This window comes from Quercus lobata, chromosome 2, assembly GCF_001633185.2.
Source record: "Quercus lobata isolate SW786 chromosome 2, ValleyOak3.0 Primary Assembly, whole genome shotgun sequence".
Classification (NCBI taxonomy): Eukaryota; Viridiplantae; Streptophyta; class Magnoliopsida; order Fagales; family Fagaceae; genus Quercus; species Quercus lobata.
Window position 1 is genome coordinate 94,154,086 of NC_044905.1, and position 70,337 is coordinate 94,224,422.

General features: G+C 35.0%; 6 protein-coding genes across 10 annotated transcripts in view; 3 read left to right on the top strand and 3 right to left on the bottom strand.

The window, feature by feature from the left end:
• The first annotated feature begins 17,123 nt into the window (after positions 1-17,123).
• Positions 17,124-26,102, top strand: LOC115977295 (autophagy-related protein 11). The gene is made up of 5 exons (XM_031099074.1): positions 17,124-18,790; positions 20,213-21,899; positions 24,311-24,531; positions 24,934-25,135; positions 25,292-26,102. Exons 1-5 carry the CDS (start codon positions 17,856-17,858, stop codon positions 25,706-25,708), a joined length of 3,462 nt encoding a protein of 1,153 aa, XP_030954934.1. The 5' UTR covers positions 17,124-17,855; the 3' UTR covers positions 25,709-26,102.
• An 827-nt stretch (positions 26,103-26,929) lies between these two features.
• LOC115958712 lies at positions 26,930-32,005 on the top strand. 2 transcript variants are annotated; one of them, XM_031077063.1, is made up of 4 exons: positions 26,930-27,012; positions 28,296-29,813; positions 30,615-30,815; positions 31,773-32,005. In XM_031077063.1, exons 2-4 carry the CDS (start codon positions 28,310-28,312, stop codon positions 31,991-31,993), a joined length of 1,926 nt encoding a protein of 641 aa, XP_030932923.1. In that variant the 5' UTR covers positions 26,930-27,012; positions 28,296-28,309; the 3' UTR covers positions 31,994-32,005. The 2 variants fall into 2 exon arrangements, with proteins under 2 accessions (XP_030932923.1, XP_030932924.1); XM_031077064.1 differs by lacking the exon at positions 30,615-30,815.
• A 3,364-nt stretch (positions 32,006-35,369) lies between these two features.
• On the top strand, positions 35,370-38,964 carry LOC115958738. Of its 2 annotated transcripts, none has more exons than XM_031077066.1 (4): positions 35,370-35,513; positions 36,244-36,862; positions 37,336-37,708; positions 38,657-38,964. In XM_031077066.1, exons 2-4 carry the CDS (start codon positions 36,250-36,252, stop codon positions 38,907-38,909), a joined length of 1,239 nt encoding a protein of 412 aa, XP_030932926.1. In that variant the 5' UTR covers positions 35,370-35,513; positions 36,244-36,249; the 3' UTR covers positions 38,910-38,964. The 2 variants fall into 2 exon arrangements, with proteins under 2 accessions (XP_030932926.1, XP_030932925.1); XM_031077065.1 differs by having other exon boundaries at positions 37,336-37,704; positions 38,629-38,964.
• A 1,634-nt stretch (positions 38,965-40,598) lies between these two features.
• Positions 40,599-46,083, bottom strand: LOC115977296. Of its 2 annotated transcripts, none has more exons than XM_031099076.1 (6): positions 45,773-46,083; positions 44,483-44,767; positions 44,069-44,242; positions 43,818-43,924; positions 42,402-42,733; positions 40,599-41,561 (listed from the first exon to the last, which is right to left on the bottom strand). In XM_031099076.1, exons 1-6 carry the CDS (start codon positions 45,947-45,949, stop codon positions 40,978-40,980), a joined length of 1,659 nt encoding a protein of 552 aa, XP_030954936.1. In that variant the 5' UTR covers positions 45,950-46,083; the 3' UTR covers positions 40,599-40,977. The 2 variants fall into 2 exon arrangements, with proteins under 2 accessions (XP_030954936.1, XP_030954935.1); XM_031099075.1 differs by having other exon boundaries at positions 40,599-41,585; positions 45,773-46,082.
• Positions 46,084-59,991: 13,908 nt separating this feature from the next.
• Positions 59,992-64,101, bottom strand: LOC115977297 (50S ribosomal protein L35, chloroplastic). The gene is made up of 3 exons (XM_031099077.1): positions 63,650-64,101; positions 63,274-63,390; positions 59,992-60,334 (listed from the first exon to the last, which is right to left on the bottom strand). Exons 1-3 carry the CDS (start codon positions 63,923-63,925, stop codon positions 60,257-60,259), a joined length of 471 nt encoding a protein of 156 aa, XP_030954937.1. The 5' UTR covers positions 63,926-64,101; the 3' UTR covers positions 59,992-60,256.
• Positions 64,102-65,158: 1,057 nt separating this feature from the next.
• The window catches only part of LOC115977298 (nuclear pore complex protein NUP43), a 5,615-nt gene continuing 436 nt past the window's right edge, over positions 65,159-70,337 (bottom strand). Inside the window, exons 1-6 of one of the 2 annotated variants that reach the window (XR_004088510.1) lie at positions 70,021-70,337; positions 67,807-67,876; positions 66,003-66,240; positions 65,767-65,840; positions 65,451-65,638; positions 65,159-65,317 (exon numbers count right to left, since the gene is read on the bottom strand). The exon at positions 70,021-70,337 is cut by the window's right edge and continues 436 nt beyond it. Coding sequence is in view for 1 of the 2 variants with exons in the window: in XM_031099078.1 (XP_030954938.1) it covers positions 65,585-65,638; positions 65,767-65,840; positions 66,003-66,240; positions 67,807-67,876; positions 70,021-70,337 (753 nt within the window). In the remaining variant the exon portion in view is untranslated. Of the gene's footprint in view, positions 65,639-65,766; positions 65,841-66,002; positions 66,241-67,806; positions 67,877-70,020 lie in introns of both variants that reach the window. The other variant, XM_031099078.1, reaches the window with a different exon arrangement.

A 70,337-nucleotide genomic window follows, 5' to 3' on the forward strand; every position in this document is an offset into this window, starting at 1 on the left:
CACTCTTTTTTTTCTTTTTTCTTTTTTGTTCCAAATGGAAATGAAACTAGCATATAACAAAATAGAAATATTATTCATTTAAAGGAAACTGGAGGATTTACTTACCCAAAAAAAGTTTACAACTGTTATCTTTCTTTTAATAATTTATATGTTTTAGTTTTGAGTTTTTAATATTTATTTTGGGTAAATTGAAATTTTTACCTTTAACTATGATACAGTTATAATATTTTCTAAACTTAAAAAATGGAGAAATCAATGTTTTTAAAAATAGTATTGGGCATAATTAAGTTTGAATATAAATTTTGATTTTCCTGTTAAATTTGACAGAAAGCTTAATAATAAGAGACAAACCGTTTGGTACCAAACATTTTGAAAGAACCTTTACTTGGTTTTAAAGTTTAGAAAGACTTGAAGTCAAGTAGTATTATTTTTCATATTTCCAAACATTAGGGTTTGCACCCTCTCTACTTAAAATTTTTTTTTTTGAATTTTTTTTTTATAAAAAAACAGTTAAAAAGAAATTGTAAAATTTCACATATGTTTGTGCCTAAATATCATATATTATTCACAACGAGTCTTAAAAGTCCAAGAAAATGAGGAGAGTTGTGGTAAGTTGACAGTCAGCGTAAAAGTTAATCACTCTATTATGAATGACTTCACTACAAATTCATTGATGTCGGTAGAAATTACAAGTTTGCAAATGGATCATTCTCAGTTTTGAATGGTGGGAGTCATGAGATTTGTTACAGAATCCAGACCAAGCTTTTTTGTTGTTGATCAATTGAGATTTGAGATTCTTTGGCTAAGGGATGAGCACGTGAGAGCTGCAAAAAATGACGTGCAAATTGAACAACTTGAAGGCTGCAGTACATAATTTTACATTAAAAGATTTTTGCAGGACTCAATCCAAATAATGTGGTCCTCCTCAACAAACTGTCTCTGTAATCTATATGCACATATATATGGTGGTTAAAACATCACCATCACATTTTGCTCGTCCCCATGTGACAGTCCAGGCAATTTTTAATGTTAAAATAAAGTACTCCATGAGGCTCTATGAATGTTCTTATGTTTGCATTCCATTGATTTGGCTAACGACATTGCATTTGGGTCTAAAACATTTCATCTTGTTGCTTATTAAGAACTGTATAAACTATTTGGTTCAATTTCTTACATTGACCATTCAAATAAAGTCATTTGGATTTTTTTAACAATTATACAACATCACAGGGATATATATCATGTATAGTATATGATGTGAAATTGAAAAGTGTTAGAGAGAGAGAGAGAGTTCCACTTGTCTGGCATTATTAAATTTCAAATCAAAATCCTAATGAGATTTTGTGGATCCTTCTTGTGTAATTAATTAACGTTAATTTAATGTACATATGGTACGAAACAGTTTCCCATTAAACTTGGGAAATTATAATCAAAGACCACCATGGCACCAGCATTACCTTGACAGATACACCAGCACTATTGGAGTAAAGGTACTTTACCATTCACCAATCCCGTAACAACCATTTTTTTCTTGTTTGTATTTTTGTTAATTGGCAGCATTACCATGGCAGATACTTCCTACCTAATGACCTTTGGGCTTTTGATAAAACTGGTACTTCCATTTTGTTTCTAAATTTCTAATGAAAACGTATAGGATTGTTCAAATTCCTCTTCTTCGTTTAAGATGCGTGTATATATACATAGATATATCACTTCCTGATATTTTTAATAAATATGTCTAAAGCTCAACTCTCTCTTTTTCACTTAAATTGTATATTACACCCTAAAAGTTTTACGAAATGACACTTCTCCACTTCTCTTTCCCTTAAGATTTATAGATTTATATAAATGAAATAGTTTAAATTTTACTAATAAAACATTCTATTTTTTAAAAAGGATTTCTATCAATTTATACATGGGTCATCTACACCAAGGCCCCATCGGCAAGTGCTTCAATTATGGCTTGCATAATGATGCATGTGGATTGTGGAGACATTTAGACTTTTTTTCTTTTTTTTCCTACTTATTTAGGAGTATTTGGTTGAGATCAACATTCAACAACAGTACTCTTTTAGAGGAGAATAATATTAACCATGGTCCTATCATATGCTCTATGTCTCAATGAAAAAAAAAAAAGAAGCAAAATGTACTTGTGAATGAGATGTCAAGATTGCAATAGTTTTCCCATTCCAAGTAAAAGGCTTTACTAGCTTTCGAGCTGCATTTACAAAAAGTGTGAGATGACAACGATATTTATGACTGTTGAGTGCTGATGCATACGTTTGCAGAAAGACTGATGCTTCTGTTTGATTGATCATTGATCATAGGATTCTGTTTTGATGGCTTGGGATTTGCAATTCACAATGTCTCAATGAATGTGTTATTAAGATTTGCGTAAAAATTAAGAACAGTTTTTTTTTTTTTTTTGGCTGAGAAGAACAGCTTTAGTTTATCATAATTTATAACTTAAATTTATAGTTCTGTTTTCAATTAGGTGTAATATATAATCGTTAAATATTGACCTCTAAGACTAAAAATCAACTTACCAAAAGTAAATGTGAGATATGTTAATAAAAAATAACTAATTCATTAACAATTAAAAGATATGTATGATTAGATAATTATTTTTATACACATATATTTTGTTTATTAAATTTTGATACAAATAACGTGGTATATTGGATACAAAATACTTTTTTCATAAGTAGTGGGCCAGTGGCATCAACTTTTATTTTCAATAATTCTGCACCATTGGTCATTTATTTAATGGCTTCTTCAGGGAAAGGTAAACTTTAGTTGGAGAAGCATAATTCCATTACCATATAAACGGTACAAAAATGAAAAAGATAAAAAAGAGAATAATTTATAAACAATTGTAAAACATTTGTTAGAAGGTAATTATTTTTACATACATATATTTTGTTTATTTGATTTTAATACGAACGACATTAGAGGGTAATTATTTTTACATACATATATTTTATTTATTAGATTTTAATACGAATGACGTGATATATTTGATACAAAATATTTTTTTTAAAAGTAGTGGCATCAACTTTTATTTTCAATAATTCTACACCGTTGGTCATTTATTTAATTGTGTCTTCAGGGAAAGGTAAACTTTAGTTGGAGAAGCATAATTCCATTACCATATGAACGGTACAAAAATGAAAAAAAAAAGTTTTTTTCTTTGCTGAGAAAAAAAGAAAAAGAAAAAAAAAAAGGAATAATCCATTTGACTTGTCATAGATGGTGTCTTTATACCTTTTTCCTTTTAAAACCTTAACCTATTATTGCATTTTAGGTAACAAGTTGGTGTTACACCTTTTATTGATTTTTCAAGGAGAAGGTATCATATGCATTAGTCTCATACGAACACTTTTCTCCAAAATGTTAGGACCCACATGCTCTATTTCACTATTTAGTTGCAAAAATGAAAAAAAAAAAAAAAAAAGTAAATGAGAGACAAGAAATATAAAGTCTAAAAAAAAAGGAAAATTTATATTTTGAATTTGGTAGAAGGGAATGAAAAAAAATAGAAAATAGAAAATATATATAATGTTCTCTTTTTTTTTGGTTGAGAGGGAAAAAATAAAGAAAATAAATTATAATTTTGTGCTAATTACAACTTCACCTCGATTACATAAGAAACTATTTATTTTTAATTTTTTTTATAATACCTAAAATTTTATTACAATAATATATTGTACTAACTTTTTTTTTTGGAATAAATAATATATTGTACTAACAAATGAATATTAGGATCTGTAATAGTTCCTCCAGGATTGATATTCAAAATCTATCATAGGGTAACAATATAGACTTATCATCACGTATGTATAATATAACATAATTATATTACATAATTATTTTTACAACGAAGAGTAACGAGATATTGATAAATGTGATTTTTTTTTTAATTCCATATTACCCACAAAACCAAAGCACATATACTCCATAAGTAACAAAATAAAAAGAATTAGTAATCCCAAAACATGATAGAAAAAAAAAAAAAAGTGCATGTAGTCAATAGAGGGACAATGTAAATGTAAAGTCCCACCTATATTTTCATCTTTTCTCTTCAATTTTGGGATTAAATTTTGTGGGTCTAGATGGAAAATGACACCCACCCTCATTTTATAAATTCCCGTTTTAATTCTTACTAAACTTACTTAAAATTTTGAATTTTTGCTCACCATTTAAGTGTGAGTGAGATTGTTGCTTATTGTAGTTATAACTAAACTCTTAGTTTCTGGGTAGTTAACCTCTATTCCATGAGGGGTTTCTTTCTGGGTAGTTAACCTCTATTCCATGAGGGGTTTCTTGAATCCACAAGGTGATAAACTGGAATCCACTAGAAAAAGAATTCAACAAAAAGTCTGTATTTTATTAATAATAATTTGATTTGCCACTGACAACTACAAAACATATAAATCTTGAGAAAATAAAACCCTAGGATGATTAGAAAACGTCTGAAACCCTAATTCGCACTAATTATGCGATACTACGACTATTGCTCAGAAAGTCGTTTCACTTTAGCTAACCGAATTTCATGCAATTTCAACTCCGAGACCAATGATTTCTACTAGTGCTTTTTTGCCTTTTACATGATAATCCATAAAGATTATGTTGGTCTATTATACAACAGTTTTTTGTACCTAAATAATATTAGGAGTCTAGGACCCTTGTGCCCCGACCTTGATCAAATAATGTTGCACACCCTATGACCCACAACTCAAAATGAGTCCTGCTACGCATACATTCCCTATGGTGCGGGTCCCTTTGGTCTATTTCCATTTTCTAGATTGGGTTAGGAAAACATCTGAGTGATTGCTTTGTGTGGATCCAAACATGTTCACAAGGAGCCCAATAAAAATAAGATCAATAGAAACTTTATAAAAGATCATAATGGTTAAAATTTTATAGACCCCCATTTTTCATCTTCTTTAAAATCATGCAAATAAACAGATTCAAATGTAACAAAAAGGTGTGTTGTTCGATTATCTCCCTTCTCACCTATGTATTCAACTCAAAGGCCAAAGTTAAAGTTAATGGCAATTTCCAAAATTGATCATTTTTCCCTAAGCGGCAAACTAACGCATTTGTTTTTAAAAATAAGTCCAAATGATATGACTAGTTGTTTTTAATTTCGTTATTTGGCCTAAAAAGTAGGACCACAATCTTCAAGAACATTATATAGGTGGTGCTAATTTTGGAAGTACACAAACCTAACTCCTAAACATTTATTAACTTCTTGAAAATATGGCTAGCTTTCATTTTGTTTCCATTTTATAAATGTTCATTGAATGGAGCCTCTATGATGCCAAATATTGTACTTGATATGGTTTATTGACTCTATTCACACTGTACCATATGCATGCGTAGGCAGTAGCTAGCTAGTTGGACTTGGAACCAACTTCAATTTGCTTCTAGTATTTCAATAATGAAATCTATACTGGCATCTTGGACCAATGTACAATTGAATGGATTTTAGTTCTAGCACAGTTATTGTAGCAAGCTCAAATTGGAAATGTATCAATCATAGTGACACGGTTTATAATTATGCCTAAAGGTTCAATGAATCTCATTAAAAACAAACCAAAATGTAGGAAATTGTGAGGGTTAATGTCATGTAATATTACCTAATTTTGTGGCCTTATTCATTCCATTCTTTTCCTTTACCAATTCTTCAACTTTACCAACCCCAAATCCAATTTTTCTAGGCTGTCCAACTGGCCGTATTTAAAGGCTTTCTTAGGTAAAAATTAAATTAAAAAAAAAAATAAAAAAAGATGTGAAAGGTAGTGTAATTGTGTGAAACATTCATGATTCATTGTCAAACAACTATAACCATTTTTTAGTTCCTCAACAATAAAATAATACCAACGTATCTTTCCCCTCTGTCCTCGTATGTGGAATTGACCTTGCTTTATTCTCCAACAACTAATTAATTAACACAAAAGTTTGTTAAACGACAAAAACCAAAAAACACCAAAACTTGACAAGTGTTAGATAGTGAAATCGCTTTTATTTTTTCCTCTAGTGGTGGAAGAATTTACATGTTATAAACAACAAAATCAGTGAATTCCACGTGTTGCTTATTTGGCCAACCAAGAAAAAGCCATTGGAAATTGCTTACCCTGACAATTTGGACATTGAGAATCTAATGGCAGACATTAGAATTTCAACTTTAAAATATTCATGCACATGCAAACAGTTTCCATTAAAAACAAACCCAGAAACCATGGAAATTGCCAAGAACTTACCAACTAATTTCTCAATGACCTAATGCTTTGGATTTTTTGATATAAAAAATCTAGACCCAGTTCATATTTTCTGGCCCTTCATTAATAGTTTTGATCATTTTTTCTTGAATATTTTGGTGAAAGCCAAAAATGTAAAACAAAATATTAGTCTGTCCCTATCCTAGCCTACCAAAATGGACCTCTTCCTTGGCTTCCTCCATATACAACACATTACACATGCAGGCACGAGTTCTTGGTCTACTTTTTCTACAAGAGTCCACCATTAAATTTCTTGATGACCAAGGTTACACTATTTTGTTGCAAAGAAGGCGGCAAAATATTCTCAGCCGTTGAGATCTTGAATTATCATCTAGAATATTTGACTTTACAATCTGAATTTATTCTTTTGTCTTTGCTAGATGCTAGTGACCCTTTTATTATTTTCTTTTGAAGGAGGCAATGATCTAAAATTAGGTTCCACTTAGATTTTCATCGTATGCTCTAGAATCAAACTATCTAATTATTTATAAAAAATTAAAAATTAAAAAGATTATCGAATCGGGCTAAGTTCTAGTATAACTCTTATTCTATTAAATTAACTCATCTTATCCACTACATGCAATTTCAGCCTTTAATTTATAATATTTTTCATTTAAATTTCTTTTCTTTTTTTTCTCGAAGTAATTAAATTGCGTATGTCTAGACACATATTTTGTAATATAAACTAGTTGAAACTGCACAGATAATGCATGTGCAACATGGTTGGGAAGTGTCAAATTAGGCAATATATTATGTAGCATCAGTGTTTGCGAGAGCTTGCTCTAGGGAAATTATTGATGGTTGAGTTTGTGGGTTGATGACACTATATCAATATTGATGATAGCCTGATGTTTTTAGCATGTTCGAGATGGTGATGAAAGTAGTGAGAGGTTAGTTAAGTGCAACATTTGTGATGGTGAACCCAAAGAATAAATTGTTATGATGTAATCGGATCACTATAATGTTAGCATACAGAAGCCAAAGAATAATGTAAGTTACTTATGGATTCGGTGACATAAAGCATCATTAACATATAAAAAACATGTACTTATCAAAAAAAAAAAAAACAAAAAACATGTGTTACATTAATAGACGTGCATATATCAACAATGCTAACAGATAAAGATAAAGATATGTATAATTTCAATTGTTTGATGTGATTGAATGTCATCATTACCTTAAGCTGCCATTATTAATGATGTACCTCTAAGAACAAGAAAAATAGGTAATAATAATAATAATAATAATAATAATATAAATATATATATATATATATATATATATGTAAGGACTCAATTTGTAACAACTCTAATTGGTTTATTGGGTTCGAACGTTTAAGGCCCAAACAATAAAATTTGTAAAGCGTGGGCTGAAAGGCTAGGCCTTGATCACGGGACAGTGGTTAGTCATGGTGTTCATGGCGGACGCACAGAGATGAACCATGTTTGCCCAAGAAGTTTCTCTCCTCGGCACGGCCTGGAAGGCTCTGATTCTTGGCCCTTTTTCCCAGCCCCCTTTCTGGATTGCTTACTTCTCTTTTAATACTAGCCTTTGCCCTCCCTCCAACGTCCACATGTAGGCTCAGCTTTCTAGAGCTGATACTTGTCCTATCAGCCTATACCCAAAGTGGTTGGGGGTGATTGTAAAAGCTGAAAAACATTGCTCTGTAAGGCGCAGAGTATTTAATTGCAGTAATGGTAGTCTTGTCTTTGTCCTTTGTCGCCATATTGTTTAGGGGTCCTTTCTCCATCAATGCGGAGGTGTTCAGCTTTTCCTTAAACTGTTCCTATACTGTACTTGCCCTTTCTTTCAGGAGCGCTTTGGGATGCCGAGGACAGAATCGTCCTCGGCTATATCACTAGGCCTTTTGGACTTTCACTGTATGTCCTCGGCAATGTCCCTCCTCGACTCGGGCCTTGGGCCCTACCATAAAGTGGGCCGGGGTCAAAAGTTCTCTGGTCTCGCAATAGCTCCTCAAAATCCTGCTATCCAGCCCCTCGGATGGAGAGGAGGGTTTTGGTGACGTCGGGCTTATGTCACGGCTTGCCAAGCCTTGTCCTTCATTGATGCCGGTGCCTCTTCATTTGCTTGGGACATGCTCTGGTTATGAGACATTCCCTTAGCTTTACTCACACCGCGTTCTTGTCGTTTCGGTGCACGAGACGGATCTTTAATAAGTTCCCTTTACGAGGCGACGCAAATCCAACGATTGAAGATGGCGTTGGGAGTTGGGTAGGACTTATGTTGTTTGTAGCTTTTCTTAGAGATTTGTACAGAATAAATGCCACCAGGCTTGCTCCCCATATAAGAAGTGCAGTGGGAAGTCATTTTCTTTATTCGCAGACCCTTTAAGCCTTCCAAATCCCTAACTTTCCATTTGTGCTCATAGCCCCTGTTACCAGTGTGACTGAGCCCTAAGAAGTGATATGGTCAAGTCTGGGATGAGGGCAAAGAGACCACACCCTCTCCAAAGGCATTGGATTTCCCCGAGACTCAAGATGGCCCGGTCAGGGCAAGGGAGACAAAGACTCAAGACATTTCTCCCCCTTGATAAGGCGGGAAAGAAGCCTCTTCTTCCTTCAGCCAAAATCCGAAGCAGGTGTTGGTCGCATCAGATTTTTGGTGCGACAGCACTGGGGTTTCTCATCATCAGTACCATCCGCTCTCTCTCTAGCGCTACTAATATGGCACTTGCCTGATGGGAGTCAGAGCTGGTACAGGGACTAGGCATCCCCGCTTCCTCCTCTCTTCCTTCGCTGGTGCCCCCTTTTGCCTCCGCTGTTTCTTCTCTTCCATCACTGGGGACATCCTGGTGCTTCTGCTTCTTCTTCTTCTGCTTCTTCTCCCCTTCCATCAATGGGGCCACCCTGACATGCTTAGTTGCTACTGGAGCAGAGTTTCAAAGGATTTATCGTTCCCTTGTATCTTTTTCCTTTTGCTTTTCTTTTTGCTTCTGTAGTTAGCTTTTGGTATAAGCTTGCTTAAGCCCCTCATTGTACGTTGTACTATTTCTTTGTCTTAATAAAAGATGACTTTATTTTATTCTACGTATTCTTTCTTTTCTACAATAGTTATTTTATGAATGGATGTGTTGGTTTGTTTGTTTTTTTTTTTTTTTTTTTTTTTTTTTTTTTGAACGATACTTAGGGCTGAAACCCTTGTTAACAAAAAGCTATTATTTTAAACTTATTGAGACTAACCGACACAATAATGCCGACCTAAAGAAGGTTATACATATAAGACTAACCAAGATAACAGCTGAATGCTCTGTATTGCGTATGAGGAGATCATCCGAGGATGGGTAACCCAAAATGAACTATCCGAGAGGGTCGCCAAGTACTGGGGTGCTTGGCCACGTTCCTGACAACATTCATAGCCTTAACCATTTTTGGCATTCGGTCCGAGGACCGGGGTATGACTGTACCGGGCCTAAACACTCGTTTGCATTAGCTTCCTTAGAGCTGGGGATCCGAGGTTAGGGCAGGACTTCCATTCTATCTAGGACTTAATCCATTTTCTAATGACCAATCTTATCATAGGTCTGAGTCCGAGGACCATGCAATACCTTGATTCAGTCCAAAACTTAGATTTTCTTTAAGTAGTTGGTTTCCCCATAGGCTTGAGTCCGAGGACCATGCAATACTTTGGTTCTGTCCAAAACTTAGATTTTCTTTAAATAGTTGGTTTCCCCATAAGTTTGAGTCCGAGGATCATGCAATACCTTGGTTCTATCCAAAACTTATAGTTTTCCTTTAAGTAGTTGGTTTCTCCATAGTTTTGAGTCCGAGGACCATACAATACCTTGGTTTTGTTCAAAATTTAGATTTTCTTTAAGTAGTTGGTTTTCCCATAGGTTTGAGTCCGAGGACCATGCAATACCTTGGTTCTGTCCAAAACTTAGATTCTCTTTAAGTAGTTGGTTTTCCCATAGGTTTGAGTCCGAGGACCATGCAATACCTTGGTTCTATCCAAAACTTAGATTCTCTTTAAGTAGTTGGTTTCCCCATAGGGTTGAGTCCGAGGACCATGCAATACCTTGATTCTGTCCAAAACTTAGATTCTCTTTAAGTAGTTGGTTTCCCCATAGGCTTGAGTCCGAGGACCATGCAATACCTTGGTTCTGTCCAAAACTTAGATTCTCTTTAATCCAAAACTTAGATTCTCTTTAAGTAGTTGGTTTCCCCATAAGTTTGAGTCCGAGGATCATGCAATACATTGGTTCTGTCCAAAACTTAGATTTTCTTAAAGTAGTTGGTTTCCCCATAGGTTTGAGTCCGAGGACCATGCAATACCTTGGTTCTGTCAAAAACTTAGATTCTCTTTAAGTAGTTGGTTTCCTCATAGATTTGAGTCCGAGGACCATGCAATACCTTGATTTTGTTCAAAACTTATAGTTTTCCTTTAAGTAGTTGGTTTCCCCATTGGCTTGAGTCCGAGGACCATGCAATACCTTGATTCTGTCCAAAACTTATAATTTTCCTTTAAGTAGTTGGTTTCCCCATAGGCTTGAGTCCGAGGACCATGCAATACCTTGGTTCTGTCCAAAACTTATAGTTTTCCTTTAAGTTTCGAGGACTAGCCCCTCGGCCGAGGTGTGGGGTGTTGACTTGATGTTGGAAACCCTAGAACTGCCCATGCCACGGGCACTTTGAAGCGTAGCCCCTAGTGGGACTTTATACTAGGGCAACAACAGCAGGCTGCTGGAAATGATGGAGGGGCTTTCGCAGGCCCTTGTTTGACAGGAGCTCGATCCACCACCTGTGCCAACGCACAAGCCTTTCCCACAGACGGCGCCAATTGTAAGGATTCAATTTGTAACGACCCCAATTGGTTTATTGGGTTCGAACGTTTAAGGCCCAAAAAATAAAATTTGTAAAGCATGGGCTGAAAGGCTAGGCTTTGGTCACCGGATAGTAGTTAGTCATGGTGTTCATAGTGGACGCACAGAGGTGAACCATGTTTGCCCAAGAAGTTTCTCTCCTCGACACGGCCTGGGAGGCTCTGGTTCTTGGCCTTTTTTCCTAGCCCCCTTTCTGGATTGCTTACTTCTCTTTTTATACTAGCCTTTGCCCTCCCTCCAACGTCTACGCGTAGATTCAGCTTTCTAGGGCTAATACTTGTCCTATCAGCCCATACCCAAAGTGGTTGGGGGTGGTTGTAAAAGCTGAAAAACATTGCTCTGTCAAGCGCAAAGTATTTAATTGCAGTAATGGCAGTCTTGTCTTTGTCCTTTGTCGCCATATTGTTCAGGGGTCCTTTCTCCATCAATGCGGAGGTGTTCAGTTTTTCCTTAAACTGTTCCTATACTGTACTTGCCCTTTCTTTCAGGAGCGTTTTGGGATGCCGAGGACAGAATCGTCCTCGGCTATATCACTAGGCCATTTGGACTTTTACTGTATGTTCTCGGCAATGTCCCTCCTCGGCTCGGGCCTTGGGCCCTAACATAAAGTGGGCCAGGGTCACAAGTTCTCTGACCCCATAATATATATATATATATATATATATATATATTCTTCTGTTTTTATTTATTTTTATATATTGTGATAATGTGATATTGACTTCTAAAGTTGGTTAGGTTTGAACCAAAACCTTAATAAAACCTAAAATTTAATTTATCACCTAGGTAACGAGTAACCTCAAAATCAATGACAACCACACGTTTGAGACCTAAAGGTTTTAAATTTATTAACACCAACCAACGTTGCATTTAGTTAGATTTAATTGCTATAGGACTTGGTAGAGGCTGCCAAGAAAACCAATTATATATATATATATATATATATATATATATTTTATATGATAAAAGTTGGGTTATAGAAATCTTAATTGAGCCAATTGACTATCTTTTCTATTTGACAAGTGGATATGCTCTCATAAATTATTTAAACAATTTAATTTATTAATTGTTAGGATATAATTTACTTCAAACAAAACTTTATTATCTAAGTTTCAAGAAATTTGTTAAGAATCTTGTAGTCTAATTGGATAGCACCTTCAACTGCTTTCAATGAAGACATCTAGGGTTCAAATACTTCCTCCCCCAACTATTGAATTATTAAAAAAAATTAAAAATTAAAAAAAATTAAGAAATTTGAAATTCTACTCAAACTGAAATCATGTTTCAAAAAATATTTAAGAAATTTAAAATAAAATTTAATATCTTTTAATAGTTATTTTGATAATCTACTATAATTTTGTATTTTAATATAGTAAAACTTACCCACTAATATCATAATGCCAAATGACTCGATATATATTTGTATGCATGTATCATGTATGTATGTATTAATTATGATAGTTTAATACAAGTGAAACTCCATTTCATTGATTATTAACATAGTTTCAATAATATATATTGTTTTTAGGTTGGACTCAAGTTACACCTAGTGTAACTTTAAACAATATTATACAACTTAATAAATTTTTATTGGATTAATAAATTGAAAATCTCACCATTGGATTACATGTTCTTAACACGCATGCCAAATTTTGTGTCAATTGGACTTTATTTACTATTTAATTATACACCCATCTTTGTTGCATAATTATAAACTATAAAACTTGAACTTTAAACATTTTATTGATGACATAGTTATTGACATTTGATTGTCTTAAAATTTTGCAAGCATAAAAAATATACAAAGATAAAGTATTCCAACATTGAATTTGTCAAAAATTGCCACCAATAAAAAGATATTGAGTAGTGTAACATTGCTTAAAGTTATACCGGGTGTAACTTTAACCCATTCCATCGTTTTCAGTATAAGATCTTACAAAGGGAAAAACACGGATGCAAGCCATGTAGGATTGGATTACAAGTGTCTTGTTCCCATTCTATCCTAGCTTTTGGGCAGTGAAAACCTGTGTGAGACGGGAGCAAGGTAAGTCCGAGACAAAATCAGTTAGAAGTATTTTGCTATGACAAAAATTAGATAGAGATGAAGGAAAGAATAAGGAGAGAGACAATCATAAGACTACTAAGGCTGCGTTTGTTTTGGCTTCAAACCATTTTCGGAAATGTTTTTCTGTAAACGTGTGTGTTTGGTAGCTCCAGAAAATTGGGTCAAACAGAATTCATTTTTTGCGTTGACCATAAAATACCCTGCCTCACCCGAAATTCATTTTCAAGTTTTATTTTACCTTTAAATGATTTCCACCCCAGGAAAATAAAAGAGAGAGAGAGAGAGAGATAGAGAGAGAGAGAGAGAGAGAGAAACAGTAAGGAGATCTCACCAGTAGCGTGTCTCGTTGCACCCAGCACCGGCCCCAACCCCAGATTGCACTGTCAGAGAGAGAGAGGCCGATCACCTGAACTTGATCTCGACGGCACCACCGTCTGGGCCGTGCCTCCCTCATCACCGATCACCAGCCATCATCGATCCACCCCTCCCTCATCGATCCACAAACACCCAAGTCCCACCTCTCCGATCTTGAAGGCGATGTTTTGCTTGCTTGGGTTTGTTGCCGTCGGTCATGGCTTTCGCTCGCTGGAGTTCACTTGTCATGGGTCGTGGCTTTTGCTTGCTTGCCGTCGGTTGTGGCTTTTGATTGTCGGAGTTTGCTGCCGTGAGTTGAATTAGAGTTTCGTTGGTGTGTGGTGTTGTTTCGATGGTAGGTAAAAATTTCAGTGGTTGTGGGTTGTTGTTGGTGGTTGCAAGTGATGGGTATTTGGCTGTGATTTGTTCTGTGGATTGGGATTTGGCTGGGTTTGGATTTGGGATTTGGCTGTCACTCTGTCTCCCTCCGATCTCACTCTTTCTTCCTCTTGATCAATGTTTTTATTTTGATTTTTGGTTGTGTTAAGTGTATATATTGAAATTTTCTGTAATAAAATTTGTTTGGATGCTGAGAAAATGGCTGAGAAAATGTGAAAATTTTGTAGGAAAATAGCATTTTCAGAATGTTACCAAACACATGAAAATGTTTTCTAGAACAATTTTCATAATGCAACCAAACACTTGAAAATATTTTCCTTTCCCAAAAATAACATTTCCGAAAAATATTTATTTTCTAGAAAATATTTTACATTGAACCAAACATAGCCTAAGGCTGTGTTTGTTTTGGCTGAAAACGATTTCAGGAAATCCTTTTACATGAAACTGTGTATTTGGTTGCGCATGGAAAATAGAATTTTCCGGAAAATCATTTACTTTGACGGTAAAATAGCCTCTTTGACTCGAAAAATATTTTCAACTTCTGTTTTACCTTCAAATCATTTCTGGAGATGCACAAAGAGAGAAAGAGAAAGGCCTCACAGACGCGCAAACAGAGAGAGTTCAAGATCGTGCCGTCGAGTTCGAGATCGCGCCGGTTAGATCGCCGTCCTCGTCCCCTCCACGTGACGGTGAGATCGCGCCATGAATCAATCGCCATCCTCGTCCCCTCCACGCAATAGTGAGATCACGCCACAAACCCACGAACCGATCGACCCACCTCCTCCACCGGCGAGATCGCGCCATGAACCCACGAACTGATCAACCCATTCCTCATCCTCACCGACGAACCGATCGCGTCACGATTGGTCCTGTGATTTTGATTTTTTTTGTTTTGATTTTTGTTTCTTGTTTATATATTTTGATTCTCTATAATAATATTTGTTTGGATCCTAAGAAAATGTGAGAAACATGATCAAAATGGGTTTTCTAGAGCATTTTCAGCAACACAACCAAACACAAGAAAATATTTTCTAAAGTATTTTTTGGAATACAACCAAACACTTGAAAATATTTTACATCCAACCAAACACGGCCTAAGAGAGAGAGGGAGAAAAAAAAATTTAAGATGGTAAGAGAATATGTATAAAAAATAATTTATAAATAAGTTATCTATACAAAAATTAAATTATACATAAAAACAATCTGAATATATATCAAATAAAATTATATATATATATATATATTTATATATAAAGAAGTGGTATCGTTGCCTTTGGCCAGCCTATTTCACTCATTATCCATGAGATACCTTAAAACTCCATGGAACAATAGTGTAGCCGATGAAGACCTCCAAATTTACCTTGCCCCAACCAATGAACCCACTACCTAGGTATCTCAATGAGGATATTATCACCTATTTGAGACGAATAAAATTAGTGAGAATTTTCACCAAACATACTAAGGTGACCTGTGGCATGTTACTTTGGTATATCTTGGTGTTTCTATTGAAGACATTCAGAATTTGAATAACCCCTAAAAAAATGGTAGTTTATGATATTTATTAGTCTAACAATTTCTTTATTTATTTATTTGGGTAAATTCCAGAAAACTACCCTGAGGTTTGAGTTAATACCAACTAGGTCCAACACTTCTCAAAACTAACCAACTTAGTCCTTAAAAGACACTTATGTCCCTAAATACCTAAACCCTATTACGTTCTCCTCTCATCTCTCTTCTCTGACTCTCATCTCTTTTCCCTTTTTCTCTCTCACACAAGTGATGCCCATCTCTTCTCTCTCGTCCCTCTCTCCCTCACCGAACTCTGGTCATTGGTGAAACCCATAACCCTCTCCCTCTAAATTTTCTTTGGTTGTTAGGTTCAGATGATTTGGGTGTGGGTTTGAAAATTTGGATTTTGGGTATACTATTTGTAGATCTATGGGTTTGCTATTTTGATTTGGGTTTTGGGGTTAGGCTGAATGGATGTCTTCAAATCTGGTGCATGTGGTTTGGATTTAAATTTTGGTGGGTGACCTTTCAGATTTGTGGTGGCCGTGTGGCTGGTTGCTGCACAGTTGTTTTTTTTTTTTTTGGCTGCTTTGGGTTAAAGGTGGAGGCAGCCGTGGGTTGCTACTGCATTGGGTCAGAGGTGGTGGCAACCGTGGTTGGTTGCCGCACAGTTTCTTTTTTTTTTTTTTTTTGGTTGCTGCACTGGGTTAGAGGTGGTGGCAGCCATGGATTGTAGTTGATGTTACTGTTTTTAGGTGGTAGAAAATAGGGAAGAGTGAGAGTTGATGCTAAACTAACCTTTAGTAGTGATGGTTGTTCAATAGAGTTGTTGATTCTGGTGAAGACTCATGGGTTTTGCAGGTGGTTAGGCTCATGGGTTTTGCAGGTGGATGAGAGAGAGAAAAAGGGGAAAGAGATGAGTCAAAGAGAGAGAGAAGAGAACGTAACAGGGCTTAGGTATTTAGGGACAAAAGTGTCTTTTAAGGACTAAGTTGGTTAGTTTTGGGAAGTGTTGGACCTAGTTGGTATTAACTCAAACCTCAGGGTAATTTTCTGAAATTTACCCTATTTATTTTTATAAAAAGCTAGAATTACAATTTTTGACACATTTTTTATTACAATTTATCTACGCAATAAATTATAAATAGTAAAATAAAAATAATAGATTCACAATTTAATCACTCACAATAAATAGACGTGGCAAAATTGTGTATTACTCCTGGGTTTTTCCACCCCAAGTAGTTTTTTTTTTTTTTTTTTTTTTTTTTTTTTTTTTTTTTTATCTGACTTGAATAGTTTTTTTTTTTTTTTTGGTTGAGAAAATCTGAGTTGAATAGTTAAATACTATACTAAAATACGAATCTGAAAAAATTGTAACAGAATAAAATAGTGAAATAGAGAAAGTTCAATCATATCTAAACGATATCAAGCTGCTTCCTTTCTCTATTCCTTCCAAAGTTATTGTGAAGAGAGAAAAAGAGACAGAGTGAGACACAGAACAGAAAGCACACACTCTAGAGAGAGAGAGCTCTTCTGCTTCGCGGTGGTTACTTTTTGCAGAAGGTTCTCTGTGTTTGTTTGTTGAAAAAGAAAAAATAGCAAAAAAAATCGGCGAAGAAGAAGAAGAAGAATAAGATAACGTAGATTACAATAAAATAACAAGCACAAAAAAAAAAAAAGGGTTTCGTGCAAACCTTGTGCTAAGAGAAAAAAAAAAACAAAAGAAAAAAAAATTTAGAAGATTCTTTAGCTTCACGTAATCTCTTTTCTTTGATTATCTTCGTGCCTCTGTGCAAGTTTTTCTCCTTAACCCTTTCTTCAAAATTCGTTTTTTGATTCGATTGGTTGTTTTCGTGTGGTGGTCATTGTTGGAGGGTGGAACGAATTGGGGCTTTGCCGGAAGTGAAATTGGGGATTTCACGGTGAAAAACTTGGTGGGTCTGGTTTGATTTGGGTTAATTTTGCGGAATTGAATGGTGGGTCGGTGATGATTTTGGAGTTTTGTGTGTAATCGTTGGTGGGTTCGTTGGGAATTTGAGTATATTTTCGAAGATTTTTGTTGTCGGTCGGTGTTGGTTTGAGGGGGTTTTGGAAAGGATTGGTGGTCAAAGTTTTGGTTTTTGTGGGGGGAAATCTGTGTTGGATAGGTTGGTTTTGCTGGTTTCACTGATGGGTCAATGGCAATTAGTGCTTTTTGGGGGTAAAATCCTTAGTGGGTTTGTGTAGAATCGGGCTGCTTCTGCAGAATTTGGTGGTGGGATTGTGAGAAATCGGGTTTTTGTCAAGGCTTAAGCTCGGTTAGGCGTTGGGGTTGAGAATTGGATTGTGTGAACAAGGTGGTATTGGTGTTTTGATTTTGTTTATTGGGAATTTGTGGTGGAGGATAGTTTGTTCTTAAGAGGATAAGATGAGTTCTAATACCTCAGAAGGTGGAGGCAAGCTTGTGGTTCGAATTGCTGAGAATGGGCACACATATGAGCCCCACTGCAGTGGAAACACGCCGGTTGAGGTGGTTATGAAATATGTTGAGTCCGTGGAGAACATTGGTTTACATGAGCAGGTTGTTCTGTGTTTGGAGGTTAGACTTGACCCGCAGAAGTTGTTATCAGCATATAATCTTCCTTCGGATGACAGGGAAATTTTTGTATTTAATAAGGCAAGACTGCATATGAATTCGCCTCATCCTCAGCCGGAGCAAGTTGAGAACTTTGATAGTGCAGAGATTCCATTGCCGGCCTCTTTGCATAATCCTCATCCTTTGGATAATGCTCCTGACCCTGCTTTGAAGGCTTTGCCTTCATATGAGAGGCAATTCAGGTACCATTTCATCCAGGGAGATGCAATTTATAAATGTAGCCAAAAGAAATATGATACTTGTGTGAAGTTTTTGAAGGAGCAGAAGGTTCAAGAGAGGGCATTGGGGGTTGCAAGTGGTAATTTGGATCAATTCTATAAGATGACTAACCAAAGTTACACAGAATTCATGAAGCATTATTCGCAACAGCACCGGTTTCATTCTGATCTCCTGGGAAATTTTGGGAAGGATATTGAGAAATTGAGATCCATCAAGCTTCCCCCTCCTTTACAGACTTCCACACGCAAGTGCTTACTGGATTTTGTCAAGGAAGAGACTTTGCGGAAGTCAGCTGAGAATTGTAGCAGTTCCCACAGGCAGTTTGAGAACAAGGTTTCACAATTTAAGCAAAAGGTTAATGAAGCGAAATACAAGGTTGAGGAATTGTTTGCTAGCAGGGTATCTTTTCCTGCTATAGATTTGGAGAGGATGATTAAGGAGCACCAGCACTTCATCAATGAACAAAAGAGCATACTGCAGTCTTTGAGGTGGGTTCTCTTTTATTTTGGCAGTAGTTTCAGCATTACCTATATATTTATCTTTTTTATTATTTGTTTGGTCTCGAAATGCCTATTTATGCTACTCACTTCAGGTCATTTAAGTTTTTCCTGGATTTGATTTTTTCAAAACTTTGTTGTGGCTGAGTTACATAATTTCCAAAAATTGTTTGAAGACAATGCTAGTCTTAGGGTAATCTTATGGTTGGTTGGCACTTCCCTCATGGAGATATATTTATGTGTGGTTGAAGATTTCGATTCCCTAATTAACTAAAGGTTCATACTTTCTAAGCATGTAGTCTTTTGCTTTTTGGTATTTGTATTCTCCAAGACAGATGAAGCCTCATTACTTGCTCTGTGCATGTATGCCTCATTGATTTGTGCTACGCTGTTCCATTGTTATGCTAGTCTTAGGTTAAATTTTTACTCAGCATATCTCAAATGGAGAGCATTTTCTGGACATATGGTTGAAGATGTTTATGCTCAATTTAATTTAGAAGTGCATACTTGCCAAATGTGTGCTAGTTAGCTTTTTTCCATATGTACACATTCTCCAACAGACACATGATGCCTTGTTCATCAGGTATACTTGGAGTGGTTCAGTTTACAATATGATATACCATCTGGGCTAGTAATGCACCTGGTCTGTATGGTGTATGTGTGCATGCATTCACCTGTGTGCTTTTTATTGTTTAGAGATCTTTGGTCCATGTCATGATGTTAAACGTTTTGAAGCCATGACCTAGATTATATGTATATTATAAACACAAGGAAACTGGATAGCATGGCAGTTTTTTTTTTTTTCTTTTTTGCCAAATAAAATTTGTGTGCTTTCAATAAATGGGGGGAGAGAGATTTGAACCTAGGTTCTCCTCATAGCATAGCAAGGGATTGCGATGCAGATAAGGGAACTACCTTTATGGTGTTTTGGACCTCATTTGCTTGGCTCTACTGCCTATAATGCTAAATGCCTAAAACCCAAAATTGAAAGCGGCCATGGAGTCAAAATCTTGGTTTTAGCAAGTTTAAAGTACACAAGACTTTGGATGTTACTTGGCCAATGGGCTCTAGCACAAAAGGAGCTTTTTCATCCCTTAATAATGGGATGGAGGGTAGTTCACGGGTTCAAGACCCATTGGGTGTGTGTGTAACTTTAAAAAATGTCATATCCAATGCACAAGGATCCCACTTCTGTGTGGTTTGGAAATAGTGGTTGGTAGACAGCCTAATCACTAATGTGTGTGTAACTTATCAATATAAGTAAAAAAGACTCTAGATGTCACTTGTGTCTTTTGTATTAAATATTGTATTTACTGTTTGTATTCCATGGTTTGTATGATCATGATACCTGTTTCTGCTTTAATCATGTTATTTCTAAAAGCCATGAATACCTACATGTGTCTATTCATGCAGCAAAGATGTCAATACAGTGAAGAAACTAGTGGATGAGTGTCTGTCCAGCCAATTATCTTCATCCCTCCGTCCTCATGATGCAGTTTCAGCCTTGGGTCCTATGTATGATGTCCATGACAGGAATCACCTGCCTAAGATGCAGGCTTGTGATCGTGAAATTTCTAAGCTATTGGACTTCTGCAGGGATAAGAAGAATGAAATGAATCTCTTTCTACATAATTACATGCAACAGATAACAATTGTCACTGTTGTCGTCAAAGATGCTAAGTTACAGTTTCCTGTTTTTAGAGAGGCAATGATGCGTCAGGATGATCAGTTTATGGAGTTGAAGTTACTCCGTGGGCTTGGCCCTGCATTTAGAGCCTGCCTTGCAGAAGTTGTGAGAAGAAAGGCTTCTATGAAGCTTTACATGGGCATGGCTGGACAATTGGCTGAAAAGCTTGCTACAAAGAGGGAGGTTGAGGTTCAGAGGCGGGAGGAGTTTCTGAAGTTTTATAGTTCTTACATACCCAGGGATGTTTTAGGATCTCTTGGATTATTTGATACCCCCAATCAATGTGATGTCAATATAGCTCCTTTTGATACTGGTTTGCTTGATATTGACATTTCAGACCTAGATCGATATGCGCCTGAGCATTTGGCCAGAATGCCTTTGAAGGGCGAGAAGCATGGAAGCTTAAAAGGTTCATTTTCTTTGTCTAATGACAGTTCCCATTCAGCTGAGCCTGAGGAGATTTCTGTGGACACCCTTGAGAAATATGACTCTGAGGAGCTTCTTGAAGGCTGTGAGTTGGTTGAGGTTGCTGGGACTAGCAAAATGGAAGTTGAGAATGCAAAACTGAAGGCTGACCTTGCTTCTGCAATTGCCTTTAATTGTTTGCACTGGCCTGAAGTTGAATACGAATCTCTGGATGATGATAAGCTGGATCGCTTATTGAAAAATGCTCAAGAGAAGACATCTGAAGCCTTGCATCTGAAAGACGAATATGTGAAACATCTGCAATCTATGCTTAGTCATAAGCAGACACAGTGTCTGTCTTATGAGAAGCGCATTCAAGAATTGGAGCAGAGATTGTCTGATCAATATTTGCAAGGGCAGAAGCTTTCAAATAACAAAGATCCAACTGACTTTGCACTTTTGGCTGAGAAGGTTGATGATTGCAAGCAAGAAGTCTTAGGCAGTGAAGCCCACGTACCTTGCATATCTACTACTGAGCCCATGGATGAGGTTTCTTGTATCTCAAATTCTTTGAATGCAAAATTGGGGCTATTAACTGGGCAACATGGCAAAGCTCGAGAAGGAGTGGATGAGAATATGATGGATTCCTTTGGAATGCAAAATTCTCAGCTTGATTCCTCAATGGTGGAGCCAAATCGTGAAGAACTTCTTGTCAGTGATAAAGATGGGAAAGATAAGATGATAGGACAGTTGGGCATGTCCCTTACAAACAGTTCCACTGCTGAGAGCATGGCTGGGCCTCTGATTGCTTTACCTTCTGATACACAGGCTGAGCTGGGGTTAAATTCCAAAGTCAGTAGTGATCTTCTGTTGGAATTACAAAGTGCACTTGCAGACAAGTCAAACCAATTGACTGAAACTGAGACCAAGCTTAAAGCTACCTTGGAGGAGTTTTCCTTGCTTAGGAGGGAGTTAGAAACGAGTCGGAAGCTCCTTGATGAATCTCAGGTATTAGCTAGCTGAAATTTAACATTTTTTTGTGGTTTCTCAGTGTTTCTGTTTTAGGAGATTTTGTAAGTATTAATTGATTCAAATTTCTATGAAGAAATGTTCATTATTTCTTTGTCAAATTTAATCTCTCTCTCTCTCTCTCTCGGACACACACACACACACACACACAAAAATTACAACTAGCTCTTAGATGATTTCCTCATTTCTGCCCCACTAATTTTTTACGTTCTTGTCTTTCTGAATTTCTACTGAATGCTGTTATCTTTGAGATATAAAAGACTGAATTATATATACTCATTTTTAGTATAGAGTGTCCATTAGGCATGCATATATACACACTCAAACTAAAGTATGCGTGAGTGTGCCTCCGAAAGGATAGTTAAATGTCCGTTTTTTTGAATATGTTAGCACTTAATGACACTAGGTTATCATGATTACTCTGGAAATTGAGTTTTGTGTATGGTTAGATTCTAATGATACTGCAAGCATTTGGTGTTGACACTGAAATTCTGGGCCATAACATGATGCATACTTGTGAACTTTCTATGACTAGGTTAGGGTTGTTAGGTTTAGTTGCAATGGGGAAGTGAAAATGTAGCATAGCCTGTATACCGATGAAAAAAAGAAAATGTAGCATAGCCTGTTAAGTATTAATTGTTCTTTAACACACCTTGTCTCATAAAGAGTAATGTTAGATTCCAATTAAATTTGGATATGCTAAGAGGGTTAAGGAGCTACATTGTCAATTGTAGAGATCTTCAACATGTTTAATATTAGGAAATTGTGAAAGGGGTAAGGTAGGAAAGTTTATGATTGACAGTCTGTTCAGCTTGGATTTAGTTGTTCTATGGCTTTTTTTCTGAAGTGGGAACAATGTACAATTGAAACAATAACAAAAGTTTCAGATCCCTAGTTGGATTCCTGTGGCTGAAACTTTACCCTCTTTTTTATTCCTTGCCCCCTGAATTGGTAATTATAGGTTCCTACTGTCTTATGTTGACAGTCAAGTCCTTTGGATAAACTAAAGATTGTAACTAATCTTTATTACAGGCAAATGAAATGTTTTGCATTAAAATAATTCTTTGTTCATATTGGTTGGCTCTGTGAAGAGATTATCATCTATATTCTTTTCTCATAACTTTGACATTTTTCTTTGTTATGGAAAATTATTACATTTTTGGCGAAGTTTGGCATGATGTTTGGTTATGCATGAATGAAAATGATTTAAAAGTGAAACTTACAAGGTTTCAGGTTGCCTTTCCTGATATTGTGGCCCTGTGGGATGACAATATTGGTTTGCCTGAATAGGAATATCATTAGTTGGTCGGAGTGAATGCCTCTACAGATCTTCTATAGGATTATCTGAATTATCCAAAAAACCCCTGCTTGTTGTAAGATCACTGAAGCAAAGGTTGGTGATGGCTATGTTGCTAGTTCTAAATGAAAACCTTATCAGGGGTTATCTATTGAAGGAATGGATGAATTTTTTACTTTTTTAGTAAAATAACAAAATTTTTAAAGTTTTTTTGTTTTTTTAAGGGAAGCATTTTTGGAAAACATTAGCTGGAAAAATAGAAGAGTTGTTTATTGTGTTTGCTTTCTAGCTCTTAGAATTTCAGAAATGATCCATGGGCAACTGATTTGAATTGAACTAAATAGATTTGGAACCCTAGGGATAAGGGAGAACAATGCCATTTGCTGCTTCACATATGGTAAAATAAGTAAATGGAAAAAAAGAACAGAAAAGAAAAAGAAACAGCATTTGACTCATGTATCTGGAACTACTGAATTATAAATCAAAGTTGTCTATTGAAGGAACAGCTCATTTGGAGAACTTAATTTACTACACAGTCTTCAGAAGGAGATGCATGCTAAACCAATTTTCCCTTCCTTGAAGCTAGCCAGCTAAGCAATCCTCTGACAATTTTTTATTAAGAAACTAATAATACACTATAAGAGGAAGCAAAAAATTCCTCTGGCCTTAGTGGCTGTTACTTATTAACTTTGTGTGAATCAGAGTATTCCATTTTTTTAACCATAAAACTACTGAGCAGACACTTGCAGCTTCCTTAGATCAATCCTCTTTGCTTTCTTTGCTATTCTAACAATCTACTTTATTGTTAATTCAGCATCACAGCGTCAACACAAAATGTGTGAGGTGTAATTGTTATTTGACATTTGATTGCAAGGGAAAATCTGTAGTACTTTTATATATATTAATGTATATATGAAATTTTTGGTTGGGAACCAAACGCCTTTGTCTGGTTGCGTTATTGGTGTCTCCTGTAAATCATCTTCATGCAACTGTAATTTTCTTGTCTATTAGAGAAACATGCTTTTAATAATTTTAATTTTTTATCCCACTTGTCTGTTTTTTCTTATTACATTTTTTTTCCCCTGCATGACAGATGAATTGTGCTCACTTGGAAAACTGCTTGCATGAGGCAAGAGAGGAAGCCCAGACCCATCTTTGTGCAGCTGATCGGAGGGCCTCAGAGTATAGTGCACTACGTGCATCTGCTTTGAAAATGCGTGGCCTTTTTGAAAGACTTCGGAGCTGTATTAATCCACCTGGTGGAGTGGCCGCTTTTGCAGATTCCTTGCAGACCTTAGCACAATCTTTGGCTAAGTAAGACTCTTGCCAGAAGACTAATATTAGTGTTTGTGAAAAAGCTTCCATTGATCCCCCTCCCCATTTTTCTCTATTCCTCCTTCAAAGGAGGGATTCTCAAATCGTCCAAAGTGTTGTGGATGCCTCACTAAACTTTATTATGTGTGAATACTTCAATTATCATGCTGACACTAAATTAGTTAATTAATTTGCAAGTAAAAAGGGGGTGATAAGTGCCTCTTCTAAAACAATCGGTACATCAATTTTGTAGATTTTAATTTTCTGATGAGTTTATGTTTTGTTGTCAAATATGTCCCTTCCCCCTCTCTCCTCCCAAAAAAAAAGGGCAAGGAGAGAGGTGGGGGGTGTTTGCACTGACATTAATTTTGATTTTTGTTGGTTTGGTTTGAATTGTTTCAGTTCCATGAATGACAATGAAGATGATGATACTGCTGATTTTCGAAGATGCATCCGGGTCCTTGCAGAGAGAGTTAGTTACTTATCCAGGCGCCGTGAAGAGCACCTAAAGGTTGAAGCTGCAGTTGAACAACTTAGAAAAGAATTGGATGAGAAGAAAGAGCTGGTTAAAACTTTATACGCTAAGCATCAACTTGAGAAGCAGGTAATTTTTTAATTGATTTGTTCGTGGTGTTTTTATGGTTTGTTCATTGTTACTTGAAAAGAAAAAAAATTGAATGAATGAAAATAATGGGATGCGGTTCTGATTGAGCCACCAACTAAAATTGGTAGTTATCTTTTGATTGTGATTGTGTTACAGGCGAACAAGGAAAAGATATCTTTTGGCCGCTTGGAAGTTCATGAGATCGCTGCATTTGTTCTTAACTCTGCTGGGCATTATGAGGCGATCACTCGGAACTGTTTGAACTATTACTTGTCTGCTGAATCTGTGGCCTTGTTTGCTGACCATATCCCATGCAGACCTAACTACATTGTTGGGCAGATTGTGCATATTGAACACCAAATTGTGAAGTCGTTGCCCCCTACTCCAACTCGGCCTGAGCATGGTAGGATGGATCAAGCAGAAAACCTGACCTCTGATACGGGGACCGATCGGTTGACCTTGAATTCAGGATCAACCTTGAACCCATATGGTCTCCCCATAGGCTGTGAATACTTCTTAGTGACGGTAGCCATGTTACCTGATACTACCATTCGTTCACCACCTCCTTCCTGATCCCTGCTTCAGGCAGACAGATGTGATGGAAGAATCCAAGTGTACATACTTAGAATAGCATTCAAAAGTTAAATCAACCTGGTGGGACTTGGAACTTGATTTCTCCTTTGTACAGCTGATCATCCAATTAAGTTATTATCCCCTTTTGTGTATATAGCTACTCGTATCTTAAAAAAAAAGAAAAAGAAAAAAAAAGTTGTGAATATTATCCAGCTCTTGATCTTTATTTGGTATTTATGTGTCAAAACATGATCAGTCAATTATTTAGGAGTTGTAAATTAAATCCGTCTCATGCGAGAAAGATGTGCAGCACCTATGAAATTATGTTCATTTAAGCCCATCTTAGACCACTTGTAATATAACTTTGCATATATATAGCCTTTGATGCTTTAGGGCCTCTTTGAATGCACTGTCTAAAAACTGTTCTTTAGGGCCTCTTTGAATACATTTTCTAAAAACTGTTCCAGTCCTAACTTGATTTCTTTTTTTAGGTATTATATTTTTTTTTTCAAAAAAAAATTAAAAAACCTTTTATATATAAAAAGATTTCACATTTACAAGACTGACTTATTAGTTGGAATAAAAATACTTTTGGTAATATTTTTCAAAAGAAACTGTTATTTTTTGGCAAAGGAATGGAATTCAATTATCTCTTTTCGCCAAACCATCAATATTCCTTCCTCTATTATCAAATTATCCAAAAAAAAAAAAATGAAGAAAATGCTATTACAATTTTCTTTTTCATATTTCTTCCATGCTAAGACACTCATCTAACATTTTCCAACTTTAAAAAACTATGACAACATTTGGTTTAGAAGGTGATCCATTCAAAGAGCATTTCAAACAACTGTTTCTCCTTTGGTAATCCCCCCATTCTCCAAACAACTTTGCACTTCCTCATCTAAACTCTAGACCAAGATTTAATAAATGAACTTCATTCTTCTCTCTTCCTATGCCATCCAATGATGAGAAATAAAATGTGTTATTGTATCTGTTGAGAAAGCCAGGAATTTCTACTTGAGCTACAAGACTAAAAAATTAAAACAAAAAGCAAAAAGAAAAAAAGGTAGGTGAAAAGTAGGTCGGTCTGAATGTTTTTGCTTTGTCTAAACCGACTTTTGGTAATGTTATGGTATGCACCCCACGCCAAAACCTTTAAAAGCCAAAGGCCTCGGCACTTAACCTATCACACCCTATTGCTGACTGCCGCTGTACTTAGTACTATAATATTAGAGCTCCTAGTAACAAAATTTTCTGTTTGTGTGTCAAAAACCCAGCTTGGGTTGAAATTTTTTCTGTAACAGGTATTCTATATTTCTTCTAATATACTTATATATGTGTTCTTTCTTCATTTATGAGATTTTTTTTTCCTCTCAAAAAAAATATTTATGAGATTTTTATAAGGCTTTAGAGGGTCATAATAATTGTGTAAGAGGAATAAAAGTATATTACTTGACTAGTTATTATTCATAGAATTATACCAAGTATATTGTGGGTGATTTTATCTTTGTTGCATCCTGTTCAAATTTTTGTTCTTTATTTGTTGTTAGTATGTCTCTTAGTTTGTGGGATTTGGGTTGGTTTCTTTCGCCATAATTACAAAAGCTGTAAATAGAAAATTACAACAGCTGTCTCTGGCTCTCTGTGATTTTGTTAGTAATGGAAAATTTCCCACAGGAGAAAAACAAATTCTAGGAGTGAAGCAATAGATATTTTCCTACTTCCAGCAATACTTTCAAGGGGAACCTTCTTTTTTTAGTATTTTTTTTGGCTGCTCAATGATGTGAAAGTAGCAAGCATATTCATAAATTCTACGATATTGAATGTTGGATTGTTAAGAAGTAGCTTATTCATAAAGTAAGTGTAGTCGAAATAAGAATGTTAAGTTGGATAAGTAGATATACTAGGAAAGATAGGATTTGAAATACCAAAATTTGCTTAAAGAAAGGGGTGGCATATTGATGAAAAAATGAGAGAGAGTCACTTGAGATAGTTTGGTTATGTTCAAAGGAAAGTGATTAATTTACCAGTGAGGAAGAGTGAGTTGAATCAAGTTGGGGAAAGAAAGGAGAAAAAAAAGGGTTATGAAGACAAAATAATAATAATAATAATAGTAAAAAAGATATGTCAATTAAGGAAGTAATAGATGGTATGACTTCAGATGAAAAATTGAATGACAAAAAAAAAAAAAATAAATACATGTAACCAATGAATGACAAAAAAATACATGTAATTGACCCTAAGTAGTTTGGTAAGGATTCATAGTCAACCCCAAATTTTTGGGGCTAAGGTTTGGTGGTGTTGTTAGCAGTGACATAAAAAACTATTGTGTTTTGCAATGATTTTGTTACTAGAAAAAAATTGGGCATTATAAGAAAAAATTTAGTTAGAGTGCAGAAAAATCATTGGTAGCCTTGCCTCACTGGATTTATTGCTGTTACAAATCTTCTTCTATTTTCTTTTTTTCATTTTTTTTTTTATAATGAATTTCCACTGTTAAAAAAATTGTTTTAAAAATTTGGTAATATATTGTGGCGTTAAAAGGAGTATTTGATAAATTCTTATGTATTAATTAATGTTAATCCAGAATTCATTTTTTAAATGGAGTGGGGTGACCTTTACCAAGTGGGAATTGCACACGAAGATTACCAAGCTGGAGAGAATCGCATTTTACAAAGTGAAGGACAAGACTACTATAGGCCAATGTATTCCATGGGAGTTGGCAATGTCCAAAGACCTACCTTATACATACCCGCAATTGCCAATACATATCAGTCTCCTTCTGGTACAATGGTGAATGCAGCTAATCTTCTGCAAGCTCAATCAAATTATATTCAGCAGCCACAGTTTGATAAAAATATGAGCTTTGGAAGTCATTTTCCAGCCACATACTATCTTCAAGATTCTAGGGAACCAAGCACGGACAATGTCCACAATGAAGTTCAAAATGGTAGTCTTTACCATCCGAAGAAGATTGATGTAAGTTCTCTTCCCCTTGGCTGTGGAGGTAACAATGAAGATAGATATCAACGTAATGTTTACAATTATGGACTTAGCATGGGTGGCCAGACTTCGTCTTACATTGATTTTAGAAGGACTAATGGTGCATTTCACAATTGGGGCTCTAGTTTAGGAGGTCTTGGAGATGCAAGTTATGTAAATGCAGATCATTATAATTGTCATCGAGGCCCTGAAGCTGCTTCAAGAACCCATAGTCACCAAGAGGCTACTTTGCCAAATATGAAGCAGGTTAATTTATATGGGATCAGATCAGAAAATGCTACTGTTACAAGTATCGCCAAGGGACAAAATTCTACTGTCAGGACCTCCCAAGCTGAATTGAGCGATCAGGGAAATGTGTCTAAAATGAGCTCAGTCATCAAGAAACGAAATTCCGGGGCACCAAGTGCCTACAATGCCCACAATTCATTTCAAATTGGTAGCCTTTACCATCCGAAGAAGATTGATCTCGGTTCTCCTCCCCTTGACTGTGGAGGTAACAAAGAAGATAGATATCAACGTAATGTTTACGGTTATGGCCTTAACACGGGTGGCCAGACTTCATCTAACAATGATTGTAGAAGGACTAATGGTGCAGTTCACAGTGGGGACTCCAGTTTTGGAGGTTTTGGAGATGCAAGTTGGGTAAAGGCAGATCATTGCAATTTCCTTCAAGGCCCTGAAGCTGCTTCAAGACCCTATAGTCACCAAGAAGCTACTTTGCCAAATATGAAGCAGGTTAATTTATATGGGATCAGATCAGAAAATGCTACTGTTTTAAGTATCGCCAATGGACAAAATTATACTGTCAGGACCTCCCAAGATGAATCAAGTAAACAGGGAAATGTGTCTAACAAGAGCTCAGTTCTCAAGAAACAAAATTCTTCTAGATTACAGTATGGAAATAGTAATACTGTCTGGGCCTCCCTAGTTGGATCAGAGAATCAAGGGAATGTGTCTAAAATAAGTTCAGTCCCCGATAGACAAAATTCTTCTGAAGTACAGCATGTTAATGACAATGCAGCCAAGATCTCTCAAATAAAATCATATTTAACTTCTCTAAGTATCAGGGCCAAAGGAGGCGCCAAGTTGAATGCTCATGAAGGTAATGTACAAACTGACCCTTAATCTTCAGTCCATTTTATTGTAACTTTAATCAAACCTTTTTATGTATCAGTTATGTTTGACTTTGATAACATAACGAATTTATGTTTGACTTTGATAACATAACGAAGGTCTTCTAGTTTTGCAAAACTAGAAGACCTTGCCCACCCCACCCTCCCTCCAAAGTGGAAAAATAAAAATTACTCTGTTTACTCATCAAAAAAAAAAAAAATCTGTCATGTCTTTTAACATTCCTTACATGTATAGGAGCTTGAGTTCTATACTGATAGGGAAATCACATGTGCTCCTATTCATCTAACAACTTTTTTATTGCATTTCTCCTATAGGTAAACCAGTTCATGCTCCACGATATTGCTGTTGCATAATTTTTTATGTAATTTTTTAACATAATCAGCTAGGGCCAAGCAGGCATCAACACTAACATTCACATAGGGTAGTGTACAAAATCTTGACCACATCCATCATCTCCTCCCCAAAAGAAAAATATACTACAAGTATTGTTTTGTCGTGTCTTTAGTATCCGTTACACATGTAAGAGTTTATTTTTGTACCGGTATGACAATCATATATGCTCCTATACTAATTTATGTACACCTTTTGTCATTTGTTAAGCCTAGGAATTGGAGCACTCATCTTTAGCTTATTTCAATGCACTAGATATCAAGCCTTGTTTTGTTTTAGTCTAGTACCAGAATTAATCTTCACATGCAAGTAAACATACTATTAAGGATCGCCCTTTCAATAATAAGCAGCATTTTATTGTTGTTACTGTTTCCTGTAGGTAAAACAGGTCATGCTCTGCAGTGTCAGTCTACTTCGAAGAGCGAATTTATGTCACATGTTAAGAAGAGTCAAAACCATAGCACTCCTTCATCCCACCAAGTTCGGCAAAGTAAATTTAAGATTAAGAGCCAACCTTCCCAAAAGCCATCCAAACAGCCCTCAAAACAGAAGGTTCTGAAGCATCATATCATGTGGGATGGTATGTCCAAAGGAAACATTTTACTTCTCTCCATGTTCAAAAATTTACCCAAAGAATATTCATGATGTGCCTAGTTATGTGCTCTGGTTGTGTCTTAGATAGAATCTTACACTTTAGTTTTGGTACCATGCATTTTACTTCTTGTTTGAGATATGTATCTTGGATAAGTAACAGGCTTAGAATGTTGCTTAGCTTAGGCTTCCAAATGTTCACAACCTGCTATAACGGTCAGTGCTTAGTTGAGTTTATAACTTCATTTCACATTATTTTATGAACTAGACATAATTCTGTAAGTGGGAATCATGACAATTTTGCATAGGTCACCCTTAATAATGTTGTCCGGTATAAGGATAGATAACACTAGTGTTGTCCTCAAATCATGATCAAAATAATTTCATTTTTTAGTGAAAGTTGGAGACCAGTCTCTTCAAGTAAATTCAAAGTTTAGCAATAATTTGATGTGTATGGCTGAAATAGGGAGTGTAGAAAAGCTATGCTGCTTATAATAATTTACTAAAGAAGAATAGGCCATTATTATGGAAGTATGAACCATGAGTTGGGAAGTTTTTACATATAGGTAGAAGATAGTGGTAATAATCATGAAATTTCTGTTATAAATCAAGTAGTCTAAAAAGTGAATTAAAAAACTAGATATAGTCTAGGGATTTCAAAAAAATGCCATTCTACTTATAAAAGCATGCAAACATAAAGTGAGTGGCATTAGAGAATCCAAAGTTACATACAAATTCGGTCAGGATGTTTCCATATTACAACAACAAACACGTTCATTCGTATCAGTTCATTAAAATATGCCACAGAAATGAGCCAACAGAGTTATTTTGAAACCTCAATTTGATGCTTTTATCTTCTTTATTGTGATGTAAAGGTTCTATATTTTGGCAACAATATTTATCATAAGAATATGCTTCTTTTTTTTTTTTTTTTTTCCTTCTTCAGGTTTTCATAATCCTGCCACTCAACCATTTGGACAAAACTGTCGTTTATGTAATGGCGATCTTGCGTTTTCACCAACAGATGATAAAGAATTATATTCCTCTCTTCTTCCAGAGGTTGCTGTTCTTTCATGTGGACATGTCTTTCATTCCCAATGCTTACTGCTCAACACATGTAAAGAGCAGCTCATGGATCCACCATGTTTTATATGTGTCAATGGCTAGTCTTGAATGTATCATGTCTATTTTCTCAGCTATTCAGCTCATTTAAAATGGAGGTGAAAAGAAAAGGAAAATTTGTGTAGGAATTGCTTGAACAATGATTTGTGGAATCATATATGCAGAGTGGCTTTCATTGATTAGTTCCTTAGAAAATTCGTGTTTAGAGATGTATTTACCCATTCACAAATCACAAGCCTACACTATTTAGGCTTGGTATTGATATTTTCGAAGGTGTCTCTTTCCCTTTGCTCCTTTGTTCCTTGGTATATTATATAGACATTTGGATATGCTTCATTGTGATGAACTAGAGGGTGTGTCTTGCCATATTGTTGAATCTAGTGTGCACACTATCATGTTAAAATCCTTTGTGTGGGAGAGAATTCAATGAACAAAACCTAAGCTACTTTCCCTTAACTAAGTTTGAGGCTAAGTTATGGAGTTGGAATATATTAGGGGCGTTCGGTTCACTATGATGTGTCCTTAATGTGATGCATATTACGATGATGTGATATTAAGGGTTTTGGTTTATTTTACTTTTCCTAACATTATCATAATCTAAAATTACAAATTATATCACATCACCTTACTCTCATCACTTTCCTAAACAATATAATAGTGTATTCTTGTATTGATATTATATTAATATAATATTACAATAATGAAGTATTACGATGTAATGTAATATCACAGCGAACTAAACACCCCCTTAGGAACCAACCCCACCTAGCATGAGAATCAATCTCCTAGGAGTTAATGGTTAGACCTGGAAAATTGTTCGGATCATATATGTTAGAGTTTGACCATGTTGGGTACAGAGCTTTTTTCTTTTTTCTTTTTTCTTTTTTTGTGGATAGAATGTTGGGTACTAGTTAAAATGAGTACTTGGTAAAAATGGGTTATGTTTTTTATGACTCTCATCTAATCTTTTGATAGTTCAGGTCAGCCTTATGAGTGTCCTTATTTTTTCACATTAAATAAATAAATAAAATGAAACTTGAAAATATTCCTTTTGTTTTTATTTCAATACCAATAAAAGAACAAAGAAATGGAACCAATAAAGAAAAGTTAAATAATAACTAATCCTTAATTTAACATTTTGATAATTTACTCTAATAGCTCACTAGTTTAATAATTTTACAGAAATTATTAAAAAAAAAAAAAAAACTATGCCATAATCTAATGGTCAATCTCAGACTCTCAAGTGCCCTTGTCATATATAAAACATAAAAATAAAATTAAGTAACCTATTAAAATAATTAAATACATGGAGTTTATAAGAATAAAATTTAAAATGTTAGCTAAAAAAGTGAATAACTAATAAAAAAATTTATAACTTTATGAAAAACTAATAGATTTTATTTTAGAAATATTTAGAATTAATAATTGCACCTCAATTTAGTATCTTTTATATGTACTGTAAGGACTAAATTTGAATTATTTGCCCAACAGATAGATGGACCGAGGCCCAAAAAACCCAAAACAATGAATTTGTAGATAATGAGTTGGAAAACTAGGCTCTAATGAATCAAACAAATACAAAGTAGATTTAGATGATAAGAAGATGTAAATGGACAAGTCTATAATGAAGAAAATCGTCATCGGCAAAGTCCGAGAAAATCTGTTCTTATATATTTCTTTCAAATTTGATTACAAAATCAGTTCTTGATGCTACAGTAATTTTCTCTTTTTTTCTCGATCCCCTAGTCTCATTGCCCCCCTCTTCTTTTATACTGTCTCTCCTTTTCATCTCCACCTTCCACGTGCATACCAGACGGTTGGTGTTGATACTTGTCCCATCAGCACTCCCCTTAAGTCCTTATGTAGTAGCTGTAAGGCTGAAATCCACTGTTCAGGCATCATCTCCACATTAATGCGGCCAGAGAGTTAGCTGCAGTACATTTAATGCGGAAGTTAGCAGCTTTCTCTTAAGATATTTTTAGGACTTCTCCCTATCTGATGTCACTGCAATACATATCCACACCAACGGAACTTCCTGGAACGTTACCCGGGACGACAGACAACCTCTTCGGACCTCGATATTGGTTAGCCGAGGATGTGCTTATCCTCGGCCCACCCCTTGAACTGTTATGATCAAGACTAATCTCTTTACTTAATAACGCAGCCTCTTCTAATAAAGATATCTCTTCCTCGGATAAACCCTCGTCCTCAGATTGGGCCACAGGCCCAATATATAAACAGATAATGAACTTTTGGGCCCAATATCCCTACATGTACCACATAGAAATTTTAATACAACTTTAGTATATAATGAAAATGGCCAAATAATATGTTAAAATTTTAGATTTTAAAAATATAATTGTTCTATAAATAGATTAAATATTACCTTCAAATCCAAAATTAACGATAATGAGTTTGTTTTTTTAACAAAATATAAGAAAGAAAAAAGAAAAAGGGATCAACCCTTCTGAACTACCATCAACCCAACCCAACCCATCATTTTAAAGAGTCAAGTACGAGTTGTCATGTTTATCCACATATCGAAACATTTTTACTCATATCCATTTTCATTCTTCAGCTTCAAGTAAATCAATAGATTTGGGTTAGGGTTCAAATTTTCAATCTCTAACAATGGCCAATATAAATAGTCTATCAATTCATCCCATAATTAATTAAAGACATCCATGAAATCAAAATAAAAAGAACCTAACAACAGTCACATGTATCATTCATCATAAAAATTAAAGTCAATTAAAGACAAATGAAATTTAACTCTCAAAATTAACACATAACTTAGATCAAAATAAAATTGTACTATCCACACTTTACACAAACAAATGCCTCTATCCCTAAAAATGCAAGAACATCTGTGCGTTTAAATTTTTTTTTTTTTTTTTTTTTTTGGAGGGGGGTAGAATTTAAAAAGTGTGATATTTATTCTATGATAATTGCTCATTTTATCAAAATAAATTTTTTTGCATAAAACATTAAAAAAAATTTATCAGTTAAACTAATTGAAATTCACGTCATTTAAATTTTTTTTTTTTAAAGAAACTTAGACGTGTACCTTACATAATGCATAAACTCTTTTTATTTTTATTGGGAAAAACCTGTTCCACACTTTCACACATTGTAAAAAAAACACTATTTTTTTATTTAAAAAAAAAAAGTGTTATGCCACATCATCCAATTTATTCACTTTTTATTTTTTTATTCCGACGGATTCTTTATTATCTTCTCTAGGAAGAAGAGTAGGATTGAAGTTGTTGTATGAATCAATAATATCAGCACCGTCAAATCACAGGACTCTAAGATCTGGCAAACTCACACCGCCTAACATCAACGGCTCTCAATATAAAAAAAAAAAAAACATTCAAAGTCGGTATCATTAGTAGAGTTCGACTAGACTTAGGAAATACTTCGTGGACCCCATACCAAACAAAAACCTTTAAAACCCAAAGCCCCACCTCTCTCTCTCTTTCACGCCGCAAAATCTCAAACCCACTTTTCTTCTTCTTCTTCTTCTTCTTCTTCTTCGTAGTTCAATGTTCATAGCACCAACCAAGTAAGTTTTTCTTTCTCTTCTCTTCTATTCTCTCTTTTATCTTCAACTTTCAATTCCCATAACCATAATTTCCAGTTCTATTTGTTTTCCCAAACTTATAAAGAATTACATATTACTTTAGCTACTGCTTTTGATCTTTTTCTCTTAATTCTGGACTTTCTTGTTAAAGATTTATTTCTTTTTTATTAAGTTCTGACTAAAATATCTTGCTTTGTCTTTCTTGTTTTTTATTTGAAAATTTTGTAGTTAAAGGGCATTAAGGATTGTGGGTAAATTTTATTCTTATTAGCATATTAAAGTTTGGTTCTTTTGTTGGTATATGTTTCTGGGTTGTTCTTGCGTTTGTTTTTTCCTTTTATTTATCTTTATTAGCATTATATGATTCTATGTACCATTTTTCAACAAGGATACTTTACAAAAAGATCAATTTTAGAAGAGAAGAAACGTATATCTCCGTGATACTACAAACCACAGTGAATTTAGTTTCCTACTGTTATCAATATTTTCAAGAAATCCTGTTTTTGCATGCCAATTTTGTCTTTTCTTCTTGAATATTTTTGTTCTGTTTTGTAGTTAATAAATTGAATAGTATGAGACATACCCTTTGTGGTTTCTTTTTTGTTTTTGTATATAATTTTTGTATTTACAGCTATACTCTAAAGATATTGTATATGTTGTAGTTTCAGAATGATAATTTCTAAGCAGTTGTTGTTTTTCAATGTATTTTCAGGTAAATATGTCTAGGATGGGATCTTCAAAGGATATTGTTTCAAGGAAAACCAATGAAAAATTTTTTTGTGATGTACAAAATGGCAATAATACTACTGTCAGAGCCTCCCGAGTTGCGCCAAAGCATCATCAGGGCAATGTGTCTATAATAAGCTCAGTTTCTTATAGGCCAAAATCCTTAGGACTACAGATTGGCAATAATGGTACTGTCAGAACCTCTCAAGTTGAACCAAAGCATCAAAGAAATGTGTCTAAATTAAGCTCAGTTCCTCCTAATAGAGCAAAATCATCAGGAATACATTATAGCAATAACAATCCTGTCAGTACCTCCCTTGTTGGACCAAATAATCAGGGTAATGTGTCTAAAATAAGCTGTGTCTCTTATAGACAAAAACCCTCAGGAGTACATTTTAGCAATTACAATACTGTGAGGACCTCCCAAGTTAGACCAAAAAATCAAGTTAATGTGTCTAAAGTGAGTTCAGTACTAGATAAACAAAATCCTTCTGAAGTACAGCAGCATGATGAAAAGAATGCAGTCAAGGCCTCCCAAGCTGAATTATCCTCAGATTCTCCAACAGCCAGAGCCAAACGAGGCATTAAAGCTTACTTTCAGACAGGTAGTGTACAATCTTAACCTTAACCTCAAGCCACTTCCAACCCAATTTCCCAAAAGAAAACACATAAGTATGTGAAAGATGTCAATGCCCAAAGCTCTCACTTTTGCAGGGTTTTTGAGAGGTGATTCGTAGGTAGAATTACCCCCAATTTAAATATATTATAAAAAAATATAAATATAAATATAAACACACACACACACACAGATATATATATATATATATATATATGCAAAGTATTATTGTTTTGTCATATCTTTAACATCCCTTACATAAAAATGTGCTCCTATGCTAATTTATCTACCAGTATTTGTCATTTGTTAACATGAGATAGCTTAGCTCAATGCACTTAATGTTGGGCATTGTTCTGTTACAGTTTAGTACCAGCATTAGTCTTCACATGCAAGAAATCATAATATTTAGGATCATCCTTTGAAAAATTAGCAGCTTTTTATTGTTGTTACTGTTTTCCACAGATAAGACAACTTACTCTCCACAACATCGGTCTACTCAGAAGAGCAATGATTTTATGCCACCTGCTAAGAATAGGCAAAGACACAACACTCCATCTTCCCAAGTTTGGCAAATGAAAGTTGAGATACCACCTTCTGAAAGGCTATCTAAGGTCACGATGCAACCTTCCAAAAACCAACCTGGACAAAGCCATAGCACTCCTTCCCACCAAGTTTGGCGAAAAAAAGTAGAGACACAACCTTCTGAAAGGCAATCTAAGGTCAAGATGCAACCTTCCAAGAAGCAATCTATGGTCAAGAAGCAGCCTTCCAAAAAGCCATCCAAACAGCAGTCAAAACAAAATGTTCCATCATATCATATTGTGTGGGATGGTATGTCTAAACAAAACCTTTTACTTCTCTTTCTAATTAAAAGTTTACTCTTGAGAATATCCAACATTGTGCCTACTTTTGCACTCTGATGTGTCTTGGAAAGAATGTTATGCTTTAATTTTGGTACTATGCATTGTACTTGCTGTGATGCGATATGTATCTTGGAGAGTACCATGCTTAGAATGTCTAACTAGTCCTTTTTGCTTAAGCATAGGTACCAAATGTTCACATCTGCTTTCATGGTCTGTGCTCAATTGAGTCTATAACTTTACTTTATATTTCACGGTATCTTTTGAACTAGACATGGTTACATAAGTGAGAACCAAGACCTTTTTGCATAACCACCCTGTTGCATACTGTTTTCCTGAATAAGCAAAGTACATAACAACAGAAGCACATCAACAGATTCATACTTTTTGTAATGTACATGGATGAAATGGGGAGGGTGGAAAAGCTATGCTGCTTATAACAATTTATGTAAGAAGCATATGCCTCTTATTTGGAAAATTTAAGTTGCATGTTTTGACGAATTTAAACAAATATTCTTGAATTTACCAGTGAATCATGACATTTTTGTTAAAAATTCGGTCATCTACAAGTATGTGAAAAACCAAGTATGGTCCATTTTTATTTCAAAAATTGACATGCTAAATTTGATTAACTCACATACAAATATAAAGTGAGTGGCATAATGGCATTACAGAACCCAAAGTTCTATACAACTTTTAATAGGATGATGCCAAATTACAACCACAAATTCATCAATTCACATCAGCTCAATGAAATATGACATAGGAGGAGCTCTCATAGTTGTATTGTTTGTTCTATAACCTCAATTATCAATTTGATGCTCTTATGTTCAATATTGTGATATCTGGCTTCCTATTTTGGTACCATTATTTATCATCAGAATTCCATTTGCAGGTTTTGATGATGATGATGATGATGATGATGATGATGATGATTCTATCACTGAACCATTTGGACAAAATTGTCCTGTGTGTGATGACGATCTTGCATATTCACCCACAGATGAAGAAGAATTATGTTCTTCTGTTCTCCCAGAGGTTGCTGTTCTTTCATGTGGACATTCCTTCCATTGCCACTGCTTGCTGCTTGTCTCATCTGAAGAGCAGTCCACGGATCCACCATGTTTTATTTGTGTGAATGGCTTGTCTCTAACAAATCAGGGCAATTCTCTCTGATATTCTACTCTTATGTTTTTGTAGACATTCCTAATGTAAGTAGAGCAGACGAAAAGAAAAGAAAAATTAGTGTAGGATTGTTTGAACAGTCATTGGTTGATTATTGCAAATGTACGTACAGCTTTGATGATTCATAAAAGTGACAGATAATTATGTATGTAGTTTACTTTGGTGTCAAATCTAGCTCAATTATTGATTATTATAATATAACTTTTTACAGATTAGCTAATCCACCAAAAAAATTGGCGCCACAGAGGCTTCTTCTACTCCTGCCATTTTTATTTTATTTTTTTGTGTGGGTGAGATGGTTAGAAAATTTTTTTTTCCCTCGGCTGCTGACCTTGCAACTTGAACCTCTCCCCCATGCACCCCATACATGAAAAGGTTTCATCCGCCTACAAGCAGGGATGGATCCACACTAGGGCCCCAAACCTGGCCCCACCAAGTTTTTTCTTTTTTATAGATATATTAAGGCTTAATTTGAATTGGGCTCAAGGAAAATAAAACTTGGCCCTCCTCCTCTCCAAAATCTTGTCCTCCCTCCTCAAATCAGCTCAAACAACTTCACAAATCAATTCAAATAACATCACAAATCAGTTCAAACAACTACATTCCACATATCAGCTCAAACCACCACAATCCATAGATCATCGACCTTTTGTAACTCGAAACCCTAATTCCGTCCTTGCCTACAAGGGCGCGTGGTCCCTGCTTCATTGTAACTTGTCACTAAAACGGATGAAATTAGTGCCGGTTGTGTACTATCATGATCAATAATAAAAATGGACTGAAGGCCTTGAATTAGGGTGAATCTGAATTGTCCTGGCACTTGAAGGCCGTGTCCTGCTTTGCTGATTGCTCCTAAGATGGAAGTGAGCTATCCTAGTCCTCATTATGGTGATATTTTGCTCATCAAAATATTCGTTGTTTCAACTTGTTTACATGCCCAATCGGGTCATGGCTTCCTAGAAAATATTAGCAAGAGAAATTAAATTCAGATCCACAAAACTTGAACCAGTGGCTTGACCACTGATCTAGAACCCTTCTAGCCTCCATTAATTGTCACTATTTAATATAAATTTCTGTTCTTTACAGTGTTAAGCATTTAGAAATTTTAGTTCTCTGATGGAATTGTCATGAGCCCTTTGTCCCCGTTTATCAATCTCTCAAAGTTGCAACTATAATTTCCTTTCCTTTTTAGAATTCTGTAATTGATAAACCATGTGGGGTCATGTCTTTAAGTCCCAGTAAGATCTCATATAAGTCGAGCTTCTTTTCTTCAAGTGGAGGTGAAAAGAATGTTTTGTTTACGTAGTTGGTTTGCCCATGCTTCCAGATAAGCTTTACAAGATTTGCGAGGGGTTGAAGAAAAAGATAGAGAGCACTGTTTCTTTCCTCATGTATTTATTTCTTAATTCATACGGCCAAAATGTCAGAACCCTATTAAGAACGAAATACTGAAAACACTAGAATTAGAAATAACAATAATATAAAAAGGAAGATTTCCTATGTCAATGTTTTCATACAATCAGCCTAGAGCCGGAAAGGGCTTCCGTACATAATTTATTAAACCTACTTAAATGATGAGGGTTCAAAGCTCTCACAGCTAAAACATATAGGTGTGTCCTGGGTGTGAGATCGTACCGGTTACTCCTTGTTCAAACCAGAATATACCATCCTCAGAAAACATGTGAAATCACAGGACAAATTGCTTAATAAGAACCTTAAAATACATTGGTCTTTGCACGATTTGTACAAATAGATGTAGCAAGCTGTTCATAGAACATGAAAACATACAGTTATGAAGCTACACCTAATACAGTAATTTTTACAAGGGACTTGAGCAGGATTCTTCATCAAAACGAATTTCTGAATCCCAAAACTTCCCGAGGTTCAAGTAAAGGACAATCACCTCATTGGAGTGATCAGATTATATTAAACAGCCAGTAAATCTTCAACAAGAGAGAGAGAGACACAGAGAAAGGAAGAGAGAGAGATAGAGAGAGAATTTGCAATCTTAGATTGATTCTTGCAATTTCTGGAATGTAAAACAACAGAACTATGTACATTAGCTCTCCGCATCCTCTTCGGAAATGTTAAACAAGAACTTTGGGAGGGAGGCAATTCTAGGAAGATGAAGTAGCAGTTCCCCAAACGAGTCTTTCCTTGACATACCGGCCACCTGCTTGCTGCCAGATAAATCCCTTGTATCCTGGTCAGAAAGCTTCAAATCAGCTCTATATTTATTATCATGTAATTGTTCAGGGTTGTTCTTAACTTGAACACTCATCCCACCATCAGGCCCATTGGCGCAACTTCCCCCACTACCCTGTGGATTCTGAACTGTGGCAGAGTCCTTCTGCAGAAGGCAACATAAGGAATTGACCCTTGTCATGAGGGATTTCTCATCAGAAGCTGCAGTAGACTGATTGTCATTGAGCAGGTACTGAGCAATGTCCTCCAGTATGTCTTGGTATTCAGGACTTTCATTAGTAGCGGGTGGATTTCCAGAAGTCATCTGTTCTGAAAGACACTGTCCAATATGGCTCATTAGATCACTCATTGACATGGATGGATGGATCCCAGGCAGCAGTTTTAACTGGTCCCAGTTTCTTGAAGCCGCAGAATCGACAGCTTCAGAACTTCCATTACCTTCAATTGCATGAGCGTCCATCACTAAATATCAGAATGACAATCAGAGACCAATGGACAACGCCAAGCAAGATATGTAATTACTATTTACTGGCAGCTTACAACTATACCAAACATCCTACTCAAAATATAAAATTTATGCACTCAAACCCTAGGGCTAAGCAGAATCTAGTATTCAGAAACATTAGAAGAATATAAATGGAAAACTGAAGGTCTTTAGCAAAAAAATAATCACTTTCAAGTTGTAACATTTTCAAAATGATAAAGGCATAAAAATTTAAAATGTAAACATGCCAAACATTCAGCTTTCTAAAAATAAGCTGCAATACACACAAAAATATAAAAATAAAACACAAAATATGAAATCGCTTTTCAGAACATGCATGCAGGTCTTTAACGGCCAATGTTATGTCTAAGATATATTCAGATTTGACAAGAATAGATCTAGACAGCACATCATTACAGGCATGCACCTACCATAACAAATAAACACATATATGTGGAAGCAAAGCAGGATAAATTATTTTAAACTAGAAATATTCATATGTCAAGCTACCATTAAGCTATGCATCATTCTTTACACTCTTAGTACATAAGGGCTCTTAAACAGAATGTCTAATTGGAGTGTGTACCATCATTAAGCTATGCACCTAGCAAATTCAGATAGCAATGATTTAACAAGATGTTAATTAAAACAAATAATTTAGGACATAAGGAGCATCATCAGAAGCAATTATCAAACATGCCACCATATGATAATGCCCAAAGTTAAATTACAAAAGCCCAAGAAAAAAAGGTGAAAACAATCAATCAACATGCCCAAAACAACACTCATTTTACCTGAACTCGGAGAAGGAGCTTCTCGTAACCGATTTTCCAATGCCAAACCAGAAGAATCCTGTTTATGTTCAATTTTCAGCGAAGATGATTGTGTTGGAGTTGGTGATGCTACATCCTGGAAACCAGACATGGATCCTCCACTATCCATTTGATCAAAACTATGCTCTTTAGATTCTTCTGGGTCCTCAAATACAGAAGGTCGTGGTTCAAAGAATGGTGAATCCACAACTATCTCTGGTTGTCGGCTTAAGAAATTAAGGCGCATGTCACACTGGATAAGCTTTTCAAAATGCTTATTTAACAACCCTTGTGGGCATTGCAGAAAATGTTGCCTAAAAAAACCATAAAAGTAAAATTTTCAATCAATACCAAAGTTACAAAAAACTAAATCTTCATTTATGAGATGTTTGCTTAAGTGGTCTTGTACTCTTGGAACCAGTGATGAGCATTTGATTGTAGAATTCTCTTTCTTCTAGATGGTAATTTTTCTCTTTGTAATTCTTTAGGAGAGTTTTGTGCATACATGGATACATAAGCTTTTCCTCTTTTCAATAAAATTATTACTTATAAAAAAATGGTAAGGAGTTCTGTGTGTATCAATAACGAGCATATATTTTAAGGAAAAGTGAGAGAAAAGAAAATGTAGGATGGATACAAAAGGTTTCAATTTTCCCTAGTGCGTGTTTGGTATAAAGGATAGAATTATTTTATTTTATTCTTTTGATAGGTAAAAAAAATAATATTTAAGAAAGACTACTACATGAAAATAGACACGAAATAGCCTAATTTGTAATTTAAATAGATTTACTGTACCCTTGTTACATAAGGAGAGGATAAAAAAGATTAGAGAACATAAAAAACAGTTTTCCCCTACTTTTATTCCCAAATTAGGAGGATTTTTTTGGTGGTCCTGGGTAGAAAACTCCGCCCACCCCTTTGCCATCCTCCCTCTTTTCCACCACACCAAACAAAGTAAAACTTCCATTTCCACCCAACCAAAAGGAATGAAACTGTAAATGCACAACTGGCACAAATGTCTTTTTACTATAAACGTTTCCTCCTGTTTGTGGGATAGATCAATTAAAAAAATGCTTCAGATACACACGCGCACACAGTCAAGAAGGACAAGAAAATGTAGTTGCAAGCAGCTAGAACCAAAAGGGAAAATAAAAGAAAAAATAGACCTGATTGCATAGAGTTATGAGAATAGTAAAAGAATATGGGAACAAGTATGGATAAGAGAAAGAACACCATCCAGCAAACAATAAGCCACCCAGAACAACCCAAGTCAGCACAAGACTTTCTAGGCTCTAGCCAAGGCTTATGTATAGAAGAAGCAGCAAAAGCAGCAGACTTTTTGGCAGTCTTGCTTTCAATAATAAAGAGAGAATACAGGATAAACCAAACTAATCTTACCTGTTTATGCTAGCCTGCCCATCAGTAAAATCTGCCGTAGCCTGCCATAAGGTGTGCTTTCTAGGCTGAGGGTTGGTCTCCCTAAAGAAAAGGGGCTGTCTAGCCAGCTGCACAAGGAATAACCAGTGTCTTAATGAACCATTTATATGTGCGCACACCTTAGCATTCTAACAAACATTCATAAAACTTACAAACAGGTACACACGCTGCCACAAACACATAGATAGAAAGCATAAGAATACCATACATACCACGACATTCAATGTACCAGGTCCATTATCAGGACAATTTGCCTTCAAAGCCATAATATCTGACCATTGGATTTCTATTTTACTCTTCAGCCCACCTTCAAGAACTTCCCAAACAAGCTTATGCTTAGCAAAGTAACATTTTGCAACTAAATCTCCTTCATATCTTGATTTATACTGCCACCGGGAAAAAAAAAAAAGTAGAGTTTAATGACAAAAAAAAAAAAAAAGGTCCTCCATGGGATTTGAGAGAGATGGCTGGTACTGCCAAGTTATATGCCAAATTCCACAAAATTTTCTAAATTTTTCAGAATGTTAGCAGCACAAGATTGTTAAAATATTTTCTCGATTCTATGCTTCCCCCCCCCCCCCCGGGGGCAGGGGGGCCAAAAAGTAGCACAAAAGTAAATAAGATACCTCCCAACCGCCAATTTTCAGAAGTGAAGCTGGGAAATTTGAAGCCTTTAGCTTGTCCGTAGCACTAGATAAAGCAGCCCCCTTACTTTCCTTTTTAACTACTGCATTAAAGTTTTCACTCTGAGCAGCTCCGTTACTAGAAGCACCCCCTTGAGAAAGCTTCATTTGAATTAATTCTAACAGAGATGGGCTCTTCCTCAGCCGCAAACCCAGAGGGCTAGGCTCATCGAGTGGGTTGTATTGTGAAGGAGGAATAGGGTATGCATTAGTTCCTGAACTCCATTGCTGATTAGGCAACAAGATTGTGTAAGAAAAAAAATAAATAAAAGAATAAAAGAATCCAAATTACTACTGAAAGTAACAGAAGCTCTTTAGATTTCCAATGCAACCCAAATCTCATCATTGATAATAATCTATAAAAAAAAAAAGTCCGAGTAACCAAAATTATTTTAATCCAAAATCCTCAACAAGCTCAAGAATTATTAATGTTTGACATGGTTGCATAGAAAGCCACATGTAATTTAAAGATACCTTGAAATCTCAGAAGATGCAAATTTTGTCAGAAAACCAGAAAGTAACAAACGAAGTTCTTAACTTTTCCCCCCAATAAAACCAGAAACTTAAACCGCATCAAAATTATCACCAATATAACTATTTTTTCACTTTCCTGCGATCTCCCAGGGATCAAACAGAAAATATCTGACTCGTATTTTTTCATGCAAAAGAAACACAGGGAACCCAGTAATTTTATTGATTACCTTATCACATACAAAAAAGCAATACACAAATAAAGCAAAACTCACAAAAAAAAAAAATGGGATAGGTAAATAGGCAATTTTATTAATCAGAGAAAATATAAACTTTGAGTTCACGATGATGAACACAAAGGAACAGAAGAAAAAAAAAATCATAGGCAGGTCTAAAGAGAAGCTGAGAACTCAAGGAAGGATGAACAATCAGAAATACCCCAAATCCTCGACCAATCATAAAAACTCAAACTTCTTATAAGAAGATCATATGCATAAATCGCCAAACCCTAATCCACCGTTTGTTTTCCGAGAAAACAGAGAATCAAACAAAAGGAAAAAATTCACTTTCGACTCCCTGATCTTTCATGCAGTTCCGATTTAACACTTAAATCCACTCAAATAAGCAAAACCACTTTAAATTAGGCCTTTTTCGATATATTTAATCTCAGCTCTGACAGAGTCTCACAATTTTCTCACCGTTTCCTACGTTTTCCCCAAAACCAAACAACCAAGCCAAAAAAAAAATTTTGAAATTCAGTACCTCCTGAAAAGATTGAGAAGGCTTTGACCGCTTGTTGAGAGGTCCGTGCTCTTCTTCTAGAGAGTCCTCGATCTCTAGCTTCACCGGAAGCTTCGACGACGCTGTAGTCGTAGACGTCGTTGTTGTTGTTGATTCGAGCTCAGGCCTCATATTCGTCGATTTCATGAACTGTACCATTAAAATTTTCTTGGAGTTTTCACAAAGAAAATCGATAAAAAAATTTTCCCGAGAAAGTTAGAAATGAGAAAGTATAAAAAGTTTGTTGTGATCGAAGGAGTTAGAGATTCTGTAAACCCTAGGGGGAAAAAATGTTTCGGCAATCTTTTTAACGGTGTTAGAGAGAGAGAGAGTGGTGGGCTTGACGGCGAGCACGTGTCGTTTCCAATGGGCCCTGACCAAATTACCCAATTGTCCTTGTTGTTTATTTCCCTTTTACTGATTTTTTTTTTTCCTTATTACTTTGTTGCTTAAAATTAAAATTCATAGAAATTGGTTGAATCATGAAGGTTCAATTTACTTTTTAGGAAAAAATATAGTACCACAAATTATTACAACTTTCTATAACAATTATGGTCTGACAGGGTGTGAGTGATAAAGAAAAAATTATAGGTTCATGTATAAAAAATTAGTAATTATTTATAATCTGTTACGTTAGAATTATAATAAAAAAAATTATATAATTAATTAATATTTTGTGGCTTTAGAGCCATTGTATTACTAGAGGTGAGAGTTTACTTTCCAAAAAAGTGGAGGATTTGCCAAAAAGCACTGTAGTTCAACTACCACTTACTATAAATAATAAAGATATCTAAGTTTAAATCATTCATCCTCCAACTATCAAATAATATAAAAAGAAAAAAACTATATGAGATTTTTTTTTTTTTAAAGAATTCAAACAACCATTTATGTGCGTTTTTAATGACATGACATATTTGTAAGCCAAAATTGCAAGATATTACGATGTCAAAACTTACTTTTGCCAAATAACTCCCATCCAAGCTTATTTAAGAATTGAAAAGTCAAGTATTAGTGTATCTTAACTGACGTGATTGCAGCTAATGTGGCATTTTTTTAAATGCCCACTTGGAACTCAACGTTAGAAGGAACTTGACTTTTCTAAAGTTGAGTTCTCTATCAATTTGTGCTACTTGAAAATTGACTTTTTAATGATAAGTTCTTTATATTTTTTTAAAGTTTGATTTAAACAGAACAACTCTTTTGGAGCTAAGTTGTTACTAAAATATTAAGGGGCCGCTTGGTAACGTTGTTCTAGTAATATTGTTTGTATTTTTTTGAAATACGTGTAGATGAAAGGTGTGTGAAAATGCATATAATATTATTTAAAAACTGAAAACATGTTAAACTACTATACCAAACGGACCTAATATTTACAAAAATGAAGTCAACTGTGTGAGATATATTCCTCCCACTGTTCTCAAGAATCTCAGTGTACCATTTTGATCACAAAGAACAAACTAACACATTTGGCATTTCACAACCAATAGTGCATATGTTTATTTAAATATAGAAAAGTCGAATTTAGCTAGCACTGATTTAGGCCTTGAGCTTGACTGACTCAAGCTGAGTTTCAAATGGAGGCTACATCCCCAAATAAGTTTGGTTGGGGAAGTTTAGCAAAATATTGTTTGAAGATAGTAATATCCTGCAATTTTGGTCATTTTTAATGGATCATTTAACACGTTTAAATAATTTAATATTTGTAAATAGCTTTAAAGATCGTCAAATAATGAATTGAAAAATTATTAGATATTCCCGGAATATCATAAATGTGTACTCCCTCCTCTCACATAAATGGTGGGTCCTGTCATAAATTTAATTAGTAAAACCCACCATTAATGTGAGAGGAGGGATTACGCATTTATGATACTCCGGGAGTATACAATAATTTTCCTAATGAATTAAAGGAGATTTTTTTTTTTTTCCAAAACAATTTGAAAGAAAAATTTTGTCTTTTTTTTTTGTCCATTTCGATTTTCATCAAAAAAAATATTTTAAATTTCGTAAGATAACACTCCATTATGAAATTTTATAATATCATCAATATTTTAAACAGAAATGATAATATATCGAATCCATTTATTTTAAAATGAGGTTTTTATTTTTGTTGGTCTAGTGTCATAATTTAAAATGAGAGTGATGAGTTTTTTTATTTTTTTATTTTTTTTTGTCTAGGTTCATATTTTTTCTTTTTTCTTTTTAAGTTTTTTTTAGATAAGTTTGTTTTGAAGAGATGGATTAATAGGAGAGCGTCCTATTTTGTAGGCATTTTAAGTGGAGTTGGAGATACAGTTTTACCGGGTTGTCCTTGAGTTTTTTTTCTTATTAAACATAAGGTGAACGTTTGGATGGAGCTGAAAGGTGTTTTCAGCTGCGTTGTGCGTTTTTCAGTGGGTCTCGTGCACTGTTCACGAGACTCGTAAGTACTTTATTTAGCAAAAAAACTTTAAAACTGGGTCTTACTATACTATTCACATATTTAAAAATTATTTTATTATAGTATTTTCAGTTTTTAGCAATAAGCAGTATTTAAATATACCCACAGTTTAAAGGTATTTCTAAACCACGCAAAAGTTCAACATAAAGAAGGAAATTCTCTTATATTCTCTTATAAATAGCATGCACAAGAGAGAAATTCTCTTTTAGGTAGTAAGAAGATGGATTTAGAAATTCTACTTCCTTACTAAAAATTCATGTTAAAGAAGTACACAAGAGTTCACCCGTTTTGTACTACGTAGTTTGTACTGCATTTTTATGAAGGCTAGTTTGGTCATTTGTTAGAAGGGTGTGTGAGCATGCGTTGGCAGACACGTATGAATTTATTGGATAAATGTGGGGGCCCAGGTTTGTCTTTAAATGACGGCGGTGGTTGGTCTGGTACGACACGTGGCAGCAGATCCCGCAGTAGCTTGTCACACATGGTTTCGTTTTGTCGGCACGTGGAGTGTTGAACTGGATGACATAAAAATATATGATGCGGGCTAGTGTTGGTGGTCACCGTGGGCTCTTGGTTCTTATAGTCTTTTTATTATTTTATTATTATTTTTTTTTCAAAAGGGTTTCAACCTATGACGTCCATTCTCGATGATAACTTTTTATTATCATATCAAAACATAAATTAATTTTTGGTGTAGGTAGAGGTTCATTTAACTATTAGAGACTTTACTAGTTGAGTTAACTAGAATTCATCTTATGATCTCCTTAATACAAAATTAAAGAAAGTAGTTATTTATTTGTTTTTGTTGTTTTTCAACTGGAACCCACCTTATGGTCTCCTTGATACAAAATTCAAGAAAGTATTTATTTGTTTGTTTTTTGTTGCTTTCCAATATAATAGGATTCATTAAATTCTTTCTTAAGAAATGTGTTTAGTTGAGCCAACTGGAACCCACCTTATGGTCTCTTTAATACAAAATTAAATAAAGTAATTATTTATTTGTTTTTATTGTTTTCCAACTGGAACCCACCTTATGGTCTCCTTGGTACGAAATTAAAGAAAGTATTTATTTGTTTGTTTTTGTTGTTTTCCAATATAATAGGATTCATTGAATTATTTCTTAAGAAATGTGTTTAGTTGAGCTAATTGGAACCCATCTTATGGTCTCCTAATACAAAATTAAAGAAAGTAATTATTTATTTGTTTTTGTTGCTTTCCAATATAATAGGATTCATTGAATTCATGTGTGAATATACTCATTAACAAATCCCATTAAATTTTGCATGCAATTTTGGAAAATACTATCAAATTCCTTTTCTTTAAAAGAAAAGAAAAGAAAAAAAAAAAAATATATATATATATATATATATAAGACCAAATTCTATGTATAAAGAATTAAAATAAAATGTATATGATTTTGGAAATCTTAGTTCAAGTGTTTGCAGATTTTTTTTTTTTTTTTAATAAGACCAGATTATGTGTTTAAAGAATTAAAAGAAACATATATGATTTTGGAAATTTTAGTTAAAGTATGAAACTTTTATATGACTTTGTATTAGGAGAAAAAAGAAGTATGGAAAAAAAGTATTGTTATTCAATTAGTTGACATATTATGATGTTTCCAATGAATTATTAAAATAAAAAAAGTGTGAAACTTAAAATAAAAAAAAATAAAAGAATCTAATTGGACTGCTTCCTTTTTTTTTCCCCTTAATTAATTGAGTACAAACTACAAAGTCAACTTCCCAAGTTACAATGATTTGAAACATTGCATAAAGAATTTATTTAAAGAAAAAGAAAAAAAAGAAATATAAATTAAGAAAACATCAGTTGGAAATAAATTAATTTTATAATTAAAAACAATATGTCCACATAACAAGTAGGAAATAATGCACTAATAATGTATTACACCAGTCTTTTTTTTTTTAATGTCACCTGTCTTATAATATACTATTAATAATTGACAAATTATTTATTTCTTTTGAGAATTACACAAATTATTTCTGTAAGGACGCGATTTTGTAATGAACCGTAACAGTGTTGGGTTCGCACGTAAAAAGGCCCAAACAATATCATTTGTAGAGCGTGGGTTTGAAAGGCTAGGCTTTGGTCACCAGGCGGTGGGTTTTTCGTGATATCCATACATAGTTAAGTTGTCTTTACTCCTGGAGTCTTTCTCCTGAAGGTGGGTTGGGAGGCTCTGGTTTTTGGCCATTTTTCCCAATCCCTTGCATGAATTACTTTCTTTTCCTTTTATACTAACCTGTGTTTTTTTATCCTTCGTCCACGTATAGGATTGACATTCCAAGACTGATACTTGTCCCATCAGCCCATACCCGGAGTGGTTGGGGGTGGTTGAAAAAACTGGAGAGTATGACTCTGTCAGGTGCAGAGTATTGAATGGCAGTAAAGGCAGCTTTCCCTGATCGTTATTCTTTCCAGCATACCCTTTTTCTATTGGCGCAGATATTTTAGATTTTTTTCCCAAGTTGTTTCTGTACCATTTTTACCCTTTCTTCTTATGGGACCTCGGACATGCCGAGGACTGAGTCGTCCTCGGCTGTGTCCCAAGGCCATTTAGTATTTGTTTTAATGATCCTGGCCTATAACCCTTCTCGACTCGGGCCTTAGGCACCAATGAATAAATGGGATTGGCCTACGCATTGTTGGGCCCCATAATAGTCCCTCAAAACCCTACTGTCCGACCTCTTGGTTAGAGAGGGGGGTTTTGGTAATACCTAGTCTTTATTATGGCTCGTTTAACTCAGCCTCTTTATTAACGTTGGCGTTTTTTTATCTGCCCAGGAAACGTACTAGTCTACGAAACATTCCTCTGAATTCATTCATAACGCGTTCCTGCCGTTTGGTTGTCCAAAAAGCGCCTTTAATGACTTACATTTACGAGACCATTTAATTTCGATGGTTTGTTGACGATGCGGGGAAGTGGAACGGGTACATTCTCGTTTACCAATTTTCTTGGAAATCTGGACGAATTAAATACCTTCCGTTCCACCCTCCGTATAAGAAGGGAGGTAAGAGGATATTTCTCTCGTACAGAGACCCTTTCAATCCCTCTGAAGTCTGAAACTGAAGTCTGAAACCTTTAGCTTCCTCCAGAGTTTACTTTATTCACTAGTTGTATCCTATCTCGTGATACACTCGAGATAAGAGCAAATAATGAAAGAAACATATCCCTCCCAGAAACTCCACATTCTTACAAAATTTAAAATGGCTCGGTCAGGGCAAGGATGGCGGAGACTCAAAATCCTTTTTACCTTCCTCTTAGCCAAAATCCGAAGCAGGGGCTCGTCACGTCAAACATTCGGCGTGACTGAGCTGGGGTCACCCATTATCAGTACTAGCTGCTCTCTCATGAGCATAACTAATATGGCACCAGCGTGTTAGGAGTCAGGACTGAGGCAGGGACTAAGTGCCCCTACTTCTTCCTTTCTTCGTTCACTGGTGTCTCTTTTTGCCTCTCTTTCTTCTTCTTTCCACCACCAGATCCATCCTGATGTTTTTCCTTCTCCCTCTTTTGCTCATTTTTCTTTCCTTTCATCTCCTCCCTCTTCTTCTCCTCCTTCTTTTCATTCATCTCCTCCATCTTCTTCTGAAGAAGGTCCTTCTCTCAATATGGGCGCTACTGGGGCAGAGTTTGGAAGGACTTCGAAGACGAGTTTAAAAAGGCATCTGACGGTTTACTTGTCTGCATTGTTGTTGTTGTTGTTTTTTTTTTTATTATTATTGTTTTGGTAATCCACCTTTTGTATAGGCTTGTTTAAACCCCTCTTTGTACGTTGTAATACATCTTTATATTAATAAAAATTGTTACTATTTTACTTTGCATGTTCTATCTCTATATTTTCGAAAGATAACGCGATGAATAGACGTACAACCTTACTCTTTTTATTTTTAAACTTTGACCAACGTTTAGGACCAAAATCCTAGTTAATAAAAAGATCTTACTCTGTGATTATAGAAACAATCCAGCTTAATAAACTGAATCGAATAAGTGATACTTAGAGCTGAAACTCCTATTAGGCAGAAAAAGAAAGGACATTATGATGAGCTTACTGAGTCGGCCTGGCACAATACCGCCGACCTTAGAGTACAATACTTGGGGCCGTAATCCCTTACCAAAGAGAAAGGCGCTATTATGAACTTGCAAGTGCTGTTCGGCACAATAATATAGCATTGAATTAATGATACCTAGGGTCAAAATATTTGCTAAGGAAAAGATATTATCATAACTTTAATAGAGTTGTTTGGCACAACAACGCCAACCTGCGAAAACAACACTTACCCCAAAAATAGCCGAGACGACAACTGAATACTCGATACGGTGTAGGAAGTAACCATCCGAAGACATACCACCCATAAAATGAACAGCTCCTGTAGGTTGCTGAATAGTGGGGCGTTTCACCATCTTCTTAACACTTTTAATAGTTTTAACCTTGTATAGTATTTGAGCCGAGGACTGAGTAACTTAGAATTTTTATTAAGTAGTCGACCTTACGAAACTCAGTTTTCTCATCCAAGTAGTTGGTTTCCCCACAGGTTTGAGTCCGAGGACCATACAACACCTTGGTTCTGTCCAAAACTCAGTTTTCTCATCCAAGTAGTTGGTTTCCCCATAAATTTGAGTCCGAGGACCATACAACACCTTGGTTCTGTCCAAAACTCAGTTTTCTCATCCAAGTAGTTGGTTTCCCCATAGGTTTGAGTCCGAGAACCATACAATACCTTGGTTCTGTCCAAAACTCAGTTTTCTCATCCAAGTAGTTGGTTTCCCCATAGGTTTGAGTCCGAGGACCATACAATACCTTGGTTCTGTCCAAAACTCAGTTTTCTCATCCAAGTAGTTGGTTTCCCCATAGGTTTGAGTCCGAGGACCATACAATACCTTGTTCTGTCCAAAACTCAGTTTTCTCATCCAAGTAGTTGGTTTCCCCATAGGTTTGAGTCCGAGGACCATACAATACCTTGGTTCTGTCCAAAACTCAGTTTTCTCATCCAAGTAGTTGGTTTCTCCATAGGTTTGAGTCCGAGGACCATACAATACCTTGGTTCTGTCCAAAACTTAGTTTTTTTTTTTGGCGTGGGACCTTGGCTTTAGGGGAGTTAGCTCCTCGGCCAAGCCCTTAGAACCATCCACGCGATTGACACTACCAAGCTAGCCCCTAGTCAAGAATCATAACCCCTAGCGGAACTTTACACTAGAACTCTATAACCAGCTGTTAGAAATGACAAAGAAACTCTTTCGACTTACCGCCTATGCCAACACACAAGCCTTTCCTACAGACGGCGCCAATTGTAAGGACGCGATTTTGTAATGAACCGTAACAGTGTTGAGTTCGCAAGTAAAAATGCCCAAACAATATCATTTGTAGAGCGTGGGTTTGAAAGGCTAGGCCTTGGTCACCAGGTGGTGGGTTTTTCGTGATATCCATACATAATTAAGTTGTCTTCACTTCTGGAGTCTTTCTCTTGGAGGTGGGCTGGGAGGCTCTGGTTTTTGGCCATTTTTCCCAGCCCCTTGCATGAATTACTTTCTTTTCCTTTTATACTAGCCTGTGTTTTTTTATCCTTCGTCCACGTGTAGGATTGACATTCCAAGACTGATACTTGTCCCATCAGCCCATACCCGGAGTGGTTGGGGGTGGTTGAAAAAGCTGGAGAGTATGGTTCTGTCAGGTGCAGAGTATTGAATGGCAGTAAAGGCAGCTTTCCCTGGTCGTTATTCTTTCCAGCATATCCTTTTCTATTGGCGCAAATATTTTAGATTTTTTTCCCAAGTTGTTTCTGTACCATTTTTACCCTTTCTTCTTATGGGACCTCGGACATGCCGAGGACTGAGTCGTCCTCGGCTGTGTCCCAAGGCCATTTAGTATTTGTTTTAATGATCTTGGGCTATAATCCTTCTCGGCTCGGGCCTTAGGCACCAATGAATAAATGGGATTGGCCCACGAATTGTTGGGCCCCACAATTTCTTTTAAAAAATTAAAACCAAGAGAACAATTTTGATAAGGGAAAACTCTCCATAATCGTAAAAAAAAAAAAAAAAAAAAAAAAAAGGGGCAAGAAATTTAAAACTTTAATAGTTGGCTCAATCTTATTGCTGTATAGATTTTTTATTTTTCTTTTTGAGTAAGATGAAGTGTGTGCGAAGCTCAAAAGAGTCTAAACAACAATGTTACTATGCTGGAGATAATACCTGTCTTTGCTTTTTGAGAAAATGTTAGAGATACCTTAATTCGTTTTACTTGCTAACACTATGATGATCTGTCCATAATTCATTGAGTTTATAGATAATATTTCATATTAGCGGATGTTTTACAGGATACAAGATAATATTTTTTATTAGTGTACACTGATATATTATAGGTTTATATTTATACATTTTGGTTAAAATAATATTTTGGTCTCCAAAATTTGTAAAAAATTCATTTTGTGTTCCAATTGTTAATTTTCAAAATATATAATAATGTTATTTTTCTATATTACTATTAAGGAGCTTCCATTTAAACCGTAGACTCTAAATAAAACTCTTAACTTTTAGGTAAATTATAAATTAAAAAAAAAAAACAGTTTTTTTCATCACATTTCTCTATATCCCATAAAATTAGGTACCATCTCTCCTTATACTTTCTAACTTTTTAATTTTTTTAGATTATGCCTTCGTTTGGATAGTACATCTGGCGTTTTGATGGTGCATTTGCCCTTTTTTTGTGGGTCTCATGCACTATTTACAGGTAAATCATTAATTTATGCAATTTTTCTTTAAAATTGGGTCCCATGGCACTATTCATATATTTAAAAATTATTTTGCTATAGTGTTTTAAGTTTTCAGCAATAAGCGGTATCCAAATAGACCCTATATCAACTTGGGTTTATTTATGATAGAATTGAACACTTTTAAAAAGAAAAAGATGAGAGAGAAACAAAAAAGGAGAAAGATTTTATAAGTTTTTAGTTAGTGTTATAGCCAAGCCGAATTTTGTCCATATTTAATTATTTTGATTAACTTAAGCACACAATTGTTATGGGGCAAATTACATGGACTTATCATTTGCATTTATAATATTCTTAAGGGAGGGAGTGCCATCTTGTGAACCCTTAAGGTTAATTTGTCATTTTTTAAAAATAAATATTCTTGATTATAAATTATGTCACATAATCCTTACAATTTAATATGTCACCAATAACAAAAAAATAATTTAGAAATTTATTTATTATGTTGTTGGGAGTAGTAACAATAACAAGTATTGCCAATTTGCCACGTCAATTTGTAAAAATTTTACATTAAAATTGATAATAGTTTAGCATTTTCCTTTACTCTTGTCCGTGAAAGAGAACAATATATGTTGTGTATTGGCCAATGCAACTATATTGTTGACTTTAATTGTGAAATCTAAAGTACAACACCAAGAATTAAGAATTGTTATCCTATTAAAAAAATCGTATAAATTTTAGTGGGTAAATTAATTTTAGAATTTTGAGTAGGTTTCGTTTAAAGTTTAAAGTTTAAAGTTTAAAATTTTAAAATGTTTCATTTAATTTTTAAAATATCTTAAATCATTTCATCTGGACATTCTATTACACTTTTTGTTAATCCCATTAAACATCACATGAGAAGCTAGTTTAAATTAATGAAATTAATATTCAAATTTTGGAGTTTAAATAAAGCTTACCCTAATTTTGGTTTAAATAGAACTATATGAAACTATAAAATAAAAAAAGGAGATTTACTTGAAACATTTTGAACTTTTAAGGGTTTTTCAACAAAAAAAAAAAAAATTAAGGTTTAAATGGAACATACCCATAACTTTAACCCAATTATTATTACACAAATAAACAATTAATGTACCACAATTAATTCATAGAAATAAATGTATTTTTCTTATTAACACATATGGCAATTAATTAATAATTTAACATAAATACAAAAATTTGTTGAAGTGGAAAGTTAAACAAATACTGTAATTTATTTCCTTTAAAAGGAGAGTAACACATGTCACAAAGTTTTTTATTTTATTTTAAATATATAGGATATTATAAAATTTGAAACCTTCAAGCTGAACTTTGATGGAGCGTGTTTTAATGATGGAACTGATTCGGGTTATGGGGCTGTGGTTCGTAATAGGAATGGTGAAGTGATGGTTGCTATTTCAGCTAAGGGTGGGGCTGTGAGGGATAGTGAAGAGGTGGAGGTGCTGGCTTGCCATAAAACTCTTTAATTTGCTATAAATGCAGGGTTTATGGAGGTGATTTTGGAAGGTGACAACGCAAGGGTATTGAAGACAGTGGCACAAGCTCAACTAGATCTAGCTCGGCTTGGATTTATTTATGAAGATATTTGGTGCTTGATTGCAGGTTTTAGATCCTCTTCAGTCAATTGTGTTAGGCATAGTGCCAATGGTATTGCTCATGCTTTGGCTAGATTTGCTAGATTATCTGATAATGAAACTGTATGGTTAGAGGAGGATCCTTCACCAGTTGTTGATGCCCTGTATTTGGATTCTAGTATTCTTCATTAATGATATTCATTTGGTTCCGGCTTCAAAAAAAAAATTCATTCAAAAAAAAAAAAAAAAAAAAAAAAAAAGAAGAAACCTTCGGCGTGCATGGTTTCCATGATTGTTGTTTTATATTACAGGCAAAAGAGAATAAGTTGCTTTTCATATTTCTCTTGGCACGATTACACAAAGCAAAGTCTGTTTTTGGTGTTACATTTTGTAGAAAGTTAAAAACTCTCCAAGCGTTTTTATCTTTCATTGACTCCTTTAAATAAAGAGGACAAAGGAACATGAGGAATAAAGTAACTGAACAATTAAAGAGAGACCTCGACAACACGTGTTTTGCATGCTTATTATTTTTTTACTTTGCTTTGTTTATTTTCCCCAACAAAGAGTGAAACAATACAATAAGTCTGCATAGTAAACAACCATATAGATTTGGAAGAAGGAAATGGAATCCAACCATTCTTAGTTTTTGACAAACCAATCACCATTCATTGGGGCTTTATGCATGCTCAATATTGTAGTGGATTCCTGGGGAGTTTATTTCGGCTTAGATACTTGGAATTGTGGATATAAATCATATAATATAGAAAAAAGTCTATCATCACAAAGTTTTTCACAATTTCTTGTCATAATTGTAACGTGATAGAGTGTAATTGGTAAAGAAAAAATAGCATGAATTCATATGTAAGTGATCACTAACTATACTTTTATAGTCTACCACGTTAAAATTGCAACAAAAAATTATAGAATAATTTCTCTACAATATACTAAATTTTTTTCCTTTTGGACCAGAGACTCTTGGGTTATGTTGAAGTTTCCACAAATTGTTATGAAAAGCAGGAAAGGCATGCCCACATGCTATCTTTACTCTCTCTTTTTTTCTTCTTCTATTCACACACCTATAAATTATGAATATCATGAATATGCTCTTGTAAGCTGCGTGCAATGATGCTCTTCCACATAAGGACAAATACAGTGAAGTACTACTTGTTGTATATTGCCTTGGTCCACGCTGCTATAAACAGCGTGAGATTGTGCAATTTGGTGCCGCCAAAGATGACTCTAGAGAGAGAGAGAGAGTTGATAACTTCATACCAAAACTTCAACTGCTACACGGAACTTGACATTTGTTTAGGCCGTCAATCAAGAGCGAAATGTCCAAATCTTTACACACCACCCTATTGGTTTTTGCTTTTCAAACAATATGATAATCATTGCATGAACTCACTTTTTCTACCTTCATGTCTATTTTATTGCCATATCTATCATTAGATGATGGTGTATTAATTGGTGTTCTAGACTCTATAGAGACTAGATAGATAGAGTACTACTACTTTAATTCTTAAACCTCACTCAATGGACCCTGTGTTGCGGACGGCATTTTTTATTATTATTATTTTTTTTCGGCATTCAACAGCAAATGTTGGGGATATAAACAATAAATTTATGTCACTTCTTTGTTAGAGCATTTGTAGCTGGCATGATATATGCTATATTTTGTCAAGATTTACTATTTTAGTAAAAAAAATATTAACAAATGGTCTGTTAAAGTTAAAAAAATTTGTAATATTACTACATAATTATTGTAAATTTGCAACAGTATTATAGCAATATTCTAAATTCAAAAATTATTATTTTATCCTACCTATAAAAATCTGCCTCCTCTCTCCACTGTCTCATTTTCTCTATTTCTCTTCAAAATATATTATTTTATTATATAGATATATTATTTTATTGTGTAGATATATTATTTTAATATGTAGTATGGTAAAATAAAAGTTAGGATGTTGAGTATATTGTAAAATAGTATTGTATAATTAATAAAATAGTTTTTTGTGATGGTAAAATAAAATAGGATGAAATTATCGAATGGAAATGCTCTTACCTACTTGGATTTTTCTCAGGGGGAGATGGACTTCCTCTTTTTCTCTGGCTCTTGATTTTGTGATTGTTGTTGTTGTTTATTTTATTTTATTTTATAATATAAATAAAATTTATTTATTCAGCAAAAATCTGTGGCAACCTCATGGCTCAAGTGTGTTTGGTGTTGTATCACTATCCCTCCCCCCATATGAATCCAGTTGGATTTGAATATTAATTATAGATTCTAATATACGCTACAAAATTTAGGAGAAAGTTATAATTTAAAAAAGAAGAAGAAGATAATAATAAAAAAAATCGTAGTTTTATATTTGAGACACATTAAACGCCATACTTTTATGTACATATTTGTACATTTCATGGGTGAAAGTGTAATTTACTTAGATTTTTTTAGTACATTTGTGAAAGTCTAGATTTAAAGTGTTTCAATGATAAAACTACCATGGGTCTTGGTACATTTATGAAAGTCTAGATTTAAAGTGTCCCAATGATAGAACAACCATTTGTCTTTATTTATACTTTCCCAAAAAACTACCAATAGTCTTTTTTCTTTTTCTTTTTTTCATTTAAGTGAGTTTATAGACATCTTTACACACAAAATTCCCAGAAAGTTTACGATGGAATAGATTAAAAAAAAAAATTTTTGAAAAATAAAAAGCAAGATTGAAGAAAACCCCACTCCCTTTACAAAAAATTTTACATTCTTAACTTTTTTACTTCTTTTTAATATGTTTTTTTTTTTTTTTAATCAAATGATTGAGATTGAAAGTTGTTCTTTCCAACTCTCAATCTCAACCGTTCATTACAATTGCATCAGGTGCAATACCTCTCAATCCAGTTTGTAGCCTTCTGATTTGATTTGATGAGATGTTTATTTATACAACAAATATGGGTTTCTCCCAGGCATGTGAGAACATCATGTCAAGCTCTTTTCCATTCCAAGCCGCATTAGAAATTAGAGTGATGTAGAAATCTGTTCAGTCATGAAAACAAAGTGTACCCCAGTCGTTAAAGTCCACGAAGGGGACATTATCATTGATTTCATAATGTGGCTCTTGCTTCAGCTAACACAATACTTATACCTGATGTCATGACAAACAACCAGTTAACTCTGTTGAACCTACCAAATAAAGAAAGGGCCATTAGCTATGTTAGCAAATTTCATAGCAAACTAAATGATTGTTTATAAGTTCTACTTGGCATTGTCTGATCACTTGCCGTAGGCTGCTTGTGTGGCTGCTTGCAGAATACAAGACGTGCATCTAAAAATTTCTTCTTCTTTTTGTTTAGCAAAAAAAAAAAAATCTTCTTTTATTTTTTTGCTTGCAATAGTGATATAACAAGCTATTTGATCAGAGACATTTTCCAACAAGCATTCAATGCAGAAAAAAATAACCATCATTCTCTAGCAAATTCAAGTGATGAGTACGCAAGCTGTGAGGGTTAAAGAAGGCAGAAAATAAGTTTTAATATGATCGAATTAGATAGAAATTCCAGGGGATGGAAAACCAACTACCCTAAACTTGCTTGGGAGGATGCAATCAATCGCTTGTCTTTCACGCAAGTGAGAGAAATCAACATCTTACATACCAGATAGGTCCCTCTCATAACATGTAAGCATCATATTTACTTTGCCTTTCTATTTACTTTCAGATACGGCAAGGCACCAATCACGTTGTCATAGTCACTCCGGCTAACTGCTTGCTGTTCATATGACAATAAACCAAAGCAGCATTAGAAAGCAATTTTACAGTGGCATTGAGACAATGATACTAAATCTGAGAGATAAAATATTAAAATTTACATGCAAATAGTAAACTATGCAATTAATTTGAATTTATTTTTCCCTCATGACATTAATGCAAACTCTCTTTCTAGAAGAATCAGTCTACTAAGTTCTACTTAACCTTTGCAGTATCTGCATCAGAAACCAAATGTGAGTTGAAATGGAATGTTACACTGAGTATGTTGTAGTACCTCTTGGTCGCATATCTTAATCAAAATTTCTCAGTGGAAATGTTAACATTACTTGATTGGAGGAATCCAAAAAATATTTTTTTATTTTTTAAATTGGTAACAACACTGCACCTGATGGGTTTTAAATCCATGAACTCACCCCACTTTGGTTATAAGGGGAGGAGGTGCCATTTGAGCTAGAGCTCATTGGCAATGAGATCTGATGGTCGGGGTTTGAACCGGTTTTGAACCTTAGCTTTTATAATGCTAATTGATTAATCCAAAAAAAAAAGAGTAGCAAGCCATCTGAATGAAAATGACTAGAAGATAAAAGATTAAAGATATGGAACAAGTTATAAGGGCCCAAAACTGATGAGAAGGTAATTTACCATTTTTTAATTCTGTAACAGAAGACAAAGATGATCCTCTTCTGTTAAGATAACCAATTTCAATAGGTGGCACCACTCAACCTAACCTTGAACAATAAAGCTAACCATAAATCATTTAACACCATTTTCTACAAGGCAACTATGGTTAATCTTTCTCATAGATATGAGGTCAAAATATTCTCCTCCTTAAAGATACATGGCAGAAACCCACTCAATATGACAATAATTTGTGCTTTTCTAATAGAAGATAGAAGTCTTCAGGCTTCTCCTTTACAAACATTAACATTATCATTGCCCTCTATTACGCCTTGGAACTGAACACCTAAATATGACAACTCATGAAGAGGTCACCAAACAAAACCTATACCGCCTAAAACTCCACAGCACAGGAAGTGAACATACTAGATAACAAACCCCAATAAGGAAATTAAACAAGAGGTAATACCTCATCTCTTTAAAGCCACAATCACATGACACTGTTGTAACTTGTAGGAGAATAATTAGACCTATTCTGTTAATTAAAATGTGATGATATTTCCATCTTAAATATCCAAACAACATCAAAATCTATCACAGAAGCTGAGAGATGATGAATGAACAGATGAATTCTATGACAGAAAAGAGGCCCTTCATAATAAGCAAACCCTTCCTATTTCTGCCTTGTTACCACTCACCAAAGTTATGAGGGAAAAGGGGGTTAGAATTTAGAAAGATATTTAGTACCTAGGACCACTACTTGTTCAAAGTTTTCACAAACCTAAAGGTCTGAAAGTGAATATTAAGATTGGGTTTTATAATGAGCTCACAGGGACTCCTGACTTTCCTCAACAGCACAACAAATAAGGAAACATCTCAATCAGAGTACTCTCCAAAGTATGCTCTCCATATTGCATAGAAACTCGTTCATCCCTTTTTCCTCACACAGTTATGAATTTTTGCTACTGTAATGTATTTATACATGTAGATATAGACAAATATGTACACGCAACATTAGAGACAATGCTTTTATCCCCTTGGCTTAACACATTGATCCAGTCTTTTTTTAACAATATTAAGAATTTAGAAAATAAAAGATAATATAATCACTCAACTTGGGTCAACAATGTTCTCGTTGTTCATATTTTTTAATTATCAAAAACATGATAGTTTTGCCAAGAGCCTTGTAGCTCAACTAACACCTCCTGGTGTTTCTAACAGAGAAGTCCAACGTTCAAATCCCCCTCTCCCCCATTGTAATTGTCGAATTATTAAAAATAAATAAATAAATAAGAGAGAGAGGATAGTTTTCTTTATTTTCTTCTTTTCACTCTTATAAGCTCCTCGAGTAGAACCCTGGTTCCCTATTTATACAAACATGATCCACTAATTATATCCTACTCACATGTTTTCTGAATTCTACCTCTAACTCAAATTAATTTAAAAACTAAAACCCACGTGGTATGTGTGTGTGGTGAATTGTAAAACTAAGTAACTTTAATAACTTCCATGCCTTAAAGACAGCCAAAGAAAAGATTATCCCTAAAAAGAACATTTGACAAAACACACCATTAATAGGCTAACAGCCAGTTTGGAAGGGGAAAAAGAATGAAATGAAAATGATCTTTAAAATACATTCAATCCATTCTCCTATTTGGGAGTTTAGTGGGGAAAAATTGGAATGGTTAAAAGGAAATTTCCATTCCATTCCATTCACTCTTTAAGCATTCCTCCCAAAAGTGGAAGAAACACTAATGTATTTAATGAAATAGAGGTGAAAAATCGATTTTATCCCTATCTTGAGAAAATAAAAATAAAAGATAAAGTGTATACTAATAAAATCATATATTTATTTCCTTTATAAACTTCCAAACACACTGGAAAAGAAATAACCATATTCCGATCCATTCTCTTACAATCTACCCAACCCATTTCATTCCATTCCATTCTTTTATGAACTCCCAAGCTTAGTGTTAATTGTATAGTCTCAACACAAACTTAAAGCATGAATCATGAAATGAATATGTCTAGGGACACACCCAATCTTAGATGTTGAGGCGGTCGACTGTGAGTGTTGGACACTTTCTACCCACTGCATTTTACATGGACCCAAACTTTTTTTTTTCCCACCACACTCACAATTGACCACTTAAGCAAGTTGTGAAATTGTGTGTGTCCGCAGTATTATTCTAAATGACATAGAAGCAAGTGACATGGTACAACCAATAGATTAGATACATAAAAGTCCTAAAGAAGAATTTTAAGAATGAACAGGGAAAATGTATATAACAAGTGAGAAAGCATTGTGCAAAGAAAGGGTACCATTTTGGAGAGACGCAATTTCCTCTTGGAGTTCTTCTTATACAGCAAATGTTGCTTTCCAGCTCCCCTCCGAACTATTTTCCCTCTACCCGTCACCCTGAATCGCTTTGCTGACGCCTATCAAATAATTAGAAAAAGAAGAAGCTCATTTGAATTGCTGAGAATATTTAGGATAAGATAAACTCAAAATTTTGCACTGGGTTTAATCGAGTAGAGCCAAATTTCGTTTGCAAATGACAATGCCGTGACATTTGAAATCCTAATTTACCGAACTTGGGGTCTGTGAATTTCTCATTCATTTTATTTTCCCATGTTTTCTCAGCAATTCACAAACACACACACAGAGACCCAGAGAGAAGGAGAGAGAGGAGGGGACCTTGTGGGTCTTCATTTTGTAGCCTTTGGCAGAGACAATGGTGAGAGAGCGAGGTCTCTGAGGAATTGTGCAGAGGTTGTTGTTGTTGTTGTGAGGAAAAAAGGAGCCGAACCCAGAAATGGAATTTGAGGAACTGAGTCTGAGTGAGCTCAACTTGTTGTTGAATGAAGCGAGCTTGATTGAGGCGTGAGAGGAACGAGTCGAAGAAGAAGAAGGAGGGCATAATGGGGAAATTCTGAAACCGAAAGACAACGTTAAAGTTGCGGAGCAACCCATGTTTTTTTTTTTAAGCTTGTGGTCTTTCTTTCTTTCACTTCTTCTGCGGCAGAAGAAGCAGAAGCTGTGTCTGGAATCTGGATAAAGGCCAGAATAATTTGGACCTCTATCTTTCTTGGAATTTACGGATGAGGACACTGCCAGTGCCAGTTCATGGACTGGGTCCTGAGCTGGGCCTGGACCTGGTGTAAAATGGATCCGGGTTAAACCCAAACAATTCTCTCACTCTCTCAATTTACAAGATCCCTCCAAGAAAGTACTTTTTTTCTTAGTTATAGAAATATCTTTTTTTTTTTTTTTTGAAAATATTAAATATTTTAACACACACAGGAGAGAAAGTCTTAAAAAAAACTGACAATGTTTTTTTTATTAATTTGATTGCAAAGAAATTGGGCGAATTTTTATTAATGAAACTAAGAAATGTGCATGCACACATTTTCATTTTTTTTTTTTTTTTGGGTGATTTAAGGAGGGGGTGCTAATAAGAATTAGAATAATGATCTGATTATGCCAAATTGAAAATGAAATTTTCCAAAGACACCTTTTACAAACTTTGCACAGTTTGTCTATTTTTATTTTCTTGAATATCTTAGTCATGTGGGACAAGAGGTGTAGTCGGTGAAGTAAAAAAGAGTCATAAGGGGCCATTTAATTTAAGGTGTACGTGTGGATGCAATGCAAGAGAGAGAGATGAGAAATTTATGGCGAGGGATGAGCCACATCCAGGAGTACCAAACGCAGATGAATGAAACTTGTGTAGGTGTTTGAAGACAAACGGATAACATGTGTCCTATAGGCAACATTCTCTTCTTGGGATATCATATAACCCACCCACCAAATTACATAAATGCTCCCCCTAAGCCATCTTAAGTCTCAACCACACCTTTGGTCACATTTACAATCAGGTCCTACTACTCAACCTTTATCTCATGACCCACCAAACCATAACCTCCTTGAAAACCCCAAGCTATTAAGCTTAGAATGACACGACTCCCTTGCCCACAGGTGCTCGTCGGGCTTGTCCAATCACCCATGATTCAACATGGCTTATATTGGCTATCTTGGGCCAGAGGGGTGGGACTCAGATGTTAAGCAATACGACCCATGCTAACTGCTTAGCAAGGCATTTCTGATGGGATGCAGTGAAGAAGAACAAGTAGAAACTGCTTCCTTATTAAAGAAGAGCAGTAACCCCAGCAAGGATTATAAATGCAGCCTAATGAAGAATTTGAAAATGATAACAGAAGCTGTGCCTCATTATCTGTTGAAGAGTGAAATTACATTGATGTAGCATCTCTCATTTTGGCAAGCATCTTAAAAATAGCTTACCCAAGCAAAATGGTTTTGAATTGTCAAGCTGCTTTTCTGGTAACAATATTTCTCCACAAGTACCTGACAAAAAAACTTACTAAGCTATATATGTTAAAGAGATAACTAGAAACTACTACATTAGTATTTACTTCAATCTTACAATCCAGTCACACATATGCTAAACGAAAAGAAAAAACAGTGAAGTGCTCCATACATCCTTCGTGGGCATGATCTGCTGTTTCAGCGCAGAGTAGTTGGGCAGAACTTCATTCCTTGAGTAAGTGCACCCAAGAAGAGAGAGAGAGTAGAATTTTAACTGCAAAACTTTTTAGTTTCCATTTCTGGATATTATGGCCTTGTCAAGATGGCTATAGACTCCCACTCCAAACTACATATTATGTCCTGTATAGCCAAACATAGAACCATCACAAAATTTTAAGTGACTAGAGGGTTGGGGAAATAGATAAAATAACCACACTTGTTTACCCTTCGACAAAGTTCAAACCCATATTAATACAATTTTCACTTACCGAGGGGTTTTCCCGGTCAATGTCAAAGCTGTTGATTGCACAAGTTTCTGCCAATAGCTCCATGGGTTCTACATCTGTGCAATATAAATAGTCAGTCAGTCCCACTTTACATTTTGGAAGCAAATTTTTGCTTCTTTAGAAAAATCAAAACAACCACTTTATCTCTTAGCAAATGAAATAACACAGGATTTTATCCGCAAAAGTGATCACTCAACAATAGTTACAACAATTCATACCTTGTTCAACAACAGCAAGGATACCATCCTCTGAGCATATAATAGCAGGTAAAATTCGTGAGGATGAGATGTTGCCCATGTTTGTAGACTTGGTATAGCAGTCATACTGAACCTCCCAAACCTCACTTTCACATGCTGAAGGGATTGCAGCATCACCTGCCCCAATCCCAGAAAGAATAATTGGCTGTTGTTGCCACCTAAGATCCCAGGCAAATACAGTGCCTAAAGAGCCTCCTGCCTATATAATTACAATAGCATAAGATTCATGCAAACATAATTTTTACTCAAAAAGCTAGCTCAGCTTTGACATGATCATGCAAGAATCAGACAATTATGTTGAATATCAGTGTATTGAAGAGATCATGGACAGTTATTTTGAAGTTTAAAAACCACTTGAATGTGACATCATTCTGAACCATGATAATGCGAGATGGATACTATAAAAACACATATCACATCAAGTGTATTTCATTGGTTAATAATTACCGTTAGATTGTAACATTTGCTTCCACTATTACTGCAATGAAAGAGAACACACCAAATTGGACATGTTTTGACTTAAATAAGTAACATTATTGGAACATAGCACAAGTCTCACGGTCACAAAATTCTATGCAAGGAAAGCAATGTTATAATTTTTAGAATCAGTACATTAAAAAGTCCAGTACCCCATCACTTTATGGTGCATAAGCATGTTGATTCCATTGCTTGCATATGTACCCAATGGTTGCCCCAAAAATAATTAGACAATCAAATACAAGAGCTAACCCTTTAGCAAAACAATACACAGTGACATGCGTTTGAAACAGCAATACAAGCAATAAACAGTTAAGAACTGATAATAAGAAGATTACTAAACCATTTTCACTAGCATCCAGATTCCCTTAATTTTTAGTTGAGTATTTGGTTTCCATTATAGTTGGCAAATGGTCACATTTCATTCGTAACTTCAACTTCAACCCAAGCATTACAGGATGTCTTGGCAGATAAGGGCAATACATTGTGGGAAGAAAGATATATGGTTCACCACAAAAAAGTGTACAGAGTACATACAAATAGTTCAACAAATTTTGAGAAAATAGGAAAGAGAGGGTGACGGAGATACTAAGGATAAAGCTGCAAAAATACCCAATAGGTAATGTGTCAGAGTTCCAGCATTCCACCAATTAAAAGAAACAAACTGAGAGACAGAGATAGAGAGACGAGGCTCTCAACTCTCACCTAACTGATACCAAGTTACAAACATTCAAGCCAATGGCTAGTGATATTATCATATTATCAAATATAATTATGATTAACCAGCTAAGAGGCATGGACACCCCAAAATCACTGGCATGTTCATGTCGGACATGTGTTACACAGACACGCTAAGGACACTCCTGCATGCATGTCCTTGGTGTGCTAGGAGGAAAAGATTTATTTGATTTTAATAGTTTTTAGTTAAATCTGTGTGTACTTATTTTATTTATCTGTTGAATTACCATGGAATACATTGAATTTTCTATGCTTTGATTTTATACAATAAATTTACCCTCACATGTTTATGCATATGCATTATTACTGTTTAACTAAGAAGTATAGACATGGAAATGACATGACCTAAAGAAACATCAATTCCTGAAAAATTAGAACATCAGTGGGGATATGACAATTAATTGATTAATATCTTTAGGTATATTTTATTTATTTTTAGGCATATTTTATATGAAAAAAATAATAATAAAATAAAAAAAATAAAAATTCTGTCCCACTAAATGGAAAGAAAAGAGGAGAGCACTAAGGAATGGTGGAGCAGGCATCTTACCAGACAAGTATGTTTTCTTGACGGATGAATATCAATGGAGTGTACAATCCCAGAAGTTGTTCCTTGAGTCCTGCAATATTACCACCACAAAATTTCCATATGCATATCATTTGAGATAGAATGGACAGCTTTCTTAATTCAAAACGGTAAATTAATAAGCACAAGGTCAAAGTATGAATTGTCCTTCAACATATTTCTATTTATGGAGTTAATACACTTTAAAATACATAGATTTTTTTCAGATGTGGTAAAATAATATGTTTGAATAAAACTCAGATTTCCACCTGTGAAAGGTTAGAAGAGATGCAATCAAGTCATTTAGAATACATATTTACACAAACAAACTGTGAAATAGACACTAAAATAACAAAGGTCAAAGAAAAATTGTTTTAACCAAATCAAATGCCTAATACCACCAACAATGCCTTGTACAAAATGACCTTTCACTAACCTTTTAGTCATGTCATTTGCAGGCAACATCCATCTAGGCACCCACATAGATACATATAAAACAATAACAAATACATGAATACATATGCATGTAGGTATATGTGCGTTGGGGTAGTAGGAGTAATTGTTGATAGCTAACAAGTATGCTAGTTTCCAGGATGCTAAAGTAAAAACATGGTTATTCTTTTTGTAAGGTTTTTTTTTTTTTTTTTGGTGTTTTTTTTTTGGGGGGGGGGGGGGGGGGGTGGGGGGGTAAAGTAACCTTTGCTTCAACATTTTTGGTGTTGTGGCGAAAGTAGAAAAAGGAGGTGTCATGATATACCGGCTGCATTGAGATGACAACTATACTAATACTGTTTATCTACTGCGTTACAAACCCAAGAAGTTACCAATGAATTGGTCAAAGGCAATCTTATATATATTCAAAAGAGGAGAGGTATCAAATGTACAAAAAAAGCACTTGAAACACTCCGAAAGAATTACAAAGCAGGATTCAAAGGATTTATGAAATCAAGATAAGGCAATGAAGTGATGCTACCCAAAGTAGCCATCCACTCATAAAATGATCTAAGCAAAAATTGTTTGATACTATGATTTGGGCGTTCAACACCATCAAACATTTATTTGTTCTTCTCTAGCCAGATTGTCCACAGAACACACAGAAGAGTTGTTGCTTTCCAAATCTTTTTGGCTGAAATGGCAGGGAAATTTGTTTGGCCAAAACTGCAGAAATTGGAGCATGACCTTTGGCAAAAGCCAAGATACGCCAAATAAAGTAATCACAAACAATCAGATTTCTTGTGCCACTGATGCTCACTCATGAAGCCACTAACCAGTAAAGCTTCATCCATGAAGCAAATAAACCTAAACAAAATACTGAAACCACGATTGTCATATCAAGAATGCAAATCCTCTCCCAACATCTGGTATATAAAACTTTTACCATCTGACTCCAAAAGTAACATCTTTATATATGCCTCAATATTTGAAGATTATAGTCTTATACTGAAATATCTTGCAATGAGCTTCCTCTTACATGAAATTTGAATTCTTATTGATTCCTCTACAGATGATGAAATGGTTCAACCAATGAATTACTACCTAATGATTAACATGGCCAATACCAATCAATACCATTGAAATGTTAAATGCATAAATCAAATGTAAATTGTTAGCCATCTGTGGGGAAAAAAAATGACTCAAAAATTTGGGCCATGGCAGGGACCAATTTGTAAGCAAAAATGAGACAATGGCTATCAACCCAGCCCAAAAATTTTCCAAATTTTATGAACATCACAGTACTTATCCCATCCTCATTTTCATTAATCAAATCAGCCTAGCCAAATAGCCAAGAACCTTGTACCTCAACTAGTTGGCACCTCCTAGTGTTTCCAACAGAAACATCCAGGATTTTTCTTCCTCCCCCAGCTATTGAATTATCAAAAAATAATAATAACAACTAAACAAATAGAAGCAAATAGTAAATGAGCACACTAATTTATGACTAGGACAATCTAAAAGAACATCCAACATCCTTAAATATTTGGTTCTTTTACATATTTGATACAGAAAATTATCAATTTAGGCCAATGTTTTTTCTTCGTTTTCAACAATTACAATTTTAAGTTCTGAATCACTAAAACAGTCAGCTTTCCTAAAGTAACATCCCAATTTTCATACATACACGCGCAAATTAACAATTTAAAAGCTATATAAACTATAATGTAGCAAGAAACATAATGTTGGAAACTTAAAATCACTCACCAATTTCCCTTGAACTGAGAAACCGCCCCGCCGGGTTTCCTCTGATCCCACCACTGAAGACTAAACCCATAACCCCCGGTGGCAAACTCCACCGGCGACGCCCATTTCGCCGCGGTATACGAAACCAACCCATCACTATCGAAAACCCGGCGACAACTCAACCCGGAACCCGTAACCCCAACCAAATTGACCCTCCCGTCCTCCCCAACGGTCACACACTCAGCCCCACCGTCCTTCACATCGACACAAGACACAGCCCCAACGTGCAGCTCCTTCGCGGGGACCGAGCACTCGGACTCGAGCGAGGCGTCGACGGC

What these genes read in the sequence shown, in the direction of transcription:
- LOC115958712 (XM_031077063.1), top strand. Translation starts at nt 28,310, where the DNA reads ATGGAGTGGGGTGACCTTTACCAAGTGGGAATTGCACACGAAGATTAC. An exon ending in CAAGTTGAATGCTCATGAAG is followed by an intron (nt 29,814 to 30,614) that starts GTAATGTACAAA and finishes TGTTTCCTGTAG; the next exon opens with GTAAAACAGGTCATGCTCTG. An exon ending in GCATCATATCATGTGGGATG is followed by an intron (nt 30,816 to 31,772) that starts GTATGTCCAAAG and finishes TTCCTTCTTCAG; the next exon opens with GTTTTCATAATCCTGCCACT.
- LOC115977296 (XM_031099075.1), bottom strand. Translation starts at nt 45,949, where the DNA reads ATGGTACAGTTCATGAAATCGACGAATATGAGGCCTGAGCTCGAATCA. An exon ending in TGAAAATTGGCGGTTGGGAG is followed by an intron (nt 44,243 to 44,482) that starts GTATCTTATTTA and finishes TCCCGGTGGCAG; the next exon opens with TATAAATCAAGATATGAAGG. An exon ending in CTGGTACATTGAATGTCGTG is followed by an intron (nt 43,925 to 44,068) that starts GTATGTATGGTA and finishes TTCCTTGTGCAG; the next exon opens with CTGGCTAGACAGCCCCTTTT.
- LOC115977295 (XM_031099074.1), top strand. Translation starts at nt 17,856, where the DNA reads ATGAGTTCTAATACCTCAGAAGGTGGAGGCAAGCTTGTGGTTCGAATT. An exon ending in AGCTCCTTGATGAATCTCAG is followed by an intron (nt 21,900 to 24,310) that starts GTATTAGCTAGC and finishes CCTGCATGACAG; the next exon opens with ATGAATTGTGCTCACTTGGA. An exon ending in TTAGCACAATCTTTGGCTAA is followed by an intron (nt 24,532 to 24,933) that starts GTAAGACTCTTG and finishes GAATTGTTTCAG; the next exon opens with TTCCATGAATGACAATGAAG.
- LOC115977297 (XM_031099077.1), bottom strand. Translation starts at nt 63,925, where the DNA reads ATGGGTTGCTCCGCAACTTTAACGTTGTCTTTCGGTTTCAGAATTTCC. An exon ending in ACAAAATGAAGACCCACAAG is followed by an intron (nt 63,391 to 63,649) that starts GTCCCCTCCTCT and finishes ATTATTTGATAG; the next exon opens with GCGTCAGCAAAGCGATTCAG. An exon ending in AATTGCGTCTCTCCAAAATG is followed by an intron (nt 60,335 to 63,273) that starts GTACCCTTTCTT and finishes TCATATGAACAG; the next exon opens with CAAGCAGTTAGCCGGAGTGA.
- LOC115958738 (XM_031077065.1), top strand. Translation starts at nt 36,250, where the DNA reads ATGTCTAGGATGGGATCTTCAAAGGATATTGTTTCAAGGAAAACCAAT. An exon ending in TAAAGCTTACTTTCAGACAG is followed by an intron (nt 36,863 to 37,335) that starts GTAGTGTACAAT and finishes TGTTTTCCACAG; the next exon opens with ATAAGACAACTTACTCTCCA. An exon ending in ATATCATATTGTGTGGGATG is followed by an intron (nt 37,705 to 38,628) that starts GTATGTCTAAAC and finishes TTCCATTTGCAG; the next exon opens with GTTTTGATGATGATGATGAT.